Genomic DNA, 72,089 nt, shown 5'->3' on the forward strand with positions numbered 1-72,089 from the left:
CTAGAACTGAACTAGAACTGAACTAAAACTGAACTAAAACTGAACTAAAACTGAACTAGAACTGAACTAGAACTGAACAAGAACTGAACTAGAACTGAACTAAAACAAAACTGAACTAGAACTGAACTAGAACTGAACAAGAACTGAACTAGAACTGAACTAGAACTAAACTAGAACTGAACTACAACTGAACTACAACTGAACTACAACTAAACTACAACAAAACTACAACTAAACTACAACTAAACTACAACTAAACTACAACTAAACTACAACTAAACTACAACTGAACTACAACTAAACTACAACTAAACTAGAACTGAACTAGAACTGAACTAGAACTAAACTAGAACTGCACTATACCTGAACTTGAACTGAACTAGAACTGAACTAGAACTGAACTAGAACTGAACTAGAACTGAACTAGAACTGAACTAGAACTGAACTAGAACTGAACTAGAACTGAACTAGAACTGAACTAGAACTGAACTAGAACTGAACTAGAACTGAACTTGAACTGAACTGAACTACAACTCAACTAGGACTGCACTACAACTGAACTACAACTTAACTAGAACTGAATTAGAACTGAAGTAGAACTGAACTAGAACTGAACTAGATCTGAACTAGAACTGAACTAGAACTGAACTAGAACTGAACTAGAACTGAACTAGAACTGAACTAGAACTGAACTAGAACTGAACTAGAACTGAACTAGAACTGAACTGGAACTGAACTAGAACTAGACTTCAATTCTGTTTGATTCTTTTTCAATTTCATCAGAATACTTCTTAACTTAGTAGTGATCCTTTCGACTGATCATTTATCAATTTCGAGCCCCTTTCTAACTACGCTACTGTCCTCAAACAGTTTTACATTTGCCTGTGTTATAGTTTTCTTCATTGTATATTTATTCTAGATGCGGTTGTAAATTTCGGAAGTAAAGAAAATAAAAAAGAACTTATAAAAATTCAAATGAAAAGGAAAGGTACTTGCTATCCAACAAAATCCATACAAAACTACAAAAAAGAAAAAAAAACGAGTAATAATAATAAAAATAAAAGAACATGATCCTGATTTTGTTTATGAGAAATAAATAGTAATATATTTTTATTGTAAACAAAAAAACTTTTAAACACAATCATTCCCTTAAACCAAAATAAAATTCTCATGTATGTAGACAAACAGCTAAAATATTATAAACAAATATAAATTTCAAAAATTTATTAAATTTTATTTTATTGAAAAATTTCTATAAGAAAAGTAGTTTTAGAAATTCTTATTTGAAAAATCTGGATTTAACAGAGGCCGTTTTTACACCTTTTAAAGGTGATTGTTTTTTGGGATTACAAATGCATTTAATTTGAATAATAAGAATAAGAAGAGAAAGAGATAATTTGCTTTTAAATAACTCTCTCTCAGTTTATGCTTTCGTTTAATTTTGAGGCAATGGAGAGAGTTTTGTGCGGAGAGTAGAAGGATTTATGTTGCATACTTTTGTGGCCAGACTTTTAAATATTTGGGCGATTTTTTTGACACAAAGATTGAAAAAAAAACACTAGAATGTGTTATCGAGAATGACTCGATGGTATTCAGAAACATTGCAAAACTATGTATCCGCCACTTGACGCCCTTTCCACAAAGACCTGTTATTTCATTTGCAGTCTGTTTCTTTCTTAGGTTGACTGGTACAACCAGAGGAAAAAGGTTCTTCGTGCTACACAACATTATTCTGGATAACGATCAATAACCTCATGAGGAACTTAATCGATAAACAGTCTTTTACGCAGACGATATCGTAATACTTCTAAGTGGCAATAATCCCAATTATTTATGTGGAAGGGCGGAGGAGGCCTTAAATACTTCGGCTGGGCTCAACTAAGCGGGCAGAATGAAAACCCAAAGATGATCTCAGTGACCGACAAAGTTGATCGGAAACAAAAATGGAAATATCAAGTAGAGGATAGAACCAATAAATGTAGTGGATCTTAGCCTAAGAGTTACATGGTGGCAAGAACACTATCTCAATCAAAGCTCTGGAAACATTGCTGGATATTCTTCCAATCGAAACATATATAAGATACGTAGCGATATTCACAGTCTAGCGGCTCCTTTTGTTGACCAAAGTCATATTTGCGTCATGTATACTGGACTCATTGGAAAGTTATATACTTGATCACATACCGGAAACAGAATTAGTCGAGAAGTGTAGATATTGATTTCAGATTGGTAATTACGATCAAGCTGAACAGATTACCACAAAACCCTGTGGATCGCTAGGAAATGTTAGACAAAATCGGGTCCGGAATGCGAGAAATACTATCGTATACCTGAAAATAACACTTCTTAAATCAATTAAAATGGATTGGATTGTATTTGGTGCGAACTTTAAGAGATTCATAAAGTAATACTCTTCCAGAGGTAAACTCTACATCAATGGGATAACTGTACGATACTCTCGGATATAGTATATTGCTCTCGACTATTATAGTCGTTGTTCTCGACTATATTATAGTCGTTGTTCTCGACTATAGTATAGTCGTTGCTCTCGAGTTTAGTATAATCGTGGCGCTCCACTATAGTAAAGTTGTTGCTCTCGAATATAGTATAGACGTTACTCTCGGCTATAGTATAGTCGTTACTCTCGATTATATTATAGTCGTTACTTTCGACTATAGTATAGTCGTTACTCTCGTCTATAGTATAGTCGTTGTTTTCGACTATAGTATAGTTGTTGTTCTCGACTATAGTATAGTCGTTGCTCTCGACTATAGTATAGTCGTTGCTCTCGACTATAGTATAGTCGTTGCTCTCGACTATAGTATAGTCGTTGCTCTCGACTATAGTATAGTCGTTGCTCTCGACTATAGTATAGTCGTTGCTCTCGACTATAGTATAGTCGTTGCTCTCGACTATAGTATAGTCGTTGCACTCGACTATAGTATAGTCGTTGCTCTCGACTATAGTATAGTCATTGCTCTCGACTATAGTATAGTCGTTGCACTCGACTATAGTATAGTCTACTATAGTATAGTCGTTACTCTCGACTATAGTATAGTCGTTGCTCTCGACTATAATATAGTCGTTGCTCTCGACTATAGTATAGTCGTTCCTCTCGACTATAGTATAGTCGTCGCCCTCGACTATAGTATAGTCGTTGCTCTCGACTATAGTATAGTCGTTGCTCTCGACTATAGTATAGTCGTTGCTCTCGACTATAGTATAGTCGTTGCTCTCGACTATAGTATAGTCGTTGCTCTCGACTATATTATAGTCGTTGCTCTCGATTATAGTACTGTCGTTGCTCTCGACTATAGTTCAGTCGTTGCTCTCGACTATAGTACAGCCGTTGCTTTCGACTATAGTATAGTCGTTACTCTCGACTATAGTATAGTCGTTACTCTCGACTATAGTATAGTCGTTACTCTCGACTATAGTATAGTCGTTACTCTCGACTATAGTATAGTCGTTACTCTCGACTATAGTATAGTCGTTACTCTTGACTATAGTATAGTCGTTGCTCTCGACTCTAGTATTATTGTTGCTCTCGACTATGGCATAGTTGTTCCTCTCGACTATAGTGTAGTCGTTGCTCTCGACTATAGTTAGTAGTTACTCTCGACTATAGTATAGTCGACTGTCTCCACTATAGTATAGTCGTTACTCTCGACTCTCTTCTATACTTAGTATAATTGTTGCTCTCGTCTAAAGTATAATCGTTACTCTTGAGAATAGTATGTTCATAGCTTTCGACTATAGCATATTCGTTAGTCTCGACTATAGTGTGGTTGATATTTTGACTATAGTATAGTAAAAATCGCCCAAAAATATATAAAATCTGGCATCATCTTTTTCCTTGTTGTCTACATTCGTAAATAAAGAACCGGCTTTTTGTTTCTTTTCCTGTTAGTCAACGACAACACATTCGTATTGAGAGTAGCCGAGAGACAGAGAGAGTGTTTAATGCGTTTATGCTATAGTATGTGTGTGTGTGTGCGCTTGCAGAGAGTTTAACATCATGCAGTTTGTGATTCTTTCATTAGTTCTCGTAGATGGTTCTTAGTAAGCGGTTGTTACTAACGGAAGATTTAACGTAAGAAAACGGTTTTGAATAAAACAGTTTGTGAGTGTGTATATTTAAAGTTGAAGCACAAATACAAAACAAGAAAATTAAAACAAATAATAAGAAGAGGCAGAAGAATATAAAGTAAAAAAGCAAAAAAAATCTTTAATAAAAAGTTGCAAGTTTTTTGTTGTAAAAGGAGCTAAAACATGCTGGAAGAAAAAAATTGGATAAATTTGCTTTAAATATTTCTTTTTCGGAAAGGAAGTTTAAAAATACATTAATCTTATAATGGAGTTTATGTTAATATAATAAATTAAAATGTGTGAAATCATAAAACTTTGTTGAAAGCCCATAAAAATTCTGTCTGTTTGAAAAGTATTAAACAAAAAAAAAAGGTGCCTGGTTGGTGGTACTAAAAAATCTATAGATAAAATGTGCATTAAAGTAATATTTACTTAATTTTTTTATACCTATAGCTGCCTTTGAAGTTTTATAACAACAACATAAAAAAAGGCTAAAAACAACAACAAAAACACACAAACTCACGGTCCCTGCCAGAGACAGACAGACAGACCGAGACACAGACCCTGTTTTCAAAGAGTTTGTTAATGTGGTTGCATATGTGTGTGTGTATCTATAATACAAAGTGAGTGAGTGCGTTATTGCTGTTTGCATAACCAGTGTAGCCAATTGATAAAAAACGAAACTACCGGCTTTTGAAGCTAGAAATATGTGTGAGTTGTATAACTAACCAAATATCAATTAATATTAAGTGAAAATAAATACTCCAACCTTATAACGACAAATGTTTACACGTGAATGTGAAAAATAAAACATCCTGATAATTAATAGAAGAAAAAAGAGAACCTAGACTTTGTGTAAAGTTATCGGTGAAAAAAACCTACCAAAGGAACTCTATACAAAGTGTTAAAGCAGTCAATACTTCAACTGCTGCAACTGCAACATCATCACTCATCGTCTCAAAATCTTTAAGACAAAGTGCAGTCATTATAATTATTGAACATAAAAACTCTTTACCTGCTTCTCGTCATATTTGCTGCAAATATTAATGAACATGCTTAAGGATTAATACAAATAAGCATTCGTTTTGGTTCCATATTCATATATATAAAAACAAAAGGATTTTAATTGGAAAATCCGAATTATATTTACTTTAAGGAACGGAATACCTTTGCTATTGACTTACAACATGGATTTCATTGTAATTTGTTTAATGGTCCTTGGGCTTTCAATGGCAAGTTTACAGAGTAAGTACATTAAGTAAATCAAAATTTAACAAAAATTCTAAATATTTCTAAAGAAATTGAAAGAATTCTCTTGAAATTCTCTTAAAATGTCGAAACTACTTTAGATTAGCTTAAAATTTTCTGTTAAAATTCCACTTTGGAAAGCTTTTCCGAAGCTAATGATTTACAAGAGCGACATAGGATCTTTTCTAGATCTGTTCAGCCTCTCTCTCTCTTTCTGTTGAAACCTTTAGTTTATTTATATTCAAATTTGTTATTTGTCTAATATCAGAACTCCCAGATGTATCAGAGTGTTGTAAAATTGTGCAAAATCTCTATCGGGAAAGATTTTCGGAAGCTAGACTAGTATCAAAACAAAGTATCTCCTCTTTCTTTCTTTGTAAGCTTAATGTGTTATAGAGCAGTAAACGTTTCACTTTTTTGCCTGCTCCTCCACTTTATATGTCAAATATGTGTCAGAGATCCTAGACTTATGAGGGAGTTGGACAATTCTAGAACTTCAGAAATTCAGAAATTTTCCTCTGGGAAGCTTTGCAGGAAGAACCTTTCTCTTGTGGAACCTTTAATTTTTGTATTTGCAATATAAATATGATCCACAGTAGGAAACGTTTCACTCCTTTTGCAGCCTTCTCCAATTAAGTTGTCTAATATATGTCAGATATCCAAAACTTATCAAAGAGTTGCAAAATTATGACATTTTCCTGTAAGGAGCTGTTTCGGAAGCTAAACATGTACAAAAACAAAGTATGTAGGATGTTTATCAGATCTGTTCCCCTTCCCCTCTTCTATATTTCTAACCCTCTCCAGAGGAAATATTATTGTGATCTTCAGTAGTAAACGTAGATCAGTTGCAGCCTCTTCTAGTTCATTTGTAATCCAAGACTTATCAGAGAGCTGCAAAATTATGACATTTTCATGTGAGAAGCTGTTCCGGAAGCTAAACATGTACAACAAGATCTTTTTAAGATCTGTCCCTCTTCCCCTCTTCTATATTTCTCACTCTCTCTATTGGAAATCTTATTGTGATCTACACAAGTAAAAGTAGATCAGCAGCAGCCTTTTCTAGTTTATTTGTAAGGAACTGAACTTTTCTTTGGAACGATTTTCGGAAGCTTAAATTTCCCTCCGGAAAGCTTTTCGGAAGCTAAACATTTACAAGATCAAAACATGATATTTATGTCCATCTCTTTGTCTTTCTTGATTTGAGTATTCTCGTATTGATATTCTTAATGTGTTCTAGGGCAGAAAGCGCTTTGTTCTTTCATAACCTCTAGTTCGGAAATCCAAGATGTATCAAAGAAAGCTTTTCAAAAGCTCAAATTACGATCTTGTCTCTTTTCGAATTGTTGCTCTTAATGTGGTCTAGATCAAGAAATGTTAAGATCTTTTAGAAAGAGAATCTATCTTTAACATATTGAGGCATCGGTCTAAAAGGTTTTCTGGAAGCTCATAACTAATAGTAACTTGTGAGTACCTAACTATGTGTTCAAAAACACCTATTTTCTTGCTCTCTATTAGTCTCTAGCATAAGAGGATCTTAATAAAATTACATTAAGATGTGTTTCTCTCCCTCTCCTAGTAAGCAAGTAATAGAAAAAGAAAAGATTGATAAAATATCGTCTCTTGAAACTAAAAGAGAGCCCTTTCTTGATCTTGAGTTCTACAACTACATTAATTTCCCTTGCGACTTCTTTGCGATCAACCCATGAAAGGCTAACATTATTCTAAAAGCTCCAATATACAATTACTCTTAGATATCGGAAGTTTGAAGTAAGAAAGAGAAAATATTGCATTCAAATGAATCAAAGATCGGCTCTCGAAACTATAAACTATAAGAAAGTTGTTTCTTGAGCTCGGCTAACATTATTCTTAAAGCTCCAATATACAACTACTCTCAGATATCGGAAGTTTGAAGTTAGAAAGAGAAAATATTGCATTCAAATGAATCAAAGATCGTCTCTCGAAACTAAAAGAAAGAGCTTTCTTGGTCTTGAGCTCTACTACTTCAATTTCCCTTGCAAAGGAAAGACTAATATGATTCCAAAAGCTCTTATATATAATTCTCTCAGATATCAGAAGTTTGAAGTCAGAAAGAAAAAAGATTGCATTCAAATGAATCAAAGATCTTCTCTCGAAACTAAAAGTTTCGAGCGACGATCTCGAGCTCAATTTCTCTTGCAATTTCATTGCTAACAACTCAGGGAAGTAGTACATTATGCCAAAAGCTCCAAAATACAATTACTCTGGGATATCGGAAGTTAGAATGAGAAAATATTACATTCATATGGATCAAAGATTGTCTCTCGAAACTAAAACAAAGAGCTTTCTTGATCTTGAGCTCTACTACAACTTAAATTTCCTTGCTATTTTTTTGCCAACAACTCAGGAAAGACCAACATGATTCCAAAAGCTTCAAAGATCAAAGATCGCCTTTCGAAACTAAAAAAAAGACTTGCTTGAGCTTGAGCGCAATTTCTCTTGCGATTTCATTGCTAACAACTCAGGGAAGTCGAACATTATGCAAAAAGCTCCAAAAAACAATTGATCAAAGATCGTCTCTGGAAACTAAAAGAAAGACCTTTCTTGATCTTGCGCTCTACTAATACTTCAATTTCCCTTGCGATTCGGTTAATAAGAACGCAGGAAAGACTAACATGATTTCCAAAGCTCCAATATACAATTACTCTTGGTAATCGGAAGCTTAAAGTTACAGATATTCAAAACTCTCTCTATAAATTAATAGAAAGAGTAAAGACAATGCTCAAATAGTTCAAAGTATAGAGTTAAAGATCCTCACTCTAGAAACTAAAAGAAAGGACAAGGAAAATTTAATTATATTTATGCGACCAAATGGGTTACAGAAGCTGAAGCGTAAAATTTTAGAGAGTTGTTCGTAACTTTCTTGGAGATCAAAAGTCTAACAATTACTTCTGTTGGAAAAGTGTCAATGTTCTAGAATATCCAATGACCTTAACCAGCAATGTATTACTTTATAACTACTGTTACAGATCTGAAACATATATCCTTCATTCAACCAACATCTTTATTAATAATTCAAAAAATTTACTACAAAAATATTTCTTAATTAGTCATATTTCATAGTTCTCTATCTGCCTATCTCTCTCACTCCTACACCATAGCTAAGACATTAGAACAGCAATTATTTACCTCCTAAGGACTAGGTATAATCCTTAGTAATAATCTGCTACGTGTATAGATGCTTAAGATCATAAAGAAGAAAATTTTGTGTGCAAAACAATTGAATAACAATGTGGAAATACTTGAGAACTACTTCAAACAAAAATTCCTCAAAAAAAAAAAACGTTTCCATAATGAGAAAAAAAACTCATAGAAAGATAATTTGCACTATAGGAATTCTGTAGACCATGAAAATTGAATTGTAACAATTGTTACAAAAGGACTGATATTACAATTCTACGAAAACAAAGAACACCTACTACAAACGGGAATACACATACACACACACTTTATATATCCGTAATGCGTAAAACTATTGAGGGAGAGCAGCAGATTTCCTAAGTAGTTTGTGTCTCAAGTATATGACACAAAAACTATCACTTTTTAACAGCATAATTATGCTGATTTCATCAAACCATTTACTTTTTCCTAAATTTCTTTTAAAGAGGGTTGTTTTTGCTACTGTTATTTTTCTTTTACAACAAACAAACATTTCACAAATAAGTTAATAAGCAAATGGTCATAATCTTTTTAAGCGGGGATGAGCAAACATTTGTTAATGTAAAAGTCCGAAAATTATGAAAGAAAAATTCTTAGTTTTTCTTTTTTTATTTTTCATTTAAATAGGAAATGAAAAAGGATATTATCCACGAGTGTCCTTTGTTGTAATTAAAGTAATACATTTTTGTTTGAAACACAAAGTTAAGTTTTTTTGCTGTTTCTTTGAGATTTTTAAGAGATAAGGATAAGGACAAATTACTATTTAGTTTAAATTAAAAATACTGTTCGAATGCAGTTATATATAGTTCTATTCAAGATCTGTTCTGGTTCTCTTGTTCTATTCTAGTTCTGTTTTAGTTCTGTTCTAGTTCTGTTCTAGTTCTGTTCTAGTTCTGTTCTAGTTCTGTTCTAGTTCTGTTCTAGTTCTGTTCTAGTTCTGTTCTAGTTCTGTTCTAGTTCTGTTCTAGTTCTAGTTCTTTTCTAGTTCTTTTCTAGTTCTGTTCTAGTTCTGTTCTAGTTCTGTTCTAGTTCTGTTCTAGTTCTGTTCTAGTTCTGTTCTGTTCTGTTCTAGTTCTGTTCTAGTTCTGTTCTAGTTCTGTTCTAGTTCTGTTCTAGTTCTGTTCTAGTTCTGTTCTAGTTCTGTTCTAGTTCTGTTCTAGTTCTGTTCTAGTTCTGTTCTAGTTCTGTTCTAGTTCTGTTCTAGTTCTGTTCTAGTTCTGTTCTAGTTCTGTTCTAGTTCTGTTCTAGTTCTGTTCTAGTTCTGTTCTAGTTCTGTTCTAGTTTTGTTCTAGTTCTGTTCTAGTTCTGTTCTAGTTCTGTTCTAGTTCTGTTCTAGTTCCTGTTCTAGTTCTGTTCTAGTTCTGTTCTAGTTCTGTTCTAGTTCTGTTCTAGTTCTGTTCTAGTTCTGTTCTAGTTTCTGTTCTGTTCTGTTCTGTTCTGTTCTGTTCTTATGTTCTGTTATGTTCTGTTATGTTCTGTTTGTTCTAGTTCTGTTCTAGTTCTGTTCTAGTTCTGTTCTAGTTCTGTGCTAGCTTAGTTCTGTTCTAGTTCTGTTCTAGTTCTGTTCTAGTTCTGTTCTAGTTCTGTTCTAGTTCTGTTCTAGTTCTGTTCTAGTTCTGTTCTAGTTCTGTTCTAGTTCTGTTCTAGTCTGTTCTAGTTCTGTTCTAGTTCTGTTCTAGTTCTGTTTCTAGTTCTGTTCTAGTTCTGTTCTAGTTCTGTTCTAGTTCTGTTCTAGTTCTGTTCTAGTTCTGTTCTAGTTCTGTTCTAGTTTCTGTTCTAGTTCTGTTCTAGTTCTGTTCTAGTTCTGTTCTAGTTCTGTTCTAGTTCTGTTCTAGTTCTGTTCTAGTTCTGTTCTAGTTGTTCTGTTCTAGTTCTGTTCTAGTGTTCTAGTTCTGTTTAGTTCTGTTCTAGTTCTGTTCTAGTTCTGTTCTAGTTCTGTTCTAGTTCTGTTCTAGTTCTGTTCTAGTTCTGTTCTAGTTCTGTTCTAGTTCTGTTCTAGTTCTGTTCTAGTTCTGTTCTAGTTCTGTTCTAGTTCTGTTCTAGTTGTTCTAGTTCTGTTCTAGTTCTGTTCTAGTTCTGTTCTAGTTCTGTTCTAGTTCTGTTCTAGTTCTGTTCTAGCTTGTTCTAGTTCTGTTCTAGTTCTGTTCTAGTTCTGTTCTAGTTCTGTTCTAGTTCTGTTCTAGTTCTGTTCTAGTTCTGTTCTAGTTCTGTTCTAGTTCTGTTCTAGTTCTGTTCTAGTTCTGTTCTAGTTCTGTTCTAGTTCTGTTCTAGTTCTGTTCTAGTTCTGTTCTAGTTCTGTCTAGTTCTGTTCTAGTTCTGTTCTAGTTCTGTTCTAGTTCTGTTCTAGTTCTGTTCTAGTTCTGTTCTAGTTCTGTTCTAGTTCTGTTCTAGTTCTGTTCTAGTTCTGTTCTAGTTCTGTTCTAGTTCTGTTCTAGTTCTGTTCTAGTTCTGTTCTAGTTCTGTCTAGTTATGTTCTAGTTCTGTTCTAGTTCTGTTCTAGTTCTGTTCTAGTTCTGTTCTAGTTCTGTTCTAGTTCTGTTCTAGTTCTGTTCTAGTTCTGTTCTAGTTCTGTTCTAGTTCTGTTCTAGTTCTGTTCTAGTTCTGTCCTAGTTCTGTTCTAGTTCTGTTCTAGTTCTGTTCTAGTTCTGTTCTAGTTCTGTTCTAGTTCTGTTCTAGTTCTGTCCTAGTTCTAGTTCTGTTCTAGTTCTGTTCTAGTTCTATTCAGCATTCAGTTCTTTCTATGTCCTGGCTATAGTAGGGACTACAGTCTAACTTTTCCCGCTATTAGTAGGGCTTTCCTTCTGTCGTTTTTACCTTCTCACAAAATTGTTCCATATCTTTCCTTATCATTTCTTAGTTGTTTCTTTTGCTCTATCTTCGCTTTAAATAAGAAAAACATTTTTTTTCGACGTCGAACTTGACGTGTCAGCATAATAAACCCTATCATTATTATATTCTCCCTACGTACAAATGTTCATGGCTCGTACATACTCCTAGTTATGTATTCCTGGATGTGCTTTTAGTCTTCACACATTCACTGGTTTTTCGAAGAAGTATTTTTTTCTGTCTGTTTTTTATTTTTATTTGCTGCCATAACCCAGAGAAAAGAATGAACTGAAACAACAGCAACAACTTTAAACAACTACCACAATGTAAATATGAAGATGAAAAAGACGTAAGGAATTTCGCTGAATTAGTGAATTCCTTAAAAGAGGTCGGACGTAGGAATAAATATATGGTGGGTCTCACAGTATAGACTACGACTGCAGACTACTCTAAACTGGCTTAAGCTAAAGCAACATTAGTTAAGTAAATGTACGTGTGTCGTATTGACAGCAGAAAAGTTGTTTGGTTGCTTGGTCTGACTGTCTGTCGTTCTCTCCATCTGTTTGTGTTGCTTTTTTTATTTGCGAAATATTTGTCTTGGTTTTTTTTTCTTGTAGTTTGTTTGATGTATCTTAAAGTTTGTCTAAAATTTTTTGTTCTGTATTAAAAGCATGTGAGTCTGCCGGAGTTTTTTTTTCCTGCTTATTTGTAGCCAAATGTGTTTGAGTCTTAAATGCTGAGTTAGTTTTGCCAATTCGTGAGCCCCTGCTAGTCAGTCAGCCAGTTAGTTAGTCATTGAGTTGATATGCTACATCCAAAGGACCATAAGAAGTTAATGGTTAAATCGATTCTTTATGCATGAACAGTTCAATATGTATGAGAGTAGTTTTTTCATTTGCTCTTCTTCTTTCTTCCGAGTTTCTCCACCATTACATTTTTCATATTGGATTTTTATGTTTTTCAGTCGGAAAGTTTTAGTTTTTATTCTTTCTTTTTTTTGTACATTTAGGGTTTGTTCAAAAATTGTACCCATAAATGCCTAAATGTGTGGAGTTTTAACAATGGCCATGAGAATTGTACATTTGTATGTACGAGTACGTTTAAAATATGAAATACGAGGGTGGCCTTAAAAGACTGGAACAGAACTGTAACAGAACTAGAACAGAACTGTAACAGAACTAGAACAAAACAAGAACAGAAACTAGAACAGAACTAGAACAGAACTAGACAGAACTAGAACAGAACTAGGACAGAACTAGAACTAGAACAGAACGAGAACAGAACTAGAACAGACACTAGAACAGAACTAGAACAGAACTAGAACAGAACTAGAACAGAACTAGAACAGTAGACTAAACAAAGAGACTACGAACAGAACGTAGAACAGAACTAGAACAGAACTAGAACAGAACTAGAACAGAACTAGAACAGAACTATACAGAACTAGAACAGAACTAGAACAGAACTAGAACAGACTAGAACGAACTAGACAGAACTAGAACAGAACTAGAACAGAACTAGAACAGAACTAGAACAGAACTAGAACAGAACTAGAACAGAACTAGAACAGAACTAGAACAGAACTAGAACAGAACTAGACAGAATAGAACAGAACTAGAACAGAACTAGAACAGAACTAGAACAGAACTAGAACGAACAGAACTAGAACAGAACTAGAACAGAACTAGAACAGAACTAGAACAGAACTAGAACAGAACTAGAACAGAACTAGAACAGAACTAGAACAGAACTAGAACAGAACTAGAACAGAACTAGAACAGAACTAGAACAGAACTAGAACAGAACTAGAACAGAACTAGAACAGAACTAGAACAGAACTAGAACAGAACTAGAACAGAACTAGAACAGAACTAGAACAGAACAGAACTAGAACAGAACTAGAACAGAACTAGAACAGAACTAGAATAGAACTACTAAAACAGAACTAGAACAGAACTAGAACAGAACTAGAACAGAACTAGAACAGAACTAGAAGAGAACTAGAACAGAACTAGAACAGAACTAGAACAGAACTAGAACAGAACTAGAACAGAACTAGAACAGAACTAAAACAGAACTAGAACAGAACTAGAACAGAACTAGAACAGAACTAGAACAGAAATAGAACAGAACTAGAACAGAACTAGAACAGAACTAGAACAGAACTAGAACAGAACTAGAACAGAACTAGAACAGAACTAGAACAGAACTAGAACAGAACTAGAACAGAACTAGAACAGAACTAGAACAGAACTAGAACAGAACTAGAACAGAACTAGAACAGAGCTAGAACAGAACTAGAACAGAACTAGAACAGAACTAGAACAGAACTAGAACAGAACTAGAACAGAACTAGAACAGAACTAGAACAGAACTAGAACAGAACTAGAACAGAACAGAACAGAACAGAACAGAACTAGAATAGAATAGAATAGAATAGAATAGAACAGAACTAGAACAGAACAGAACTAGAATAGAACAGAACAGAACAGAACAGAACTAGAACAGAACTAGAACAGAACTGGAACAGAACTAGAACAGAACTAGAACAGAACTGGAACAGAACTAGAAGAGAACTATAACAGAACTAGAACAGAACTAGAACAGAACTAGAACAGAACTAGAGCAGAACTAGAACACAACTAGAACACAACTAGAACTGAACTAGAATTGAACTAGAACTGAACTAGAACAGAACTAGAACAGAACTAGAACAGAACTAGAACAGAACTAAAACCTTTTACTACTTTCTGAACACTGAACACAGAACTAGAACAGAACTAGAACAGAACTAGAGCAGAACTAGAACACAACTAGAACACAACTAGAACTGAACTAGAATTGAACTAGAACTGAACTAGAACAGAACTAGAACAGAACTAGAACAGAACTAGAACAGAACTAAAACCTTTTACTACTTTCTGAACACTTTTCATCCTGCCCTCCTGCACAAAATTTCAATATTAAGCTTCACTAAACAATATCAATATGATGGACATCATACGGCATCTGCAAATATACTTACCGACCACTTCTTCCTTTGGAGGACGACTTATTTTTTTTTATTGTAAGGCTGTTGATGACCATGATATTAAAGATGCTGTGTAGATGTTGTATTGTACACATGATGATGTTGTTGTTGATTACAGCCCACCTTAATACAGCGTAACGTAACGTGTGATTGCCATTAAATAATTATTTGCCCAGCATATTTAGTTAAGGCAAGAAAAAAAAAAGTTTTTTTATTTGTTCCTCCTTTGCAACAATTTTTTTCTTTTTATTAAATGTGTGACTGTTTTTTATAATTTTGTTTTGGTTTTCTTTCGTTTCAGCTTTTGTTTAGCCGAAACTTCCTCTAGATTCTTGACCTTACCCCAAAGTCAAACTATAGCGGAGGGAGATTTTGTTGATTTCAATTGTCATGCCACGCCCACGAGGGGCCTGATATATTCATGGACTTTAAATGGTGAGTAAGATATTGATTTTTTTTTTAAATTAAGTAAAAGCTCTTTGAACCATTTTTATAACCTAGACCTGAAGAGATAAGTTTAAAATGTTGCTTTATTTCAGAATTCTTATCACTACAGAGTCATAAGGTCTTAATAATGAATTCAAAACAATTGTTTGAAGAATTTCGTAAAATTTGGAACTACTTTATTAAATAAGAAAAATCACATCTATCTTTCTAGGCCACTTATTAAGCAACTCTTCACGCATTTATCAGAATGGTTCTGATTTACATGTCGATTCGGTTAGTCGGGATAGTGATGCTGGTGATTATGTTTGTATTGCCACAAATGTGGCAAGTGGTGCCCGACAGGCCTCACCTCCAGCACGTTTAAGCATCATATGTAAGTATCTTTTTCTTTTTTTATTCCTACAAATCCAAACCACAAAGGTTTACGTGTATGTTCAATTTAAGTACATACTAGTAAGTAAATATAACTATATTTGCATATTTGTGTGAATATTTATTTTTCTTCGTGGTTTCGTTTTCTTCTTCCTCGTTTTTTTTTTGCTAATTTTAAACGTAGACAGTTTGACTTTTTTCCAATTATGTTGGCAGAGAGAAAGCTAACAAGGCGAAATGTTATAAAATAAAGAATTCTGTAAAGAAAAAACACTCATAAGATTTATGTTTTTAACCCAAAATGCACGTGACAAAATTATGTCTAACAAGCACAATTTTTTCTTTCGTTCACGAACAAACGTATGTGTTTTAAGGTTTATTTTTTGTTTATTTTGAGATGGTGGAAGAAATAAAGAGATTTAGTTGTATTTACTTTATTTGAAGGGGAATGATACACTTGTTAAAATCTAAATCAGTTTTATTTCTTTTTAGTTCTATTTCCGTTCTAGTTCTGTTCTAGTTCTGTTCTAGTTCTGTTCTAGTTCTGTTCTAGTTCTGTTCTAGTTCTGTTCTAGTTCTGTTCTAGTTCTGTTCTAGTTCTGTTCTAGTCTGTTCTAGTTCTGTTCTAGTTTTCTGTTCTGTTCTAGTTCTGTTCTAGTTCTGTTCTAGTTCTGTTCTAGTTCTGTTCTAGTTCTGTTCTAGTTCTGTTCTAGTTCTGTTCTAGTTCTGTTCTAGTTCTGTTCTAGTTCTGTTCTAGTTCTGTTCTAGTTCTGTTCTAGTTCTGTTCTAGTTCTGTTCTAGTTCTGTTCTAGTTCTGTTCTAGTTCTGTTCTAGTTCTGTTTAGATCTGTTCTAGTTCTGTTCTAGTTCTGATTATAGATTATTGTTCTAGTTCTGTTCTAGTTCGGTTCTGTTCTAGTTCTGTTCTAGTTCTGTTCTAGTCTGTCTGTTCTAGTTCTGTTCTAGTTCTGTTCTAGTTCGGTTCTGTCTTAGTTCTGTTCTAGTTCTGTTCTAGTTCTGTTCTAGTTCTGTTCAGTTCTGTTATAGTTCTATCTAGTTCTGTTCTAGTTCGTTATAAGTTTTCTATTCTAGTTCGTCTAGTTCTTTCTAGGTTATAGTCTGTTCTAGTTCTGTTCTAGTTTCTGTTCTAGTTCTGTTCTAGTTCTGTTCTAGTTCTGTGCTAGTTCTGTTCTAGTTCTGTTCTAGTTCTGTTCTAGTTCTGTTCTAGTTCTGTTCTAGTTCTGTTCTAGTTCTGTTCTAGTTCTGTTCTAGTTCTGTTCTAGTTCTGTTCTAGTTTGTTTCTAGTTCTGTTCTAGTTCTGTTCTAGTTCTGTTCTAGTTCTGTTCTAGTTCTGTTCTAGTTCTGTTCTAGTTCTGTTCTAGTTCTGTTCTAGTTCTGTTCTAGTTCTGTTCTAGTTCTGTTCTAGTTTCTGTTCTAGTTCTGTTCTAGTTCTGTTCTAGTTCTGTTCTAGTTCTGTTCTAGTTTCTGTTCTAGTTCTGTTCTAGTTCTGTTCTAGTTCTGTTCTAGTTCTGTTCTAGTTCTGTTCTAGTTCTGTTCTAGTTTGTTCTAGTTCTGTTCTAGTTCTGTTCTAGTTCTTTTCTAGTTCTGTTCTAGTTCTGTTCTAGTTCTGTTCTAGTTCTGTTCTAGTTCTGTTCTAGTTCTGTTCTAGTTATGTTCTAGTTCTGTTCTAGTTCTGTTCTAGTTCTGTTCTAGTTCTGTTCTAGTTTGTTCTAGTTCTGTTCTAGTTCTGTTCTAGTTCTGTTCTAGTTCTGTTCTAGTTCTGTTCTAGTTCTGTTCTAGTTCTGTTCTAGTTCTGTTCTAGTTCTGTTCTAGTTCTGTTCTAGTTCTGTTCTAGTTCTGTTCTAGTTCTGTTCTAGTTCTGTTCTAGTTCTGTTCTAGTTCTGTTCTAGTTCTGTTCTAGTTCTGTTCTAGTTCTATTCTGTTCTAGTTCTGTTCTAGTTCTGTTCTAGTTCTGTTCTAGTTCTGTTCTAGTTTCAGTTCTAGTTTGTTCTAGTTCTGTTTCAAGTTCAGTTCTAGTTCAGTTCTATTTCAGTTTCTAGTTCTTCTAGTTCAGTTCTAGTTCAGTTCAGTTCAGTTCAGTTAGTTTGTTCTAGTTCTGTTCTAGTTCTGTTCTAGTTCTGTTCTAGTTCTGTTCTAGTTCTGTTCTAGTTCTGTTCTAGTTCTGTTTTCTAGTTCTGTTCTAGTTCTGTTCTAGTTCTGTTTCTAGTTCTGTTCTAGTTCTGTTCTAGTTCTGTTCTAGTTCTGTTCTAGTTCTGTTCTAGTTCTGTTCTAGTTCTGTTCTAGTTCTGTTCTAGTTCTGTTCTAGTTCTGTTCTAGTTCTGTTCTAGTTCTGTTCTAGTTCTGTTCTAGTTCTGTTCTAGTCTGTTCTAGTTCTGTTCTAGTTCTGTTCTAGTTCTGTTCTAGTTCTGTTCTAGTTCTGTTCTAGTTCTGTTCTAGTTCTGTTCTAGTTCTGTTCTAGTTCTGTTCTAGTTCTGTTCTAGTTCTGTTCTAGTTCTGTTCTAGTTCTGTTCTAGTTCTGTTGTTCTGTTCTAGTTCTGTTCTGTTCTGTTCTAGTTCTGTTCTAGTTCTGTTCTAGTTCTGTTCTAGTTCTGCTTCTAGTTTCTGTTCTAGTTCTGTTCTAGTTCTGTTATAGATCTGTTCTAGTTCTGTTCTAGTTCTGTTATAATTATGTTCTAGTTCTGTTCTGTTCTAGTTCTGTTCTAGTTCTGTTCTAGTTCTGTTCTAGTTCTAGTTCTAGTTCTGTTCTAGTTCTGTTCTAGTTCTGTTCTAGTTCTGTTCTAGTTCTGTTCAGTTCTGTTCTAGTTCTTCTAGTTCTGTTCTAGTTCTGTTCTAGTTCTATTCTAGTTCTGTTCTAGTTCTGTTCTAGTTCTGTTCTAGTTCTGTTCTAGTTCTGTTCAGTTCTGTTCTAGTTCTGTTCTAGTTCTGTTCTAGTTCTGTTCTAGTTCTGTTCTAGTTCTGTTCTAGTTCTGTTCTAGTTCTGTTCTAGTTCTGTTTCTAGTTTGTTCTAGTTCTGTTCTAGTTCTGTTCTAGTTCTGTTCTAGTTCTGTTTCTAGTTCTGTTTAGTTCTGTTCTAGTTCTGTTCTAGTTCTGTTCTAGTTCTGTTCTAGTTCTGTTCTAGTTCTGTTCTAGTTCTGTTCTAGTTCTGTTCTAGTTCTGTTCTAGTTCTGTTCTAGTTCTGTTCTAGTTCTGTTCTAGTTCTGTTTTAGTTCTGTTCTAGTTCTGTTCTAGTTTCTGTTCTAGTTCTGTTCTAGTTCTGTTCTAGTTCTGTTCTAGTTCTGTTCTAGTTCTGTTCTAGTTCTGTTCTAGTTCTGTTCTAGTTCTGTTCTAGTTCTGTTCTAGTTCTGTTCTAGTTCTGTTCTAGTTCTGTTTAAGTTCTGTTCTAGTTCTGTTCTAGTTCTGTTCTAGTTCTGTTCTAGTTCTGTTCTAGTTCTGTTCTAGTTCTGTTTCTAGTTCTGTTCTAGTTCTGTTCTAGTTCTGTTCTAGTTTCTGTTCTAGTTCTGTTCTAGTTCTGTTCTAGTTCTGTTCTAGTTCTGTTTCTAGTTCTGTCTAGTTTGTTCTAGTTCTGTTCTAGTTCTGTTCTAGTTCTGTTCTAGTTCTGTTAGAGTTCTGTTCTAGTTCTGTTCTAGTTCTGTTCTAGTTCTGTTCTAGTTCAGTTCTAGTTCTGTTCTAGTCCTGTTCTAGCTCTGTTCTAGTCTGTTCTAGTTCTGTTCTAGTTCTGTTCTAGTTCTGTTCTAGTTCTGTTCTAGTTCAGTTCTAGTTCAGTTCAGTTCTGTTCTAGTTCTGTTCTAGTTTTGATCTATTCAAATTTGTTCCCATGTAATCCTAGTTAAATGTTGATATCTGGGATCTCCCCTATTAATTTGTTTCTAGGTATAACATTTGCATTAAATACATATAAACATAAATTAGTAAGTACACTCATGTGCACAAATATATATATATGTATGTTTGGATGTTAATATATATACATGTGTATGTATGTATATGTTATGGCATCTATTATCCTTAAGGATTTATACTACTGAATGCAAAATGCATGCTTAAAACCACTTCAATTTTGTATACAAATTGTATATAGACATACTTATGTACATAAATATGTATGTAGACAGCAATATGTATAGTAAATAGGTTTGTTTATATATTTATATACAAAATATTTAAACATATACATATTTATAATGTAGCGTAGTCTGGCTTGCAAAAAGCTTAAATGTAGTTTTAATAAAGGTCTTCAAGACCCTTATATATATGTAGGTTTTTTTTAGTAGGTTTGTCTTGAAGTCTCGATATATTTCCTAGAATTTTTAGTTTCTTTAAAAAGTAGATCTTAGACCTTTTTTCCCAGTTAAGATGACGTTATTGAACTGTTTGTAAACTTCTCATATTTTTTTGTGGCTGGCTGCAAGTTGTTGTTATGTTTTTTACATACAATTCTGATCTAGACTTTATAATTTTAAATTATCCTGATTCTAGGTGGTATTTACAATATGAAAAGGGGAGGGGGGAGTAAAGAAAAATAAGATTTAAAGTGTTTACTGTAGAATTTCTGTAGTCTGAAAATGGTTAATTAAAGTGTGCAGTAGCAAAGTTAAAAATTTATTTTTTTTTTTAATAAATTTAAGTTTTTATTTTTAATTTATTGTTTGAAATTAGTTTTTTTACAGCTTTTCCGTAATTTTTATGTTTGAAAACTATTAAAATTCAATTTTCTTAAGGGATTTTTATTTTTATTGAAAATAAATTTGGGAGTGTTTTTTTTAAAGACCCTTTTCTTTGGGCTTAAATTTTCGGGGGTTTTACAGCTGTGACCCTAATTAAATTTCTATTAAATTCTTTAATTTTCAAACTCTGTTAAGCAGCAGTAAAATGTTGTTATTGTTATTGTTGCTTTTAGTCATTAAACACAAAAAGAAAAATAAAAATAAAAACAAAAAATGCCATAAAAACAACAACAATAAAATCTGGAAAATAAATAAGTTTGTTTTTATACATATTTGTTGTTGCTACAACTTTGTTTTTATTTCTAACCATTTTATGCCTTTGTTTATGGTTGTTGTTGTTGTTATTTTTGTTCTTAAAGTCTGAATGAAAAAGATATTTTCATTCATTTATTGCTGCTAATGTTGGCTAAATTTCTATATAAATTGTTGATTGTCTTACAAGAACAACAATCGGGGGTTTCACTACATTCCAGCCTGATGCTGTGCTACTCATGTTGTTTTTATTATTGTTTTTCTTTATTTTACTTTTTGTATTAGAAGGACCATAAATAACAAGCAACCCAACCAACATTATGTATGTATATGATGCTAAAAGTATGCAGCAGTTTTTGAAGTGAGAGTTATAACTAACAGAGCGAGTTGTGTGAATGATAAGAGAGAGAGTCAATGCTAGCATGTTAATGTTATTTTTATTATTGTATTTTATATAATTCTAGTTGTTTTTGTTGTTTTAATAATCATCATCCTATAAACAACAAACTTTGCTTAGCAACATTAACAACAACAACAACAAAATCAGCATCAGCAAAGCAACTGAGGGAACATCATCTCAGCAACAACAACAACAACCACTTTTACGAGTACAAGGCAAAAACAAGTCTCTCGGAAAATCACATAAAATTTTTACGAGCCGAGTAGAACAACAGCAGCAAAAAATAAAGGAAATAAAAATAGCAACAACAAACAACACCAACATTAAGTATACGACTCCCTCGACAATATCATTACAATGTATGATGAGTAAGGGAGTGTGTGTGTGTAAATCTACACACTTCCATACAATCTAACATCCTCCATACATGTAACAAACTTTGTATAGAAATGATGTTTTTGTTTTTTTTTTCTATCTCTTTATTTTCTTTTCGTACTGATTTGTCTAGTTGCTATTGTTGTTGTTGTTTCTCCTGTTCTTGTACTGTATTTATGCAGACACATTTAAACAATTGTTTCCAACATGGGGTTTCTAAGGATAATTATTACTTTTTTTTGTTTGTTTATTAGAATAATAGCAGAGAAAAATATATAAAAATAAACTTTACTCGCTGGGAGTTACATTTTGTTAGACTTAAAACCGGGGAACTTTTGCTACATTTTTATTTGTATTTTATGGCAAAAGTATAACGAATTTTTCGAAATGAGTGGCAGTGGAGCTCTATTCAATTCCATGCTCCATTGAGTTTGGCAAATCATGAGTTTGAAATGAAATCAATGTCCTAAAAGTGAACATAAAAATCAGATAAAACAATGAAATAATTATTTGAAAAGAAAGTACAAAACTAGATTAGAATAGAACTAGAACTGGATTAGAACTAGAACAGAACTAGAACTGGGTTAGAATTAGAACAGAACTAGAATTAGAACAGAACTAGAACAGAACTAGAACAGAACTAGAACAGAACTAGAACAGAACTAGAACAGAACAGAACTAGAACAGAACTAGAACAGAACTTGAACAGAACTAGAAACAGAACTAGAACAGAACTAGAACAGAACTAAAACAGAACTAGAACAGAACTAGAACAGAACTAGAACAGAACTAGAACAGAACTAGAACAGAACCAGAACAGAAGTAGAACAGAACTAGAACAGAACTAGAACAGAACTAGAACAGAACTAGAACAGAACTAGAACAGAACTAGAACAGAACTTGAACAGAACTAGAACAGAACTAGAACAGAACTAGAACAGAACTAGAACAGAACTAGAACAGAACTAGAACAGAACTAGAACAGAACTAGAACAGAACTAGAACAGAACTAGAACAGAACTAGAACAGAACTAGAACAGAACTAGAACAGAACTAGAACAAAACTAGAACAGAACTAGAACAGAACTAGAACAGAACTAGAAACAGAACTAGAACAGAACTAGAACAGAACTAGAACGAACTAGAACAGAACTAGAACCAGAACTAGAAGCAGGTAACTAGAACAGAACTAGAAAGACTAGAACCGAACTAGAACAGAAACTAGAACAGAACTAGAACAGAACTAGAACAGAACCTAGAACAGAACTAGACAGAACTAGAAACAGAACTAGAACAGAACTAGAACAGAACTAGAACAGAACTAGAACAGAACTAGAACAGAACTAGAACAGAACTAGAAACAGAAACTAGAACAGAACTAGACAGAACTAGAACAGAACTAGAACAGAACTAGAACAGAACTAGAACAGAACTAGAACAGAACTAGAACAGAACTAGAACGAACTAGAACAGAACTAGAACCAGAACTAGAACAGAACTAGAACAGAACTAGAAACAGAACTAGAAACAGAACTAGAACAGAACTAGAACAGAACTAGAACAGAACTAGAACAGAACTAGAACAGAACTAGAACAGAACTAGAACAGAACTAGACAAGAACTAGAACAGAACTAGAACAGAACTAGAACAGAACTAGAACAGAACTAGAACTAGAACAGAACTAGAACAGAACTAGAACAGAACTAGAACAGAAACCTAGAACAGAACTAGAACAGAACTAGACAGACGAGAACTACCGAACTAGACAATTGACTAGAACAGAACTAGAACAGAATTGAAACAGAACTAGAACTAGAATTGAAACAGAACTAGATTGTAGTGAACTCATGTCTTAACTTGTCAGTCTTTCTCGAGTATAAATCGATTCTAGTCAAACCTCGTCTATTCAGTTTCTCCTCATCTCTAGTCAGATCTCGAAGATTCTGGTCATTTCTCGTCCAAATCTAATAATCTCTTTCGTCTCTCGAGTCAGCTTTAATCGACATAGTCAATATTCGTCGAATCTACTTAGTCGATTTTATTCCACTCTATTTCTCTCTTTCTGTGAACTATTATCGTCGATTCTAGTCAACTCTCAACGAATCAACTCTTGTCGTAATCTAGTCAACTAGATTCGTCCTACTATAGTCAACATTCTTCGCTTCTACTTAAGTCAATTCCACTCTACTTTCTCTAGTACTTTCTCGTTCAGTTCTAGTTCAAGTCATTCAAAAGAAACAATGTAAACAGAATATAGTCATTAGCCGATTCTATTTAACTCTTCTCGATTGTTCTTAAATCTACTCAACTGTAGTATAGTCTTTCTGTGGTTAACTATACCGACTGTATAGTAGACTATACTTACCTCTAATCATCTCTAACCCTTTCTGAAATCAAAAATTCCTCAAACATAATACACGTTTACTCCACTAACCATTTAAACAACAAATATCCTTCCAAGTATTCTTCACAGTAGACACATATTTCCAACCTTTGTTCGTATTTACAAAACCAAACAAAGACTTTCATATTTAGTGGTATTCTTATAAACTATTTTCTTTTGTTAAAGCAAATATATATATGAAATCAAGTAAATCAAAACAAAATTGAATTGGAGATATAACTTTCAACACTTTTAAAAAGAAAAAAAACAATACTACAGGAAAAAAAACCCTCTTGAACTGCGTGTAAATTATACATCATTAAAAAAATTGTTGAACTTTTCAAGAGGGGAGGGTTAAATTTATATAATAGCAAGAACAACAACAACAACAACTAAATTAACACTAACAGGAGGAAAAAGTTGAACAAATTAAACCTACATTACCAGAACATCGACATGACATCATGTCAAAAAATTTTTCATCAACAATTTTGTTAAATCATTTTAACAAACACACTGAGATACATACGAACACACACACACATACATACACTCAAACAACATTGACAGAAATGACAGGATGTTAAGTGGTTGTATTTAGTTCGTAGCACACAGTAAATTATTTTTAACAGAATTTTAGGTTCGGCAAGTAATCGAGTATAAAGTAAACCAATTGACTTAATCGAGTGTCATCGAAACTTGTTAACTCTTCACGACTTTAGTCAATTTCCAAACTTTAGTCAACTGTCGATGTCTCTAGTAAGCTCTCGACTTCTCTAGTCATCTGTTGTCGACTCTACTCAGCTCTTGTCAAAACTAGTCAATCCTCGTCGACTATAGTCAACTCTCGTCGACTGTAGTCAGCCCTAGACGACTCTAGTCATCTGTAGTCGACTTTGGTCAACTTTCGTCGACTCAACTCAACTTTAGTTCAACTCTAATCAACTCTAGATTACTCTACTCAACTCTCGTTTGACTCTAGTCGACTGTAGTCAGCTTTCGACGACCCTAGTCATCTTTAGTCGACTGTAGTCAGCCCTCGACGACTCTAGTCATCTGTAGTCGACTTTAGTTAACTTTCGTCGACTCAACTCAACTTTAGTTCAACTCTAATCAACTCTAGATAACTCTACTCAACTCTCGTTTGACTCTAGTCAAACTCTAGTCGACTGTAGTCAGCATTCGACGACCCTAGTCATCTTTAGTCGACATTGGTCAACTTTTGTTGACTCGTCTCAACATTAGTTCAACTCTAAATGATTCTACTCAACTCTTCTTCGACTGTAGTGAACTCTAGTTCGACTCTAGACCAATTTCGTTCTACACTGGTCGAATCCCGTTCGACTCTAACAAAACTACTCTTCGAGTGAACTCTCGACTTTAGTCAACTGTCGACGTCTCTAGTCAGCTCTCGACTTCTCTAGTCACTTATTATAAATTCTTGTCAAAACTAGTCAACTCTCGTCGACTCTAGTCAGCTCTCGACTTCTCTAGTCATCTGTAGTCGATTCTAGTCAACTCTTCTTCGACTGTAGTGAACTTTCGTTCTATACTGGTCGAATCCCGTTCGACTCCTAACCACCTTCTCGTCGAGTCAACTTCCGACGACTCTAGTCAACTACTCTAGTAGATTCTATACCATTCTACTTCTCTACTCGTACATTTCTCCTTCAACTCCTTTAAACATACATATGTAACACAACTTCAATCGATTACTCGATTACTCGAAACTTATTAATTTTCTTAACAACACTATTATCGAATCTACTAGTTTAACATGATTAAGATTTCATATGACATAACATAATAATGGCAACAACAATGTTGTTTTTGACAATGTGTGCAAATGTGAGTGACTGAGTGATTGACTGAACAAGAGAGTAGAATGAGTAAGTTAATGTCACTTTATCTAACTCTATAAAAAAGTTCGTTCGTTTGTTTTGTTTGTATATTTTTAACGACCTACTACCCTTAAAATATCACAGACCCACACACACAATCTACTCTAGTTAGTATTCTTTATATAACTCCTTATCAATATGTGTGTGTGTGTTTGTGTGATATCACTCTCTTTCATTTTATCCATACAATGTTAATTTGATTTAGACATAATAACAGGGAATTATACGGTTTGATTAATCACTTAAAGGCAAAGAAAAGGAATTGAATTAAAATTTGTTATAAAACTGGAGAACCATAAAAAAAATATGACAGAATGTTTTATGTTAGAAAAAGATTGAAATATTTTGATTTAATCTTAATTATTGACATTGTTGTTGTATTAGGAAAATTAACAAGGAAAAAATAAAACAACAAAGTGTAACAGTTTAACGCCAATCATGTATTTTGGTTATTTTTTAAAATGAAGAAGTTTTTTATTGACATGATGTCATGTCATTTGAGTTTAGTCAACTACAATTGAGTATAGTGAACTTTAGCCGAGTACAAGTCGACTATAGTTTAATAGATAGTCAAGAGTTGACATGAAGAGTCTACGGTCGTATAGAGTTGAGTTCAGTCGAAAAGAGTTGACCACAGTCAAATAGAATTGACCTTCTAGTTCTGTTCTAGTTCTGTTCTAGTTCTGTTCTAGTTCTGTTCTAGTTCTGTTCTAGTTCTGTTCTAGTTATGTTCTAGTTCTGTTCTAGTTCTGTTCTAGTTCTGTTCTAGTTCTGTTCTAGTTCTGTTCTAGTTCTGTTCTAGTTCTAGTCTGTGTCTAGTTCTGTTCTAGTTCTGTTCTAGTTCGGTTCTAGTTCTGTTCTAGTTCTGTTCTAGTTCTGTTCTAGTCTGTTCTAGTTCTGTTCTAGTTCTGTTCTAGTTCTGTTCTAGTTCTGTTCTAGTTCCTGTTCTAGTTCGTTCTAGTTCTGTTTCGTTCTGTTCTAGTTCTAGTTCTGTTCTAGTTCTGTTCTAGTTCTGTTCTAGTTCTGTTCTAGTTCTGTTCTAGTTCTGTTCTAGTTCTGTTTTAGTTCTGTTCTAGTTCTGTTCTAGTTCTGTTTTAGTTCTGTTTTAGTTCTGTTCTAGTTCTGTTCTAGTTCTGTTCCAGTTCTGTTCTAGTTCTGTTCTAGTTCTGTTCTAGTTCTGTTCTAGTTCTGTTCTAGTTCTGTTCTAGTTCTATTCTAGTTCTGTTCTAGTTCTGTTCTAGTTCTGTTCTAGTTCTGTTCTAGTTCTGTTCTAGTTCTGTTCTAGTTCTGTTCTAGTTCTGTTCTAGTTCTGTTCTAGTTCTGTTCTAGTTCTGTTCTAGTTCTGTTCTAGTTCTGTTCTAGTTCTGTTCTAGTTCTGTTCTAGTTCTGTTCTAGTTCTGTTCTAGTTCTGTTCTAGTTCTGTTCTAGTTCTGTTCTAGTTTCTGTTCTAGTTCTGTTCTAGTTCTGTTCTAGTTCTGTTCTAGTTCTGTTCTAGTTCTGTTCTAGTTCTGTTCTAGTTCTGTTCTAGTTCTGTTCTAGTTCTGTTCTAGTTCTGTTCTAGTTCTGTTCTAGTTCTGTTCTAGTTCTGTTCTAGTTCTGTTCTAGTTCTGTTCTAGTTCTGTTCTAGTTCTGTTCTAGTTCTGTTCTAGTTCTGTTCTAGTTCTGTTCTAGTTCTGTTCTAGTTCTGTTCTAGTTCTGTTCTAGTTCTGTTCTGTTCTGTTTTGTTCTGTTCTAGTTCTGTTCTAGTTCTGTTCTAGTTCTTTCTAGTTCTGTTCTAGTTCTGTTCTAGTTCTGTTCTAGTTCTGTTCTTTTCTGTTCTAGTTTCTGTTCTAGTTCTGTTCTAGTTCTGTTCTAGTTCTGTTCTAGTTCTGTTCTAGTTCTGTTCTAGTTTCTGTTCTAGTTCTGTTCTAGTTCTGTTCTAGTTCTGTTCTAGTTCTGTTCTAGTTCTGTTCTAGTTCTAGTTCTGTTTCTAGTTCTGTTCTAGTTCTGTTCTAGTTCTGTTCTTTTCTGTTCTAGTTCTGTTCTAGTTCTGTTCTAGTTCTGTTCTAGTTCTGTTCTAGTTCTGTTCTAGTTCTGTTCTAGTTTGTTCTAGTTCTGTTCTAGTTCTGTTCTAGTTCTGTTCTAGTTCTGTTCTAGTTCTGTTCTAGTTCTGTTCTAGTTCTGTTCTAGTTCTGTTCTGTTCTAGTTCTGTTCTAGTTCTGTTCTAGTTCTGTTCTAGTTCTGTTCTAGTTCTGTTCTAGTTCTGTTCTAGTTCTGTTCTAGTTCTGTTCTAGTTCTGTTCTAGTTCTGTTTTGTTCTGTTCTAGTTCTGTTCTAGTTCTGTTCTAGTTCTGTTCTAGTTCTGATCTAGTTCTGTTCTAGTTCTGTTCTAATTCTGTTCTAGTTCTGTTCTAGTTCTGTTCTAGTTCTGTTCTAGTTCTAGTTCTGTTCTAGTTCTGTTCTAGTTCTGTTCTAGTTCTGTTCTAGTTCTGTTCTAGTTCTGTTCTAGTTCTAGTCTAGTTCTAGTCTAGTTCTGTTCTAGTTCTGTTCAGTTCTATTCTAGTTCTGTTCTAGTTCTGTTCTAGTTCTGTTCTAGTTCTGTTCTAGTTCTGTTCTAGTTATGTTCTAGTTCTGTTCTAGTTCTGTTCTAGTTCTGTTCTAGTTCTGTTCTAGTTCTGTTCTAGTTCTGTTCTAGTTCGTTCTAGTTCTGTTCTAGTTCTGTTCTAGTTCTGTTCTAGTTCTGTTCTAGTTCTGTTCTAGTTCTGTTCTAGTTCTGTTCTAGTTCTGTTCTAGTTCTGTTCTAGTTCTGTTCTAGTTCGGTTCTAGTTCTGTTCTAGTTCTGTTCTAGTTCTGTTCTAGTTCTGTTCTAGTTCTGTTCTAGTTCTGTTCTAGTTATGTTCTAGTTCTGTTCTAGTTCTGTTCTAGTTCTGTTCTAGTTCTGTTCTAGTTGTTCTAGTTCTGTTCTAGTTCTGTTCTAGTTCTGTTCTAGTTCTGTTCTAGTTCGTTCGTTCTAGTTCTGTTCTAGTTCTGTTCTAGTTCTGTTCTAGTTCTGTTCTAGTTCTGTTCTAGTTCTGTTCTAGTTCTAGATCTATTCTAGTTCTAGATCTATTTTAGTTCTGTTCTAGTTCTGTTCTAGTTCTGGTTCTAGTTCTGGTTCTGTTCTAGTTCTGTTCTAGTTCTGTTCTAGTTCTGTTCTAGTTCTGTTCTAGTTCTGTTCTAGTTCTGTTCTAGTTCTGTTCTAGTTCTGTTCTAGTTCTAGTTATGTTCTAGTTCTGTTCTAGTTCTGTTCTAGTTCTGTTCTAGTTCTGTTCTAGTTCTGTTCTAGTTCTGTTCTAGTTCTGTTCTAGTTCTGTTCTAGTTCTGTTCTAGTTCTGTTCTAGTTCTGTTCTAGTTCTGTTCTAGTTCTGTTCTAGTTCTGTTCTAGTTCTGTTCTAGTTCTGTTCTAGTTCTGTTCTACTTCTGTTCTAGTTCAGTTCCTTCCAAATTGCCAAAAATTTTTAATATTTATCTTCAAAACATAGATTTTGTTTCCAATTGAAAAAATACATGATAATAAATTTTATTTATTTTTAAATTTATTAATACTTAGTTTAAGTTATTATCTTTCAATATATCTAAAACTATTTAACATTCCTCCCAATTATACAAATTTTTTTTAATTATTTAAAAAATAACTTTTCCTCAAGTTTCTTATAGGCTTTTTTTAATCTATTAGCTCTTTTTATAAAAAAAAAACAATTACCAAAATATCTTTCTACTTCTTTATATCTTCTGCCAAAAACTTTTTCGTTAACTCAATTTTTTTCAATTAAAACGAAAACCTTATTAAATAAAAACTTCTTTACAGCAGGTGGAATAGAAAAAGTAACATTGCCAAACTTGAAAATGAAATAAACAAATTTAATATGTTTTTCACATTTTTTTCATCTAGTTAAAGATAAATGTACATTTATTTTAATTTTTTTTAAATTATATCTTTTTCTCAGTACGTATGTATATTTTTTCAGTTGCAAGAAACAAAAAAAGTCATCTACAATATTAAAATCTCCCCCCTTGAGCAGTGTAGACAATCAACGCCAACAAATATGCTAGACAAGCGAAGGTTGTTGTTGTTATTTTTTACACAAAACAGTAAATCTAAAGAATGAAAACTTTTTTGAAAACCAGAAAGATCGTAATGTAAAATATGAAGAAAACATTCCTTTATACAACTGCCTCAATAACTCCAGCCAACGTATAACTTTAAACCCAACAACCAGTTTGCAAAAAAAAAAATAATGTACAAAACAACAACATCATAATCATCAACATGTGGATGATAATGACGATGTTGTCGTTGTTGTTGTGAGAAAAAGCATGAGGCAGCAGGAGCAGGAACAGCAAAACACAGCAGCACCAGGGAAAATGAAACAAGTCAATGGTGAAAGTTAAATTTGAAGTCTATCACAAATATAAGGGTTGTTGTTATTGTAGTTGTTGTTGTTGCTGCTGTGTTATTGCTGCTATAGCTTTTATACTTGCTGCTGCTGTTGTTGTTTTTATTATTATTTGTTACACAGACTGGTTAAACATTATCAACCACTTTGCCAACCCAAACAAGGAGTTGTAGAATAAATTCAAAACCCAAGAGCCAGAAACATAACAAACAACCCAACCACCCTCTCATCACACACACAGACAATCATATGCTCCTACTGATTTATACTGTGACTGGCCTCAGTTACAGTCACAGTCATGATTTCTCTCTGACTCTGACTCAGTCACATTCAATTTGTATACACAAGTGTGATTGTCTGTCTGTCAGTCAGTCTGTCTATCTTTTGGAAAAAAAACCTGCTGATATTAAAAATTGAAAAATTTTAAACAGAAATAATATTAAGGAGCCTGTAGGGTCTTTAGTTCTAGAACAGAACTAGAACAAAATTAGAACAGAACAGAACTAGAACAGTAATAGAACAGAACTAGAACAGAACTAGAACATAACTAGAACAGAACTGGAACTAGACAGAACGAAACAGAACTAGAACAGAACTAGAACATAACTAGAACAGAACTAGAAACAAACTAGACAGAACTAGAACAGAACTAGAACAGAACTAGAACAGAACTAGAACAGAACTAGAACAGAACTAGAACAGAACTAGAACAGAACTAGAACAGAACTAGAACAGAACTAGAACAGAACTAGAACAGAACTAGAACAGGACTAGAACAGAACTAGAACAGACTAGAACAGAACTAGAACAGGAACTAGAAATCTAGACAGAATTAGAAAAGAACTAGAACAGAATTAGAACAGAACTAGAACAGAACTAGAACAGAAACTAGAACAGAACTAGAACAGAACTAGAAAAGAACTAGAACAGAATTAGAACAGAACTAGAACAGAACTAGAACCAGAACTAGAACAGAACTAGAACAGAACTAGAACAGAACTAGAACGAACTAGAACAGAACTAGAACAGAACTAGAACAGAACATAGAACAAAACTAGAACAGAACTAGAACAGAACTAGAACAGAACTAGAACGAATAGAAAGAACTAGAACAGAACTAGAACAGAACTAGAACAGAACTAGAACAGAACTAGAACAGAACTAGAACAGAACTAGAACAGAACCAGACAGAACTAGAACAGTACTAGAACAGAACTAGAACAGAACTAGAACAGAACTAGAACTAGAACAGAATTAGAACTAGAACAGAATTAGAACTAGAACAGAATTAACTAGAACAGAATTAGAACAGAACTAGAACAGAACTAGAACAGAACTAGAACATAACTAGAACATAACTAGAACAGAACTAGAACAGAACTAGAACAGAACTAGAACAGAACTAGAACAGAACTAGAACAGACTAGAACAGAACTAGAACAGAACTAGAACAGAACTAGAACAGAACTAGAACAGAACTAGAACAGAACTAGAACAGAACTAGAACAGAACTAGAACAGAACTAGAACAGAACTAGAACAGAACTAGAACAGAACTAGAACAGAACTAGAACAGAACTAGAACAGAACTAGAACAGAACAGAACAGAACAGAACAGAACAGAACTAGAACAGAACTAGAACAGAACTAGAACAGAACTAGAACAGAACTAGAACAGAACTAGAACAGAACTAGAACAGAACTAGAACTAGAACAGAACTAGAACAGAACTAGAACAGAACTAGAACAGAACTAGAACAGAACTAGAACAGAACTAGAACATAACGAAAGAACTAGAAACAGAACTAGAACAGAACTAGAAACAGAACTAGAACAGAACTAGAACAGAACTAGAACAGAACTAGAACAGAACTAGAACAGAACTAGAACAGAACTAGAACAGAACTAGAACAGAACTAGAACAGAACTAGAACAGAACTAGAACAGAACTAGAACAGAACTAGAACAGAACTAGAACAGAACTAGAACAGAACTAGAACAGAACTAGAACAGAACTAGAACAGAACTAGAACAGAACTAGAACAGAACTAGAACAGAACTAGAACACTAAACAGAACTAGAACAAACTAGAACAGAACTAGAACAGAACTAGACAGAACTAGAACAGAACTAGAACAGAACTAGAACAGAACTAGAACAGAACTAGAACAGAACTAGAACAAACCTAGAACAGAACTAGAACAGAACTAGAACAGAACTAGAACAGAACTAGAACAGAACTCGAACAGAACTAGAACAGAACTAGAACAGAACTAGAACAGAACTAGAACAGAACTAGAACAGAACAGAACATAACTAGAACTGACTGAACAGAACGGAACAGAACTAGAACAGAACTAGAACAGAAGTAGAACAGAACTTGAACAGAAACTAGAACAGAACTAGAACAGAACTAGAACAGAACTAGAACAGAACTAGAACAAAGAACTAGAACAGAAACTAGAACAGAACTAGAAACAGAACTAGAACAGAACTCGAAACAGAACTAGAACAGAACTAGAACAGAACTAGAACAGAACTAGAACAGAAACTAGAACAGAACTAGAACAGAACTAGAACAGAACTAGAACAGAACTAGAACAGAACTAGAACAGACAGAACTAGAACAGAACTAGAACAGAACTAGAACAGAACTAGAACAGAACTAGAACAGAACTAGAACAGAACTAGAACAGAACTAGAACAGAACTAGAACAGAACTAGAACAGAACTAGAACAGAACTAGAACAGAACTAGAACAGAACTAGAACAGAACTAGAACAGAACTAGAACAGAACTAGAACAGAACTAGAACAGGAACAGGAACAGAGCTAAAATTTAGAACAGAACTAGAACAGAACTAGAACAGAACTAGAACAGAACTAGAACAGAACTTGAACAGAACTAGAACAGAACTAGAACAGAACTAGAACATAACTAGAACAGAACTAGAACAGAACTAGAACAGAAGTAGAACAGAACTTGAACAGAGCTAAAATTAGAACAGAACTAGAACAGAACTAGAACAGAACTAGAACAGAACTAGAACAGAACTAGAAGAACTAGAACAGAACTAGAACAGAACTAGAACAGAACTAGAACAGAACTAGAACAGAACTAGAACAGAACTAGACAGAACTAGAACAGAACTAGAACAGAACTAGAACAGAACTAGAAACAGAACTAGAACAGAACTAGAACAGAACTAGAACAGAACTAGAACAGAACTAGAACAGAACTAGAACAGAACTAGAACAGAACTAGAACAGAACTAGAACAGAACTAGAACAGAACTAGAACAGAACTAGAACAGAACTAGAACATAACTAGAACTGAACTAGAACAGAACTAGAACAGAACTAGAACTGAACTAGAACTGAACTAGAACAGAACTAGAACAGAACTAGAACAGAAGTAGAACAGAACTTGAACAGAACTAGAACAGAACTAGAACAGAACTAGAACAGAACTAGAACAGAACTAGAACAGAACTAGAACAGAACTAGAACAGAACTAGAACAGAACTAGAACAGAACTAGAACAGAACTAGAACAGAACTAGAACAGAACTAGAACAGAACTAGAACAGAACTAGAGCAGAACTAGAAACTAGAACAGAACTAGAACAGAACTAGAACAGAACTAGAACAGAACTAGAACAGAACTAGAACAGAACTAGAACAGAACTAGAACAGAACTAGAACAGAACTAGAACAGAACTAGAACAGAACTAGAACAGAACTAGAACAGAACTAGAACAGAACTAGAACAGAACTAGAACAGAACTAGAACAGAACTAGAACAGAACTAGAACAGAACTAGAACAGAACTAGAACAGAACTAGAACAGAACTAGAACAGAACTAGAACAGAACTAGAACAGAAACTAGAACAGAACTAGAACAGAACTAGAATAGAACTAGAACAGAACTAGAACAGAACTAGAACAGAACTAGAACAGAACTAGAACAGAACTAGAACAGAACTAGAACAGAACTAGAACAGAACTAGAACAGAACTAGAACAGAACTAGAACAGAACTAGAACAGAACAGGAACAGAGCTAAAATTAGAACAGAACTAGAACAGAACTAGAACAGAACTAGAACAGAACTTGAACAGAACTAGAACAGAACTAGAACAGAACTAGAACATAACTAGAACAGAACTAGAACAGAACTAGAACAGAACTAGAACAGAACTAGAACAGAACTAGAACAGAACTAGAACAGAACTAGAACAGAACTAGAACAGAACTAGAACAGAACTAGAACAGAACTAGAAAAGAACTAGAACAGAACTAGAACAGAACTAGAACAGAACTAGAACAGAACTAGAACAGAACTAGAACTGAACTAGAACAGAACTAGAACAGAACTAGAACAGAACTAGAACAGAACTAGAAGAGAACTAGAACAGAACTAGAACAGAACTAGAACAGAACTAGAACAGAACTAGAACAGAACTAGAACAGAACTAGAACAGAACTAGAACAGAACTAGAACAGAACTAGAACAGAACTAGAACAGAACTAGAACAGAACTAGAACAGAACTAGAACAGAACTAGAACAGAACTAGAACAGAACTAGAACAGAACTAGAACAGAACTAGAACAGAACTAGAACAGAACTAGAACAGAACTAACAGAACTAGATCAGGTCAGAACTAGAACTAAAATAGAACTGAATTATAACAAGTTCTTGTTAGTTCTAGATATGGTCCATTATTCGGTAAAAGAATATTTTACGATTTGAGTTTAAAAAATTTGTCATTAATTTTTCTAAATTTATGAAATGATTTTATTACCTCACATAATTTATCTTTTGGTTTTGTTTGAAAATCTCTGAAAAAAGAATTCATTTTATTTATTATTGACACAATTCCATTAAACCCAAATGATAAATTAATTAAATTCTAAAATATTTTTTATGTTTTTTTTTTTCTTTTTCTCAACAAATGTAAATAAAGTAATAAATTTTTACCCAAAATTGTAAATAGAAAATTTTGTTCAATGTAATCTAATCAAAAATTTTCTTTAAAAATTTTACTACTTTTTTCTTTATTAATTTGGGGTTTTTATTAACAGAGTTTTGGGTGTTTGTTGCTGTGTTTGTCTATTATTTACAGAATGTAAACAAAACAATTGTTGTTATTTTTATGTGTGTGTTCTGGTTGCTATTAAACAAACACTAATCAAATCACACATCGAAATAACTAAACACATGCTTACTTTTCCTCACACATACAGACACACATGTTCACACACTTTAACATTTACTCACGCACACCTTAATATTAGAAGTTTGTTATATAAACAACAATTTGTTAGATCTTTCAACACTCAAATCAATTTTCTTGTTCGACATACTTGCAACAAATTGTTTCCCCATTTGAACGTATGAAACGTGAGTTTTTGTTATTCTAATAGATGTTGTTGTTTTTTGGAGGAAAAAAAACATTTTGGTTAAAAAAATATTTCCCTTAGATATAATTAGTTTAATTTAAAACCACATTTTTGTGTTTTCATTGAATGTAAATAAAATTTTTATTCAAAATTTTTGTGTTTTATAAAAAACTCCAGAAAATTGAGTTTAAACCGAAATCGTTAAATATTTTTGTTTAGTATCATAGACAACAACATGATCTATTAGAAGTATAAACATTTTTTTAAAAATATTAATATATATTTTCTTAAATTCCCCCCAAACTTCAATATTTTTTTCGACAGAAAAATTTTATTAAATCTTTGCTTTTTCTCGCTTTAAAGCTTTTTCTTTCCGAAATTTATAAAAAAATTAATTTTGACACTTGTCCACCTAGACAAAATTTTAATGAATAACTCTTATTGTCTTATACAAAACTAGATTATATCTTACTCCCAAATAAACCACTTGTAAAGCAAAAAATAATACCATGTTTTTGATCAAAGGTGTTCAATATACTGTCTTTCAACTCTTATCAATTTTATAGATAATATTGACGAAAAAAGTAAACCGAAGTGTCGGTAAAAACTTTAGCAAATAAAGGCGGCTTTTGAAAGTAATAGTTTTGATAACAAAAATATACACACTTGGATAGAATGAAGTGCAATGTGCATTTTAGGAGGAAAGGTGTCACCACTGATAGTCATACACAATATTTTTATTATTTAGGGTAATCACAGTCTGTCTAGAGATCATAGACTAGTTTGGACTGTAGACAAGACTATAGTGTGGACTATAGGCTAGACTATAGTGTGGACTATAGGCTAGACTATAGTGTGAACTATAGACAAAACTATAGTTTGGACTATAGACTAGACTAAAGTCTGGACTATAGGCTAGACTAAAGTCTGGACTATAGACTAGACTAAAGTCTGGACTATAGACTAGACCATAGACTATAGACAAGACTATAGTCTGGACAATAGACAATACTATAATCTGGACTATTGACAAGACTATAGACTGGACTATTGACAAGAATATAGACTGGACTATAGACAAGACTATAGTCTGGACTATAGTCTGGACTATAGACAAGACTATAGACAAGACTATAGTCTGGACTATAGACAAGACTATAGTCTGGACTATAGACAAGACTATAGTCTGGACTATAGACAAGACTATAGTCTGGACTATAGACAAGACTATAGTCTGGACTATAGATAAGACTATAGTCTGGACTATAGATAAGACTAGTCTGACTTTAGACAAGACTATAGTCTGGACTATAGACAAGACTATAGTCTGGACTATAGACAAGACTATAGTCTGGACTATAGACAAGACTATAGTCTGCACTATAGACAAGACTATAGTCTGGACTATAGTCTGGACTATAGACAAGACTATAGTCTGGACTATAGACAAGACTATAGTCTGGACTATAGTCTGGACTATAGACAAGACTATAGTCTGGACTATAGACAAGACTATAGTCTGGACTATAGACAAGACTATAGTCTGGACTATAGACAAGACTATAGTCTGGACTATAGACAAGACTATAGTCTGGACTATAGACAAGACTATAGTCTGGACTATAGACAAGACTATAGTCTGGACTATAGACAAGACTATAGTCTGGACTATAGATAAGACTATAGTCTGGACTATAGACAAGACTATAGTCTGACTTTAGACAAGACTATAGTCTGGACTATAGACAAGACTATAGTCTGGACTATAGACAAGACTATAGTCTGCACTATAGACAAGACTATAGTCTGGACTATAGACAAGACTATAGTCTGGACTATAGACAAGACTATAGTCTGGACTATAGTCTGGACTATAGACAAGACTATAGTGTGGACTATAGACAAGACTATAGTCTGGACTATAGACAAGACTATAGTCTGGACTATAGACAAGACTATAGTCTGGACTATAGACAAGACTATAGTCTGGACTATAGACAAGACTATAGTCTGGACTATAGATAAGACTATAGTCTGGACTATAGATAAGACTATAGTCTGGACTATAGACAAGACTATAGTCTGACTTTAGACAAGACTATAGTCTGGACTATAGACAAGACTATAGTCTGGACTATAGACAAGACTATAGTCTGCACTATAGACAAGACTATAGTCTGGACTATAGACAAGACTATAGTCTGGACTATAGACAAGACTATAGTCTGGACTATAGTCTGGACTATAGACAAGACTATAGTCTGGACTATAGTCTGGACTATAGGCAAGACTATAGTCTGGACTATAGACAAGACTATAGTCTGGACTATAGACAAGACTATAGTCTGGACTATAGACAAGACTATAGTCTGGACTATAGACAAGACTATAGTCTGAACTATAGACAAGACTATAGATAAGACTATAGTCTGGACTATAGATAAGACTATAGTCTGGACTATAGACAAGACTATAGTCTGACTTTAGACAAGACTATAGTCTGGACTATAGACAAGACTATAGTCTGGACTATAGACAAGACTATAGACAAGACTATAGTCTGGACTATAGACAAGACTATAGTGTGGACTATAGACAAGACTATAGTCTGGACTATAGACAATACTATAGTCTGGACTATAGACAAGACTATAGTCTGGACTATAGACAAGACTATAGTCTGGACTATAGACAAGACTATAGTCTGGACTATAGACAAGACTATAGTCTGGACTATGGTCTGGACTATAGACAAGACTATAGTCTGGACTATAGACAAGACTATAGTCTGGACTATAGACAAGACTATAGTCTGGACTATAGACAAGACTATAGTCTGGACTATAGACAAGACTATAGTCTAAACTATAGACAAGACTATAGTCTGGACTATAGACAAGACTATAGTTTGTACTATAGACAAGACTATAGTTTGTACTATAGACAAGACTATAGTCTGGACTATAGACAAGACTATAGTCTGGATTATATACAAGACTATAGTTTAGAATATATACAAAACTTGTCTATATTCTAGACTATAGATAAGTTTATAGTTTGTACTCTAGAATATGCAATTGTTTATAGAATAAAATCTGAAGTATATACTAGACTATAGTCTGGACTATATACTAAACTATACGCTCAGTATCCTACCATTTTTAAGGAACTATTCTTTCAGTGTTTTAAACTTTCCGTTCATTTAATATCGCTCCCTTCTTTAAACGCTTTCAAAACACTTTAAATACTTAAAGAAGAATTTTTTCCGTTCTACAGCAAATAACATTTTCTCTCATTTGCAACAATTATTTCTTAAATATTTTTGCATACTTTTGTCTGCTGAAATAAATACTATTTAAAAATTCCTCATGTCATTCTACTTACTTCCCCACAAAACTCTAGGCTGGTTGTGTTTTACAACAACCAACAGCAACAACATTACAGCAACAAGCGGCATTTCTAGACAGCAGAGGCCGAGTCTAAAGATATTTGAAAGCTTGTGAAATAGCTTTTTTAATATGTCTGGTTAACAAGTTCTCTTTCTGTCGATCACTGTTTGGTACAGATTTAAGAGGGATAGACGAATGGATGGATGGTTGGTTGGTTGTATAGATGGTTTGTTGGTTGCATAGAGGAGCGGATGTAGAGTTTACATTTACTGAAAATGTTGTTAGTTTTAAGAGTTTTCTCATTTTTTTTCTCTGTTCAGCTTGGCATTTATTTGCAAAGAAACTTTTCTATACAATTCGTTCGTTTTGCATATTTTCTAGATTTGAATTGTGTTTTTTTTTTCTGTAGTATTTCATACAAATAAATGAATTTCTAGCCTGCAGTAAATTGTAAAATTCATGACAACATTTACGATTGTTATGGAAATGCATTAAGTGCAATTTATTGTACGCTTAAACAAATTTTCTATGCAAAAGTGTAGACAAAATTTGTATAGAGAGCTACACGACATATGTACATACATACAACTAACACGAAACATATGAATATGCTACATTTGAGGGGGACAGAGAAGGGACAGATCTGTAGAATTTTGTGGCTGCAAACATGCTTGCTACTTTTGTTGTTGTTGCTGTCGTTGTTCTTGCTTGTTTCGAAGTTCAAACTCAAGTGTTTGTTAGGTTTTTGTCTTTAAATTCTTAAATCCAAAACCTGGAATAAGCGTTTAAATTAGAGGAAAACAATTTTAAATTGTGAATTGTAACAGATAAGATACTTTAAGTAGATATTTGTTTTAAATTTTAGGCCAAAATATTTAAAACAACATTTTAAAGCATATATGCACTATAGTCTGCATTATAATCTTGACTATAGACTAGACTATAAGCTATACTATAGTGTGGACTATAGACTAGAAAAGGAGAAATCTAGTCTATAGTCCACACTATAGTATAGCTTATAGTCTAGTCTATAGTCCAGATTATAATGCAGACTATAGTGCAGACTATAGTTCCGACTATAGCCTAGTCTATAGTCTAGACTATAGTCTAGTCTATAGTCTAGACTATAGTCTTGTCTATAGTCTTGTCTATAGTCCAGACTATAGTCTTGTCTATAGTCCAGACTATAGTCTTGTCTATAGGCCAGACTATAGTTTTGTCTATAGTCCAGACTATAGTTTTGTCTATAGTCCAGACTATAGTCTTGTCTATAGTCCAGACTATAGTCTTGTCTATAGTCCAGACTATAGTCTTGTCTATAGCCCAGACTATAGTCTTGTCTATAGCCCAGACTATAGTCTTGTCTATAGTCCAGACTATAGTTTTGTCTATAGTCCAGACTATAGTCTTGTCTGTAGTCCAGACTATAGTCTGATCTATAGTCCAGACTATAGTTTTGTCTATAGTCCAGACTATAGTTTTGTCTATAGTCCAGACTATAGTTTTGTCTATAGTCCAGACTATAGTTTTGTCTATAGTCCAGACTATAGTTTTGTCTATAGTCCAGACTATAGTTTTGTCTATAGTCCAGACTATAGTCTAGTTTATAGTCCGGACTATAGTCTAGTCTATAGTCCAGACTATAGTTTTGTCTATAGTCCAGACTATAGTCTTGTCTATTGTCCATACTATAGTCTTGTCTCTTGTCTAGACTATAGTCTTGTCTATAGACCTGTCTATAGTCCAGACTGTAGTCTTGTCTATAGTTTTGTTTATAGTCCAGACTATGGTCTTGTCTACAGTCCAGCCTATAGTCTTGTCTGTAGTCTAGACTATAGTCTTGTCTGTAGTCCAGACTATAGTCTTGACTATAGTCCAGACTATAGTTTTGTCTATAGTCCAGACTATAGTCTTGTCTATAGTCCAGACTATAGTCTTGTCTATAGTCCAGACTATAGTCTTGTCTATAGCCTAGACTATAGTCTTCTCTATAGTCCAGACTATAGTCTTGTCTATAGTACAGACTATAGTCTTGTCTATAGTCCAGACTATAGTCTGATCTATAGTCCAGACTATAGTTTTGTCTATAGTCCAGACTATAGTCTAGTTTATAGTCCAGACTATAGTCTAGTATATAGTCCAGACTATAGTCTAGTTTATAGTCCAGACTATAGTCTAGTTTATAGTCCAGACTATAGTCTTGTCTATAGTCTTGTCTATTGTCCATACTATATTCTTGTCTATAGTCCAGACTGTAGTCTTGTCTATAGTCCAGACTATGGTCTTGTCTTCAGTCCAGACTATGGTCTTGTCTACAGTCCAGACTATAGTCTTGTCTATAGTCCAGACTATAGACTTCTCTATAGTCCAGACTATAGTCTTGTCTATAGTCCAGATTATAGATTTGTCTGTAGTCCAGACTATAGTCTTGTCTATAGTCCAGACTATAGTCTTGTCTATAGTCCAGAATATAGTCTTGCCTATAGCCCAGACTATAGTATTGTCTATAGTCCAGACTATAATCTTGTCTATAGTCCAGACTATTGTCTCGTCTATAGTCTTGTCTATAGTCCAGACTATAGGCTTGTTTATAGTCCATGCTATAGTCTTGTATATAGTCTTTTCTATAGGCCAGATTATGGCCTTTCCTATAGTACTTTCTATATTCGAGACTTTAGTCTGCTCTATGGTCCAGGTTTTGGTCTAAGCTATTGTCTCGACTATAGTCTAATCTACTGTCTATAGCACAGACTATATTGTACTCCATACTATAGTCTACAGTCCAGACGGTAGTCAATCCTTAAATAAGGATAATTGCCCAAACTATAGTTCGGTCTATGTTTTAGTCCCATAAATAAATCATTTATCGTTTTAGAATCTCCATCTTACCATTCAACTTTTTTCTTTTCAGGGATCCAATCGGCTTCCGTACAACTGTTAAGCAATCGTCCTCATGAAGTTATACTTAAGTGCCATGTAGAAGCCTCCTCAGGTGATGGTCTACTCGAAATCGAATGGTTTCGCAATAGCGAAAAACTTAGTTCTTTAAAAAATATAGAATTGCAAGAAAATCGCCTCGTCATACACAATCCCAGTAATTTAGATGCTGGCCTTTATCGTTGTATAGCCGCCAATGCTGCTGGACGTGTTATCAGTCGTAAAGGTTATATATTAAAATGGGCCTCGGCAAAATCGGAACATACCGAATCTTCACGCAATTGTATACCAAGACTTAAGAAAAACTATATTATGCCGGAAAGTATGAAAAATATGTTTCTTTGTCGCGACAAACGAGGAGGAGATGATGATAAATTACCCCAAGCTGAGGTGAAAATTACTCAAGGTCCTGCCAAAAAAGTAGTAGTAAAAGAGAATGATGCTGCCGAATTAACTTGTGCCTATAGCAATTCACAAAAACAAGCCTCCGATGTTATACTCAAATGGCACAAAGATGGTAAATTCTTTCGACAAATTAATGTGGCCGGAGAGGCAAATGATCAACGTTTAGTAGAATCCAATAAGGATCCCATGTTACGCGAAGATGTTCGTGTCTCGATAGCCAAGGAGAATGGCTCCTTAATATTTACCAGTGTTATTGCGAGTGATGCTGGCCAATATGTGTGTCAAATCGTTGTAGAAGGCTATCGTCCCACCACTTCTGAGCCGGGTGAATTGCAAGTCATTGAACAATTGAAATTCATGCCACAACCTACTTCGAAGAATCTCGAATTGGGTTCGGTGGGCAAAGTACATTGTAAGGCACAGGGAACACCAGCACCACAAGTTAAATGGCTTAAGGTAAGTAGAAAATGGTGGAATATAGAAGGGAACATAAAAATAAGTTTGTCTTTTGTTGTAGTTAAAGTTAATACACTAGTTTTGGTTTATTTGTTGTAGTATTACAACACTAGGAGAATTGGGATAGAGGGTGATAAGTGAGACAGTGGTTTGTTAAGAATTTTTAAAAGAAATTAGGAGTCAAATGGACACGATTTTCATGTAATAAAGTGACCTTTTTAAAGAAAATTTTCTAAAGAACATTTTTTTATAATAGAAGCGAACTTTTGACTTCTTAACCACTGTCTTTCTCCATTATAGAAAACTACTTAAGGGTAGTTTGGCAAATAAACTGCAAACAACTGGAATAATGCAGAAAAAAATATAATAAAAATCTAACAAAATTAGTTTCATTTGAACAACGTACTTAAAGATATTATGTAAAATACTCGTACCGAGTAAGAAACATAAAAAATGGCTAAAAAAAACCTAAAGAGCTTAGTGGAGTATTTTATACCACTTATATGAAAAACATACTAATACTCGTTGTTGTTGAAGTATGCAATGGAATTTTATTTCACAAACAAATAAAGTCAATGACCAGTGGGCATTTCTGCAAAAATTCGTTTTTTTTTGTAGAAAAAAAAGGAAATATTAAAAAACTAGTAAAACTATATAGAAAAAAAATCCTAATATTACTTTGGTTTGTACCTTTTTTTTTCTTGGTTAGGAACATAGTAATCCAGTCTAATTAAGAAAAAAAATGGAAGGTGTTGCAGTAATACTAAGATTTAAGAGTTTAAGTATTAAATGTATTAAATTTAAAGGGATAAATAACATTATAATTTGATTTTAAAGTGTTGTAAAGGCTTTGTATTCTAATTATTATGCTACATAATGCATTATATTTTGATTATAATGTGTTAGAATGCATTATATTTCGATTATAATGTATTTTTAAGCATTAAAATCCTATTACAATGTATTCGATTACATTAGATTCCAATTATAATGCATTTGAACACATTATATTCTGATTATAATGCATTTGAACACATTATATTCTGATTATAATGTGTTTTAATACATTATATTCCGATTATAATGTGTTATAATACATTATATTCCGATTATAATGTGTTATAATGCATTATATTCCAATTATAATGCACTGTAATACATTATAATGCGATTATAGTGCATTTGAATACATTATATTCTGATTATAATGTATTTTATTATATTATATTCCGATTATAATGTGTTATAATACATTATATTTCGATTATAATGTATTTTAATATATTTTATTTCGATTATAATGTGTAATAATGCATTATATTCCGATTATAAAGCATCTCAATACATTATAATGGGATTATAGTGCATTTGAATACATTATAGTACTATTATAATGCATTTGAATACATTATAATACGATTATAATGCATTCTAATACATTATAATACAATTATAATAAATTTGAATACATTATAATACGATTATAATGCATTTAAATACATTATAATACTATTATAATGCATTTGAATACATTATAATACGATTATAATGCATTTGAATACATTATAATATGATTATAATACATTATAATACGATTATAATGCATTTGAATACATTATAATACGATTATAATGTATTTGTATACATTATAATATGATTATAATACATTTAAATACATTATAATACGATTGTAATGCGTTTGAATACATTATAATTCAATTATGAGGAATTTAATGCATTATATTCCGATTATAATCAGTTATAATACATTATTTTCCGCTTATAATATGTTTTAATAAATTATAATCTGATTATAATGTGTTGTCATTCATTATATTTCGATTGTAATGCAATTTAAACATTATATATTCCAGTTATAATATGTTAAATTCCAGTGTATTTCGATTCGATAATGTCACCTCTCAAAACGTTTAAGCCCCTCAATTCTTTTGCCCTTACTCACCCCGTTTATTTCTTCTTTTTTCCAGGATTTCAATGAAGACTTACCCGATTCTCTAGAGGACATAAATGGTACTTTAACCTTTAAAAATGTGTCAGCTGAGCATCGCGGCAACTACACCTGTATGGCTTCAAGTAGTCAAGGACAAATTAATGCCACCGTTAGCATAAATGTAGTGGTGGCTCCACGTTTTCTGGTCGCTCCTGAAGGACCTATCGAAAGTGCTGAATCTGGTGTGGCTATTATGCATTGTCAGGCCACGGGAGATCCCAAACCCACCATACAATGGGATAAAGATTTGGAGTATTTAAGTGAGAATAATACGGATAGGGAGAGATTTAGATTTTTAGAGAATGGCACCTTGGAAATACGTAATGTACAGATGGAAGATGAGGGTAGTTATGGTTGTACTATTGGCAATAGTGCGGGTCTGAAGAGAGAGGAAGTGAGATTTATAGTGAAACGTAAGTTTTATAACATAGAGAAAAATTTGAATCTCAAATTTTAAATGTCAAATTCTTAATATTCCAGCTGCCGATGGCTTTCCTTTGGGCGAAGGAGAACAGGAGGGTTTTCTTATTACTCGCGCCGTTTTAATCACCATGTCGGTAGCCTTTGCTTATATAATCTTGGTAGTGGGTCTGATGATTTGGTGCCGCTATAGACGTCAGGCTCGCAAAGCCCGTCTTAATGAAGCCAATCCTGAAGCTGGTGAGGGTGATAAGTTAGCTGAGAATGAACCCTGTTTATCGGAGAACAAAAGTGCCAAAACACGTAAAGCAAATGGCAACAATAATCCAAAGGGTAACGTTGGACATGATGCCCAAAAATCTGATGATACCGCCTGCAGTAATCATTCAAAAACTTCCAAAAAGTCCAATGTCTATGATCAATTAAGTTTTCCTCGCTCGGGTATAAGTGAACTGCTACAAGTGGGTCGCGGTGAATTCGGCGATGTATTTGTGGGTAAAATTAAAACCTCACTCATCAAACAGACCGATGACAAAGACACCGATACTGAGAAAAATAGTAACAGTGATAATGGCAATGGTTCAGCAGCAACCACTTCTACTACAGTGGAAAAGAGAAGATCCAAAACTTCCATGGATGATATAGAAGAAATCAAAGAAGAACAGGAAACCTGCAGCAGTGAAGGAGATGCTCAGGGTAATGCCAATTCAGATGAATATAAATTAGTTATGGTGAAGGCTTTAAATAAGGTAAAGGATGAAAATGCTTGCCAAGAGTTTAGGCGACAAATCGAAATGTTCCGCACTTTAACGCACAAGGGAGTAGTGCGTTTATATGGTTTGTGTCGCGAAAAGGATCCTCACTATATGGTTTTGGAATACACTGATTGGGTGAGTTCAAATTTGAAGGGTTTTTAATGAACCATAGAATCTAATTATGGCTTACCTTTTTGATTTATAGGGTGATCTCAAGCAATTTTTATTGGCCACCGCTGGCAAAGTCAATACTTCCACAAATTCCTCCTCACCACCACCACTACAGACTGGGCAGGTCTTGGCTGTTGCTTATCAAATAGCCAGAGGCATGGATGCTATATATAGAGCAAGGTTTATACACAAGTAAGTAAAATAAAACTGGACTAGAATTTAACAAGAAAAGAACTAGAGCAGAAATAAAACAGAACAAAACTAGAACAGAACTAGAACAGAACAAAACTAGAACAGAACTAGAACATAACTAGAACAGAACTAGAACAGAACTAGAACAGAACAAAACTAGAACAGAACTAGAACAGAACTAGAACAGAACTAGAACAGAACTAGAACAGAACTAGAACAGAACTAGAACAGAACTAGAACAGAACTAGAACAGAACTAGAACAGAACAGAACTAGAACAGAACTAGAACAGAACTAGAACAGAACTAGAACAGAACTAGAACAGAACTAGAACAGAACTAGAACAGAACTAGAACGGAACTAGAACAGATCTAGAACAGAATTAGAACAGAACTAGAACAGAAATAGAACTGAACTAGAACTAAACTAGAACTGAACTAGAACGGAACTAGAACAGATATAGAACGGAACTAGAACAGATCTAGAACAGAATTAGAACAGAACTAGAACAGAAATAGAACTGAACTAGAACTGAATTAGAACTAAACTAGAATTGAACTAGAACTGAACTAGAACTGAACTAGAACAGAACTAGAACAGAACTGGAACAGAACTAGAACAGAACTAGAACAGAACTAGAACAGAACTAGAACAGAACTAGAACAAAACTAGAACAGAACTAGAACAGAACTAGAACAGAACTAGAACAGAACTAGAACAGAACTAGAACAGAACTAGAACAGAACTAGAACAGAACTAGAACAGAACTAGAACAGAACTAGAACAGAACTAGAACAGAACTAGAACAGAACTAGAACAGAACTAGAACAGAGCTAGAACAGAACTAGAACAGAACAGAACTAGAACAGAACTAGAACAGAACAGAACTAGAACAGAACTAGAACAGAACTAGAACAGAACTAGAACAGAACTAGAACAGAACTAGAACAGAACTAGAACAGAAATAGAACAGAAATAGAACAGAACTAGAACAGAACTAGAACAGAACTAGAACAGAACTAGAACAGAACTAGAACAGAACTAGTACAGAACTAGAACAGAACTAGAACAGAACTAGAACAGAACTAGAACAGAACTAGAACAGAACTAGAACAGAACTAGAACAGAACTAGAACGGAACTAGAACGGAACTAGAACGGAACTAGAACAGATCTAGAACAGAATTAGAACAGAACTAGAACAGAAATAGAACTGAACTAGAACTGAATTAGAACTGAACTAGAACTGAACTAGAACTGAACTAGAACTGAACTAGAACTGAACTAGAACTGAACTAGAACTGAACTAGAACTGAACTAGAACTGAACTAGAACTGAACTAGAACTGAACTAGAACTGAACTAGAACTGAACTAGAACTGAACTAGAACTGAACTAGAACTGAACTAGAACTGAACTAGAACTGAACTAGAACTGAACTAGAACTGAACTAGAACTGAACTAGAACTGAACTAGAACTGAACTAGAACTGAACTAGAACTGAACTAGAACTGAACTAGAACTGAACTAGAACTGAACTAGAACTGAACTAGAACTGAACTAGAACTGAACTAGAACTGACTAGAACTGACTAGAACTGAACTAGAACTGAACTAGAACTGAACTAGAACTGAACTAGAACTGAACTAGAACTGAGCTAGGACTGAACTAGAACAGAACTAGAACAGAACTAGAACAGAACTAGAACAGAACTAGAACAACTAGAACAGAACTAGAACAGAACAGAACTAGAACAGAACTAGAACAGAACTAGAACAGAACTAGAACAGAACTAGAACAGAACTAGAACAGAAGTAGAACAGAACTAGAACAGAACTAGAACAGAACTAGAACAGAACTAGAACAGAACTAGAACTAGAACAGAACTAGAACAGAACTAGAACAGAACTAGAACAGAACTAGAACAGAACTAGAACAGAACTAGAACAGAACTAGAACAGAACTAGAACAGAACTAGAACAGAACTAGAACAGAACTAGAACAGAACTAGAACATAACTAGAACAGAACTAGAACAGAACTAGAACAGAACTTGAACATAACTAGAACAGAACTAGAACAGAACTAGAACAGAACTTGAACAGAACTAGAACAGAACTAGAACGGAACTAGAATAGAACTAGAATAGAACTAGAACAGAACTAGAACAGAACTAGAACAGAACTAGAACATAACTAGAACAGAACTAGAACAGAACTAGAACGGAACTAGAACAGAACTAGAACAGAACTAGAACAGAACTAGAACAGAACTAGAACAGAACTAGAACAGAACTAGAACAGAACTAGAAAAAAACTAGAACAGAACTAGAACAGAACTAGAACAGAACTAGAACAGAACTAGAACAGAACTAGAACAGAACTAGAACAGAACTAGAATATAGAACTAGAACAGAACAAGAACAGAACTAGAACAGAACTAGAACAGAACTAGAACAGAACTAGAACAAAACTAGAACAGAACTAGAACAGAACTAGAATATAACTAGAACAGAATTAAAGCAGAACTAGAGCAGAATTGAAATAGAATTGAACTGTATTCGAACTAAAACTGTATTTGAACTGATGTTCAAACAATTTTTAACTGGTTTTTATAACCTTTCTTGTTGCAGAGACTTGGCCACCCGTAATTGTATTATTTCCAGTGATTTCATCGTTAAGGTTTCATATCCCGCTCTCAGTAAAGACAAATATAACCGTGAATATTTCAAACATCGCAACACCCTACTGCCCATAAGATGGTTGGCACCCGAATGCATACAAGAAGATGAATATACCACCAAAAGTGATATTTATGCTTTCGGTGTAGTAGTATGGGAACTATTTACACAGGCCACTAAATTACCCTTCGAAGATGTAAGCAATGAAGAAGTGATACAACGAAGTCAGGCGGGTAAATTGGAATGGCAGTGTGCTGAGAATACACCCGATAGTCTTAAGGAAATATTGGTGAGTTGAAAGAATAAGGATATTAGGAGTAAGAAGATTTTATTAATTTTTTTTTTGGAAATTTGCTTTGCAGACCACTTGCTGGAATGTTAATCCCAAGGAAAGACCCTCATTTAGTCAATTGGGTTCGGCTTTAAGTAAAGCCATACAAAGTCTGGATAAATAAAACAACAACAGAAATGAGTGAGATATAGTATTTTATTTCGAATAATTTGCATTTATTTTAAATTTAGTGAAAGAAAGAAAACAAAAAGCCAAAAATTTTACTTAAGTTTTACTGCCTCATTAACATAAACGAATAAATTTATACATAATATTAAAATATATATTAAACATATAAACATAACTATATATATAGAAGTAGTATATAAATGAATAAATATTATTTATTATAATTAAGACAAGACAATTTTGAAGGTTGGTAACACATATATCTAGAACTTCCTTCATGGGATTCCATTTTTTTATAAAGATTTCATACGATTTCATTATTTCCTCACGACTGTTTAATATATATTTATATAATAATGTTTTCATAGATATTTTCTTACAGTGTATAATATATATTTAGCATTTAATTAATATAAACAATAAAAAAAAATCAGAATCGTGTTTAACACTTTTCACTTTCTTGATATAAAATTAAAATATTTTGTGTTTAAAAGTTTAAATAAACATTAAACAAATAGAAAACTAAACTGAAGGGCAACATTTTAATTGAAAAATTTGCCACACAAAACGGCAACATTTTGCAAAAAGTCAACATTTTCTATTGTTAAGAGAAATTTATAATAAAAACCAAGTACTCATTAAAATAATTTAAAGAAAAACACACAAAATAACTTCTTAGAAACTTGCAAAATACAGCCGCCATTAAAACTTTGTAAATAAAATGGTTGAGATACACTTAAAGAAAAAACTTAAGCTAAACAAAGCGGCCATACAATTCATACCAGTTAAAGCATTTATAGTATTTTTAAATAAAACAAACATTTCTTTTGTACTTTTTTATAAAAATCATTAAAAACAAAAAACAAAAAATATTTATTTTCTTTAACAACATAATGTATTATTAATTTAATTTTATATATTTAAGGCAACAATTTTATTTTATAAATAAAACCACATCATAAATTAAACAACTGTATAGTCTAAGTCTAAAGTCAGTCAGTCTTCTTGCAAATGAACTCTCATTCTTAATAAACAAAAAATAAATTTAATAAAAAGAAATGAGTAACACAACATAAATTAAATCTGCCATAGTGTTTAAGCTTTTTTTCATGTTTAAAAAACAAATTTATTAAGTGGAAAATAATAAAATAATGTTTTCAAACAAAAATTTACTTCTAAGTGGTCATAATTATAACAAAAAAACAAATATGTACAGTAAAAAATAATTATATATGGAAAAAAAATTAATAAAAGAAAATAAATATTAAATAATTAAACAAATATTATAAAAATAAAGAACATTTTAATAAAAAAATTGCTTAAATTCTTTTAAAAATTTTGAACAAAAATATATAAGCGGGCTATAGACTAGAAACTAGAACTAGAAACTAAAACAGAACTAGAAGCGAACTAGAAGAAGACTAAACAGAACTAGAACAGAACTGGCAGAGAACTTGTACAGAACTAGAACAAAACTTGAACAACACCATAACACCATAACACCACCAGAACAGAATTACAACAGAACTAGTGTAACAGAAGTTAAACAACACTATAAAAACACTAGAGTAACACAAGCCCAACATTAGAACTACTCTATAATACAGATGAGACTATAGTCTGGATTACAGACAAGACTATAGTCTTTGCAATAAACAAGATTAAAGTCTAGACAATAGACATAACTATAGTCTTGTCTATAGTAAAGACTATACTCTTGTCTATAGTAGACTATAGTCTTGTCTATAGTAAAGACTATAGTCTTGTGTATAGTAAAGACTATAGTATTGTCTATAGTAAAGACTATAATAGTCTTGTCTATACTAAAGACTATAACAGCCTTGTCTATAGTAAAAACTATAGTCTTATCTATAATAAAGACTATAGTCTTGTCTATAATAAAGACTATAATCTTGTCTATAGTAAAGACTATAGTCTTGTCTATAGTAAAGACTATAGTCTTGTCTATAGTAAAGACTATAGTCTTGTCTATAATAAAGACTATAGTCTTGTCTATAGTTAAGACTATAGTCTTGTCTTTATTAAAGACTATAGTCTTATCTATAGTAAAGACTATAGCCTTGTCTATAATAAAGACAATAGTCTTGTCTATAATAAAGACTATAGTCTTGTCTATATTAAAGACTATAGTCTTGTCTATAGTAAAGACTATAGTCTTGTCTATAGTATAGCCTATAGCCTTGTCTATAGTTAAGACTATAGCCTTGTCTTTATTAAAGACTATAGTCTTGTAAAGACTATCTTTATTGTAAAGACTATAGTCTTGTCTATAGTAAAGCCTATAGTATTGTCTATAGTAAAGACTATAGTCTTGTCTATAGTAAAGACTATAGTCTTGTCTATAGTAAAGACTATAGTCTTGTCTATAGTAAAGCCTATAGTCTTGTCTATAGTAAAGACTATATTCTTGTCTATAGTAAAGCCTATAGTCTTGTCTATAGTAAAGACTATAGCCGTGTCTATAGTTAAGACTATAGTCTTGTCTGTAGTAAGGACTATAGTCTTGTAAAGACTATCTTTATAGTAAAGAATATAGTCTTATCTATAGTAAAGACATTAGTATTGTCTTTATTAAAGACTATAGACTTTCCTATAGTAAAGACTATAGTCTTGTCTTTATTAAAGACTATAGTCTTGTCTGCAGTAAAGACTATAGTCTTGTCTATTGTTAAGACTATAGTCTTGTCTTTATTAAAGACTATAGTCTTGTCTATAGTAAAGCCTATAGCCTTGTCTATAGTAAAGACTATAGTCTTGTCTATAGTTAAGATTATAGTCTTGTCTGTAGTAAAGACTATAGTCTTGTAAAGACTATCTTTATAGTAAAGAATATAGTCTTATCTATAGTAAAGACATTAGTCTTGTCTTTATTAAAGACTATAGTCTTGTCTATAGTAAAGAGTATAGTCTTGTCTATAGTAAAGAATATAGTCTGGTCTACAGTAAGGACTATAGCCTTGTCTATAGTAAGGACTATAGTCTTGTCTATAGTAAAGACTTTAGTCTTGTCTATAGGAAAGCTTTATAGTCTTGTCTATAGTAAAGACTATAGTCTTGTCTATAGTAAAGACTATAGTCTTGTCTATAGTAAGGACTATAGTCTTGTCTATAGTAAAGACTATAGTCTTGTCTATAGTAAAGACTATAGTCTTGTCTATAGTAAAGACAATAGTCTTGTCTATAGTTAAGACTATAGTCTTGTCTATAGTAAAGACTATAGTCTTTTCTATAGTAAGCACTATAGTCTTGTTTATAGTAAAGACTATGGCCTTGTCTATAGTAAAGACTATGGCCTTGTCAATAGAAAAGACTATAGTCTTGTCTATAGTAAAGACTTGTTTATAGTAAAGTGTTGTCTATAGTAAAGTCTTGTCTACAGTAAAGACTATAGTCTTGTCTATAGTAAGCAGTATAGTCTTGTTTATAGTAAAGACTATGGCCTTGTCTATAGTAAAGACTATAGTTTTGTGTTTAGTAAAGACTATAGTGTTGTCTATAGTAAAGACTATAGTCTCGTCTATAGTAAGCACTATAGTCTTGTTTATAGTAAAGACTATAGTCTTGTCTATAGTCTTGTCTATAGTAAGCACTATAGTCTTGTTTATAGTAAAGACTATGGCCTTGTCTATAGTAAAGACTATAGTCTTGTGTATAGTAAAGACTATAGTCTTGTGTATAATAAAGACTATAGTCTTGTCTATAGTAAAGACTATAGTCTTGTCTATAGTAAAGACTTTAGTCTTGTCTATAGTAAAGACTTTAGTCTTGTCTATAGTAAAGCTTTATAGTCTTGTCTATAGTAAAGACTATAGTCTTGTCTATAGTAAAGACTATAGTCTTGTCTATAGTAAGCACTATAGTCTTGTTTATAGTAAAGACTATTTCCTTGTCTATAGTAAAGACTATAGTCTTGTGTATAGTAAAGACTATAGTCTTGTCTATAGTATAGACTATAGTCTTGCTTTGGTAAAGACTATAGTCTTGTCTATAGTAAGCACTATAGTCTTGTTTATAGTAAAGACTATGGCCTTTCTATAGTAAAGACTATGGTCTTGTCTATAGTAAAGACTATAGTCTTGTCTATGATAAAGACTATAGTCTTGTCTATAATAAAGACTATAGTCTTGTCTATAGTAAAAACTATGGCCTTGTCTATAGTAAAGACTATGGCCTTGTCTATAGTAAAGACTATATTCTTGTCTATAGTAAAGACTATTATAGTCTTGTCTATAGTAAAGCATATAGTCTTCTCTATAGTAAAGACTATTATAGTCTTGTCTATAGTAAAGACTATAGTCTTGTCTATAGTAAAGACTATAGTCTTGTCTATAGTAAAGACTATAGTCTTGTCTATAGTAAAAACTATGGCCTTGTCTATAGTAAAGACTATGGCCTTGTCTATAGTAAAGACTATAGTCTTGTATATAGTAAAGACTATTATAGTCTTGTCTATAGTAATGACTATAGTCTTCTCTATAGTAAAGACTATAGTCTTGTCTATAGTCTATAGTAGTCTTGTCTATAGTAAGGACCATAGACAAGACTATAGTCTGGACTGCACATTAAACACGACTATAGTTGAGACACATTAATTCTGGTTGGTTGAAATCTAAACTTAGCATTTTTACACATTTTCGGTATTTCCTTCCGAAATTAGTTAGAGATGTTGTAGCACACAATTTGTCTTAATAAAACTTTAATAAAATTTTCAAAAGTTTTTCTTCAGGTTTCAAACTTTACTAAACCAAACCTAGCAAGTGTAGCAAAGTATTGAACCCTTTGTTATAAAAGTCTATAAAATTGTTTGTACTTTTGCGTTCCATGAAGGACATGCGCAATATTGAATTTGGGCTCTGTTTCGCTGCAATCCACAATTTATTATGATTTAGTAGAATGTAGCCTGCAGTTGAAGTTGCTCCAAATATAAATCTTGTTTAAGGATTGAATCTAGGATTTCTCATCTAAAATCTAGAGTTAAAAAAAGAACTAAATTTGCATTAAAAATTAAGTGGACTTTTGAAACAATGAATCCTTATTGTTAAAAGTTCCTGCAAACATTATTTAATACATATTGTCTATTTGAACTCATACCTGACAGATATAACATTAATTATTTACACGTGCCTGCATTTAATTAAGTTTTTTTTTACAAAAATTTAAATTTAATATTATGTAGTTAAGGTTTTTCTTTTCGTCCCTTTCTAAAAGTCTTCATATTTGTACTGCTCCAATAAACTTGACCTTTTGTTAATGTGTTGTGTGTTAAATTGCATGTTGTAATATGTCTCTGTTTTTTATTAACAAAATATAAAATGAAGATGTTTAACATGACCATAAACAACGAATCTTGTAACCAACTTGTTAAAATTGTGAAGGTGAAATTGTAAAGTTGTTTAATTTTTTTATTTTCTTCTTACAAAGGTTTTTACACACACAATTTATTGTAGAATGTGTGTTTTTTAACATTTGTGGGTCTTTCCATGGGATAAATGCAACACAATATAATACAAATTAGTCTACTGTTCTATCTATTTGGTACCGGTTACAATCTAGTACATATACATAGAGGTCTTTAGTTTAGACTATAGTCTTGTCTATAGTAAATATAGTAAAGTCTTGTCTATAGTAAAGATTATAGTTTTGTCTATAGTGAAGATAGTAAAGTCTTGTCTATAGTAACGACTATAGTTTTGTCTATAGTAAAGACTATTATAGTCTTGTAAATAGTAAAGACTATAGCCTTGTAAATAGTAAAGACAATAGTCTTGTCTATAGTAAAGATAGTAAATTCTTGTCTATAGTAAAGACTATAGTATTGTCAATGGTAAAGTGTATAGTCTTGTCTATAGTAAAGACTATAGTCTTATCTATGGTAAAGACAATAGTCTTATCTATAGTAAAGACTATAGTCTTGTCTATAGTAAAGGCTATAGTTTTGTCTATAGTAAAGACTATAGTCTTGTAAATAGTAAAGACTATAGTCTTGTATATAGTAAAGACTATTATAGTCTTGTCTATAGTAAATAGTATAGTTTTGTCTATAGTAAAAAATATAGTCGTGTCTATAGTAAAGTCTATAGTCTTGTCTATAGTAAAGACTATAGTCTTATCTATAGTAAATACTATAGTTTTGTCTATAGTAAAGACTATAGTTTTGTCTATAGTAAAGTCTATAGTCTTGTCTATAGTGAAGACTATAGTCTTGTCTATAGTAAATACTATAGTCTTGTCTATAGTAAATACTGTAGTCTTGTCTATAGTAAATACTTTAGTCTTGTCTATAGTAAAGAATATAGTCTTGTCTATAGTAAAGACTATAGTATTGTCTATAGTAAAGACTATAGTCTTGTAAATGGTAAAGACTATAGTAAAGTGTATAGTCTTGTAAATAGTAAAGACTATAGTCTTGTCCATAGTAAAGACTATAGTCTTGTCTATAGTAAATACTATAGTCTTGTCTATAGTAAATACTATAGTCTTGTCTATAGTAAATACTTTAGTCTTGCCTATAGTAAATACTTTAGTCTTGTCTATAGTAAAGATTATAGTGTTGGCTATAGTAAATACTATAGTCTTGTCTATAGTATACTATAGTCTTGTCTACATTAAAGAATATAGTCTTGTATATAGTAAAGACTATAATAGTCTTGTCTATAGTAAACAATATAGTCGTGTATATAGTAAAGTCTATAGTCTTGTCTATAGTAAAGACTATAGTCTTGTCTATAGTAAAGACTATAGTTTTGTCTATAGTAAAGACTATAGTTCTGTCTATAGTAAAGTGTATAGTCTTGTCTATAGTAAAGGCTATAGTCTTGTCTATATTAAAGATAGTAAAGTCTTGTCTATAGTAAATACTATAGTATTGCCTATAGTAAAGACTATAGTCTTGTAAATAGTAAAGACTATAGTATTGTCTATGGCATAGTGTATAGTCTTGTCTAAAGTAAAGACTATAGTCTTGTCTATGGTAAAGACAATAAATAGTCTTATCTATAGTAAGGACTATAGTCTTGTCTATAGTAAAGACTATAGTCTTGTCTATAGTAAAGATAGTATAGTCTTGTCTATAGTAGAGACTATAGTCTTGTCTATAGTTAATACTATAGTCTTATCTATAGTCTTGTCTATAGTAAATACTATAGTTTCGTATATAGTAAAGACTATTGTCTTGTCTATAGTAAAGACTATTGTCTTGTCTATAGTAAAGACTATAGTCTTGTCTATGGTAAAGACAGTAGTCTTGTATATAGTAAGGACTATTGTCTTGTCTATAGTAAAGACTATTGTCTTGTCTATCGTAAAGATAGTAAAGTCTTGTCTATAGTTAATACTATAGTCTTATCTATAGTCTTGTCTATAGTAAATACTATAGTCTTGTATATAGTAAAGACTATTGTCTTGTCTATAGTAAAGACTATTGTCTTGTCTATAGTAAAGACTATATTCTTGTCTATAGTAAAGACTATAGTCTTGTCTGTAGTAAGGACTATAGTCTTGTATATAGTAAGGACTATTGTCTTGTCTATAGTAAAGACTAGACAAGACTAGTAAAGACTATAGTCTTGTCTATAGTCTAGTCTATAGTCTAGGCTATAGACTAATTATGTTGAGATTAGGAATCCTGCTCCCTGTTAGCTGAGTTACGTGACGCCGAGTAGCCGGGATTTTTTATACCCAAGGCGTTTTCTGGTCTTGGCCAAGCTTTTTTTAAACTTGATCTTAAAGTTGAGCATGTAGCAGATTCAGCACTGGATCCATTGGAAACACTAGGGACCATGGTGCTCAGCTATTGCGTCTGCCAATATATGGTTTGCCTGAAACATCGGTCACAGAAATGCCTTTATAAGAGAAATGGTAAACTATTATACATAGAATTATTATTTAAGAAAAATGTCACTCTTTCTTACCATTTGAAGTTCTTGGTTCATTAAAGCCTGGATTATTTATCGTTGTGGCGGATAATGAGGCAGTGTCTATCATCATGATGGGATCACCACCAGACTTTTTAAACATTGTATAAAGCCAATAGAAATAGATGTATACTTAAGATAATAACAGCAATCTGAAATAAAGAAACAATTAAACAAAATTTTTAAAGTCTTTTATTTAGTTCAAGATCAGATAGAATTCTACTACAGTTTTAGATCAATTCTCTGCAATTTAAGTTCAGTTTTAGTTCTGTTATGGTTCTGTTCTTGCCTTTGCTAGAAAATAACTTAATGAAGACAAGACCCAGATATAATAGCTTATAAAAATTTTTCGGGAATTTTGACGAAATATTGGTCCTAGGTCCATTCTGAGTCCATTTTTGGATTCAGCATGGGATTTTACCAGAAAGATGAGTTTCCAGCCAGATTCGCCCAGTAGGTTCCGAGTTTGAAGCAACATTAAAAAAAAAAAAAAAATCAGAAATTTTGATGATTGTTGGACCTGGCCCCATACTACAACAAAATTTCAAATTTATTTTTTTGTTTGCTTTAATCTCGAAAACTACTGGCCGAATCTGGCTGGAAACTCACCTTTCTGGTAAATTCCCACGCTGAATCCGAAAATGGACTCAGAATGGACCTAGGTCCACTGCTTCATCAAAATTCCCGAATTTTTTTTATTTTGAACAATTTGTATTATTATTTCGGGATCTTAAGGCCGAGGCAAACTGAAATTTGTCATTTAAGACTAAAATCTATGCTGAATCCAAAAATGGTTTCAGAATTGAGCTAGGTCCAATATTTCAAAAAAAATTTCAGATCAAAAATTTTGAACCAAATATCCCACGAAATTTCATTTCATATCAAGATTTTTCTAATATGTGAGATTCTTAACTTGGCTAGCAAATTTTTGAATAGTCAAGACAAGAACCTTCAAATGTAGAAGAAATTTTGGGAAATTTTTAGATAACATAAAATTTTGTAGTGAAATAGGTCTGAAATTTTGTTCGGAAATTTCGATGAAATATTGGTCTCAGGTCCACTATGAGTTCATTTTCGGATTCAGCTGAAGTATTAATCTTGAATGTCAAAGTTTTACAACTCTAGGCCTCAAGGCTCCGATGTAATACCACAAATTGCTTAAAACAAAAAATTTTCGGGAATTTTGATGAAATATTGGTCCTAGGTCCATTCTGAGTCCATTTTTGGATTCAGCATGGGATTTTACCAGAAAGGTGAGTTTCCAGCCAGATTCGGCCAGTAGTTCCCGAGTTTGAAGCAAAATAAAAAAAAATTCAGAAATTTTGATGATTGTTGGACCTGGACCCATACTACAACAAAATTTCTAATTTATTTTTTTTGTTTGCTTTAATCTCGAAAACTACTGGCCAAATCTAGCTGGAAACTCACCTTTCTGGTAAATTCCCACGCTGAATCCGAAAATGGACTCAGAATGGACCTAGGTCCACTGCTTCATCAAAATTCCCGAAATTTTTTTATTTTGAACAATTTGTAGTATTATTTCGGGATCTTAAGGCTGAGGGAAACTGAATTTTGTCATTTAAGACTGAAATCTATGCTGAATCCAAAAATGGTTTCAGAATTGAGCTAGGCCCAATATTTCATAAAAATTTCAGATCAAAAATTTTGAACCAAATATCCCACGAAATTTCATTTCATATCAAAATTTTTCTAATATGTGAGGTTCTTAACTTGGCTAGCAAATTTTTGAATAGTCAAGACAAGAACCTTCAAATGTAGAAGAAATTTTGGAAAATTTTTAGATAACATAAAATTTTGTTGTGAAATAGGTCTGAAATTTTGTTTGGAAATTTCGATGAAATATTGGTCTCAGGTCCACTATGAGTTCATTTTCGAGTTCAGCTGAAGTACTAATCTTGAATGTCAAAGTTTTACAACTCTAGGCCTCAAGACCCCGATGTAATACCACAAATTGCTTAAAACAAAAAATTTTCGGGAATTTTGATGAAATATTGGTCCTAGGTCCATTCTGAGTCCATTTTTGGATTCAGCATGGGATTTTACCAGAAAGGTGAGTTTCCAGCCAGATTCGGCCAGTAGTTCCCGAGTTTGAAGCAAAATAAAAAAAAATTCATAAATTTTGATGATTGTTGGACCTGGACCCATACTACAACAAAATTTCTAATTTATTTTTTTTGTTTGCTTTAATCTCGAAAACTACTGGCCGAATCCGGCTGGAAACTCACCTTTCTGGTAAATTCCCACGCTGAATCCGAAAATGGACTCAGAATGGACCTAGGTCCAATGCTTCATCAAAATTCCCGAAATTTTTTTATTTTGAACAATTTGTAGTATTATTTCGGGATCTTAAGGCTGAGGGAAACTGAATTTTGTCATTTAAGACTGAAATCTATGCTGAATCCAAAAATGGTTTCAGAATTGAGCTAGGCCCAATATTTCATAAAAATTTCAGATCAAAAATTTTGAACCAAATATCCCACGAAATTTCATTTCATATCAAAATTTTTCTAATATGTGAGGTTCTTAACTTGGCTAGCAAATTTTTGAATAGTCAAGACAAGAACCTTCAAATGTAGAAGAAATTTTGGAAAATTTTTAGATAACATAAAATTTTGTTGTGAAATAGGTCTGAAATTTTGTTTGGAAATTTCGATGAAATATTGGTCTCAGGTCCACTATGAGTTCATTTTCGAGTTCAGCTGAAGTACTAATCTTGAATGTCAAAGTTTTACAACTCTAGGCCTCAAGACCCCGATGTAATACCACAAATTGCTTAAAACAAAAAATTTTCGGGAATTTTGATGAAATATTGGTCCTAGGTCCATTCTGAGTCCATTTTTGGATTCAGCATGGGATTTTACCAGAAAGGTGAGTTTCCAGCCAGATTCGGCCAGTAGTTCCCGAGTTTGAAGCAAAATTAAAAAAAATTAGAAATTTTGATGATTGTTGGACCTGGACCCATACTACAACAAAATTTCAAATTTATTTTATTTTTTGCTTTAATCTCGAAAACTACTGGCCGAATCTGGCTGGAAACTCACCTTTCTGGTAAATTCCCACGCTGAATCCGAAAATGGACTCAGAATTGACCTAGGTCCACTGCTTCATCAAAATTCCCGAAATTTTTTTATTTTGAACAATTTGTAGTATTATTTCGGGATCTTAAGGCCGAGGGAAACTAAAATTTGTCATTTAAGACTAAAATCTATGCTGAATCCAAAAATGGTTTCAGAATTTAGCTAGGTCCAATATTTCATAAAAATTTTAGATCAAAATTTTTGAACCAAATATCCCACGAAATCTCATTTCATATCAAGATTTTTCTAATATGTGAGGTTCTTTCCTTCTTTTTGAATAGTCAAGACAAGAACCCCCAAAGGTGGAGGAAATTTTGGAACATTTTTGTTCGGAAATTTTGATGATATATTGGTCTCATGTTCACTTTTTAACTTACCTCTGAATGTTTCGATTTTCCAAGAATTAAACTCTTTTCATTCTGATTTTTAATAAAATTATTTCAATTTTTCTTTATTTATTATTTAAACTTAAAACTAATACATTTTTAATTAATATTAATAATAATATTATATATTTATATTTTTATTTAAATAATTAATATAAAATCCTAGTAAATAATAATAAATTACATGAAAATTCTTATCTTAATGTATCAAACAAACAATAAACATTTTATGAAAGTTTTTATGTTAAAAATAAATTAAATTATTTAATTAAATTAAGTTATCAACCTACACCACTATAGTGGGGAGTGTATTATTCGTATGTGCTGATCTTTGTAACACTTAAGAATCGTCAACTGAGTCTCCTGCTGATAATTTAGAAAACCTGGGATAATTGTGGTATGTTGGTATATTTTCATCCTCCTCGAAATAATTTATGTTGCTGTAAAATTGTATTAATTCAATTTATCCGGTTTAAAGTTTATTAAAGCTATCATTAAATTCACATCTAACAGCTTCAGATAGACTTGGCTATAGATTAGAACATTATGTGTATTCTACATAAATTCTTTGCTTTCCATTCCGATATTCCACACAATTTACAAAGCTCTGCCAGAGTTATGGATATGTAATCTATGTATATTCGCATCTTAAAGTTGTATTTCCAGATATTAGCAGCAAATCCTTTTTTCCTTCTAAATATTAGAATCTAAAGTGGACATTATACAGATAATAGTCTAGTCTATAGTGTAGTCTATAGTGTAGTCTATAGTCTAGTCTATAGTCTAGTCTATAGTCTAGTCTATAGTCTAGTCTATAGTCTAGTCTATAGTCTAGTCTATAGTCTAGTCTATAGTCTAGTCTATAGTCTAGTCTATAGTCTAGTCTATAGTCTAGTCTATAGTCTAGTCTATAGTCTAGTCTATAGTCTAGTCTATAGTCTAGTCTATAGTCTAGTCTATAGTCTAGTCTATAGTCTAGGTCTATAGTCTAGTCTATAGTCTAGTCTATAGTCTAGTCTATAGTCTAGTCTATAGTCTAGTCTATAGTCTAGTCTATATGTCTAGTCTATTAGTCTAGGTCTATAGTCTAGTCCTATTAGTCTAAGTCTATAGTCTAGTCTATAGTTCTCGTCTTATAGTCTAGTCTATAGTCTAGTCTATAGTCTAGTCTATAGTCTAGTCTATAGTCTAGTCTATTAGTCTAGCATAGTCTGTCTATAGTCTCGTTCTATAGTCTATCTATAGTCTAGTCTATAGTCTAGTCTCATAGTCTAGTCTATAGTTCTAGTCTCTAGCTAGTCTATAGTCTAGTCTATAGTCTAGTCTATAGTCTAGTCTTATAGTCTTAGTCTATAGTCTAGTCTATAGTCTAGTCTATAGTTAGTCTATAGTCTAGTCTATAGTCTAAGTCTATAGTCTAGTTCTATAGGTCTGTCTATAGTCTAGTCTCTAGTCTAGTCTTAGTCTAGTCTATAGTATCTGTCTATAGTCTAGTCTATAGTCTAGTCTATAGGTCTAGTCTCTCGGTCTAGTCTATAGTCTAGTCTATAGTCTAGTCTATAGTCTAGTCTATAGTCTCGTCTATAGTCTAGTCTCTAGTCTCGTCTATAGTCTAGTCTATTAGTCTAGTCTATAGTCTAGTCTATAGTCTAGGTCTATAGTCTAGTCTATAGTCTAGTCTATAGTCTAGTCTATAGTCTAGTCTATAGTCTAGTCTAGTCTATAGTCTAGTCTATAGTCTAGTCTATAGTCTAGTCTATAGTCTAGTCTATAGTCTAGTCTATAGTCTAGTCTATAGTCTAGTCTATAGTCTAGTCTATAGTCTAGTCTATAGTCTAGTCTATAGTCTAGTCTATAGTCTAGTCTATAGTCTAGTCTATAGTCTAGTCTATAGTCTAGTCTATAGTCTAGTCTATAGTCTAGTCTATAGTCTAGTCTATAGTCTAGTCTATAGTCTAGTCTATAGTCTAGTCTATAGTCTAGTCTATAGTCTAGTCTATAGTCTAGTCTATAGTCTAGTCTATAGTCTAGTCTATAGTCTAGTCTATAGTCTAGTCTATAGTCTAGTCTATAGTCTAGTCTATAGTCTAGTCTATAGTCTAGTCTATAGTCTAGTCTATAGTCTAGTCTATAGTCTAGTCTATAGTCTAGTCTATAGTCTAGTCTATAGTCTAGTCTATAGTCTAGTCTATAGTCTAGTCTATAGTCTAGTCTAGTCTATAGTCTAGTCTATAGTCTAGTCTATAGTCTAGTCTATAGTCTAGTCTATAGTCTAGTCTATAGTCTAGTCTATAGTCTAGTCTATAGTCTAGTCTATAGTCTAGTCTATAGTCTAGTCTATAGTCTAGTCTATAGTCTAGTCTATAGTCTAGTCTATAGTCTAGTCTATAGTCTAGTCTATAGTCTAGTCTATAGTCTAGTCTATAGTCTAGTCTATAGTCTAGTCTATAGTCTAGTCTATAGTCTAGTCTATAGTCTAGTCTATAGTCTAGTCTATAGTCTAGTCTATAGTCTAGTCTATAGTCTAGTCTATAGTCTAGTCTATAGTCTAGTCTATAGTCTAGTCTATAGTCTAGTCTATAGTCTAGTCTATAGTCTAGTCTATAGTCTAGTCTATAGTCTAGTCTATAGTCTAGTCTATAGTCTAGTCTATAGTCTAGTCTATAGTCTAGTCTATAGTCTAGTCTATAGTCTAGTCTATAGTCTAGTCTATAGTCTAGTCTATAGTCTAGTCTATAGTCTAGTCTATAGTCTAGTCTATAGTCTAGTCTATAGTAGTCTATAGTCTAGTCTATAGTCTAGTCAATAGTCTAGTCTATAGTCTAGTCTATAGTCTAGTCTATAGTCTAGTCTATAGTCTAGTCTATAGTCTAGTCTATAGTCGAGTCTATAGTCTAGTCTATAGTCGAGTCTATAGTCTAGTCTATAGTCGAGTCTATAGTCTAGTCTATAGTCTAGTCTATAGTCTAATCTATAGTCTAGTCTATAGTCTAGTCTATAGTCTAGTCTATAGTCTAGTCTATAGTCTAGTCTATAGTCTAGTCTATAGTCTAATCTATAGTCTAGTCTATAGTCTAGTCTATAGTCTAGTCTATAGTCTACTCTATAGTCTACTCTATAGTCTAGTCTATAGTCTAGTCTATAGTCTAGTCTATAGTCTAGTCTATAGTCTAGTCTATAGTCTAGTCTATAGTCTACTCTATAGTCTAGTCTATAGTCTAGTCTAGAGTCTAGTCTATAGTTTAGTCTATAGTCTAGTCTATAGTATAGTCTACAGTTTAGTCTATAGTTTAGTCTATAGTTTAGTCTATAGTTTAGTCTATAGTTTAGTCTATAGTTTAGTCTATAGTTTAGTCTATAGTTTAGTCTATAGTCTAGTCTATAGTCTAGTCTATAGTCTAGTCTATAGTCTAGTCTATAGTCTAGTCTATAGTCTAGTCTATAGTCTAGTCTATAGTCTAGTCTATAGTCTAGTCTATAGTCTAGTCTATAGTCTAGTCTATAGTCTAGTCTATAGTCTAGTCTATAGTCTAGTCTATAGTCTAGTCTATAGTCTAGTCTATAGTATAGTCTATAGTCTAGTCTATAGTATAGTCTATAGTCTAGTCTATAGTCTAGTCTATAGTCTAGTCTATAGTCTAGTCTATAGTCTAGTCTATAGTCTAGTCTATAGTCTAGTCTATAGTCTAGTCTATAGTCTAGTCTAGTCTAGTCTATAGTCTAGTCTATAGTCTAGTCTATAGTCTAGTCTATAGTCTAGTCTATAGTCTATAGTCTAGTCTATAGTTTGGTCTATAGTCCAGTCTAGTCTAAAGTTTAGTTTATAGTCTAGTCTATAGTCTAGTCTATAGTTTAGTCTATAGTTTAGTCTATAGTTTAGTCTATAGTTTAGTCTATAGTTTAGTCTATAGTTTAGTCTATAGTTTAGTCTATAGTTTAGTCTATAGTCTAGTCTAAAGTTTAGTCTAAAGTTTAGTCTATAGTTTGGTCTATAGTCTAGTGTATAGTGTAGTATATAGTCTAGTCTATAGTTTAGTCTATAGTCTAGTCTAGTCTATAGTCAAGTCTATAGTCAATTCTTTAGTCAAGTCTATAGTCAAGTCTATAGTCAATTCTATAGTCAATTCTATAGTCAATTCTATAGTCTGGTCTATAGTGTGGTCTATAGTCTAGTCTATTATCTAGTCTATAGTTTAGTCTATAGTCTAGTCTAGTCTAGTCTAGTCTAGTCTAAAGTTTAGTCTATAGTCTAGTCTATACTCAAGTCTACAGTCTGATCTACAGTCTAGTCCATAGTAAAGCCTATAATTTAGTTTATAGGCTTGTCTCTAGATTATACTCTAGTCTAGTCTATAGTCTACTCTACAGTCTATAATATAGTTTATTCTATTGCCTAGCTTGTAAATAGTGAATTTGTATAAAAAATTATTTAATTTTATTTTCTTACAACTTTTGACAAATAAGTTTTTAGCAAAAATTTGTCAGTTTCCTTAAAAAATGTTCTTAATTTTTTTATTTCTTTTATTACTTTTGGAAATCCCCTGCTGCACTTTGCTGCTATTAAATTATTTTTCATATTTGTAATAAAAATTTTTCACATGCTTACATGCATGTAAGCATATTTCTATACAGTGGGACATGCTGGGATCATGTTCAAAAATAAAATGTAAAAACCACAATAAAACTTTAATATATATTTAAGCGGGCGAGAGGACTATTGTGTGCGTGTGTGTGTTTGTGTATGAATGTGTTGGTGTGAAGAAAGTAAAATTTATTACCAGATATTAATATAAATGTTACGTATGCTTACACATGGTAAGCAAATAATCACACTAACACATACACATAGTTTAAGTGAGACTTTGAGTTGGTGTTTGCTAGTGTTTGGGCAAGAATTGCTGGTGTGAGTAATTTCAAGGATGTCATAAAATTTTATGAAATTGCTGTTAATAATGTACGTAAAATTACCCCTTTTTATGGCTTAGTTTCTGGGGGAGTATTAGAGCAATTTCAATTTTTGTTGAAAAAACTTTTTTTGTACTTGTTGTTAATGCTTTGTTGTGTTAGTAATGTGTTACCTTTAAAAGATTTGCTAAATTGTATTTCAATTTATATAATTTTTTTTTTCTAAGAAAAACTCAACTTCCTCAATTGTTTAAAGGCATTAAGTCTACAATTTGGCTAAAAGAAAATACATATTAAGATGTTCGTTGGTATTGTTATGTTTTGCTCCAGTTGAGGTGACGCCTGTTTTAGACGGTTTCAGCTTACTTCAGCGGTTGCTGCCACTGACTGTTGGCTGCCTCACTTGGCTAAGTGTACTGTGGTTTGGGGCTATAAAATGTAAGAAAATGAAATAAATTCTATGCTTTCCAAGACATTTCTTTGGTGAGTGAGTGTTTGTATGTATGTGTGTGTTTGTGCTTTTTTTTTTTTGGTTAAGCTTTCTTTATTATTCAGTGCCACAGGGAAATATTCTTATTTGATAAAAATAATACATTTTACACTTGGCGTACATCCTGTTGCTTTTCCGCCTTTAAGAGGGAAAATAACAAAATAATGGAAAAGAAATAATAGAAGCGATAGAAAAATAATGTTCTAAATAAGATTTTTCCCTTTTCCCCCTAGAAATTTTTGGTAAGAAATCAGTTTTTTTTCATGAATAAACATGAAAAGTAAGAAATTTTGTTGTTTTCTTGGGTCCCTATTTCTTTTGACTTAATTCACTGGAAATTTTGTTTTATCTAACAGGAAAATAGCAAAAAAAAATCTTAAGAATTTCAGAAAAAATAAAGTGTAAAAATATATTAATAAATATTTATTTAATATTCAAGGTTCATAAGGCCATTATGTTTCTTCTCTTCAGAAAAAGAGAATACACTTTGTAAAAATAACATAATTTTTTGGCATATGTTTTGTTGTTATTATTGCCTTATCAATTTCTAGTCAAAAACAAATAAAGCTAATATTCATACTTCAAGACGTATGAGTTATATATTTTTACCCACCAAATATTTAACAACACTCATACGCCTTCGAATTCCAAGTAAACATATTTTCATAAGTATTTTCCTCTTTTATACTAAAAAACTGTTATTTATCATTACAGTTATTTGGTGTTTTTGTTTTTGGGGTTAAATTTTATTATTTTGTTAAATATTAAAGTTTATATACGAAATCATATATTGTAAACATGTCAGTGCAGGCACTAGCAGTATATAATTTCCCATAAGATTTAGAAAAAAGGTTTCTTGAATTGTTCTCGTATTCAATTTACATTTCATACTAAAATGGTTGCTAAGAAACAGTGGGACTAAAAAGAAAAACTTAAAATGTATAAAACAATAGGAAGAAACACCGACTAGACCACAGACAGGGGCTACGGTAGGGACAACAGACTAGCCTGCTGACTAGACTGCTGACTAGAATATAGATAAGACTATAGACTAGACTGTAGACTACACTATAGACTAGACTATAGACTAGACTAGACTATAGACTAGACTATAGACTAGACTATAGACTAGACTATAGACTAGACTATAGACTAGACTATAGACTAGACTATAGACTAGACTATAGACTAGACTATAGACTAGACTATAGACTAGACTATAGACTAGACTATAGACTAGACTATAGACTAGACTATAGACTACTAGAGACTATAGACTAGACTATAGACTAGACTATAGACTAGACTATAGACTAGACTATAGACTAGACTATAGACTAGACTATAGATTAGACTATAGACTAGACTATAGACTAGACTATAGATTAGACTATAGACTAGACTATAGACTAGACTATAGTCTAGACTATAGATTAGACTATAGACTAGACTATAGTCTAGACTATAGACTAGACTATAGTCTAGACTATAGACTAGACTATAGTCTAGACTATAGACTAGACTATAGACTAGACTATAGACTAGACTATAGACTAGACTATAGACTAGACTATAGACTAGACTATAGACTAGACTATAGACTAGACTATAGACTAGACTATAGACTAGACTATAGACTAGACTATAGACTAGACTATAGACTAGACTATAGACTAGACTATAGACTAGACTATAGACTAGACTAGACTATAGACTATATAGACTAGACTATAGACTAGACTAGACTATAGACTAGACTATAGACTAGACTATAGACTAGACTATAGATAGACTAGTCTAGTTCTATAGTCTAGTCTATAGACTAGACTATAGACTAGACTATAGACTAGACTATAGACTAGAACTATAGACTAGACTATAGACTAGACTATTAGACTAGACTATAGACTAGACTATAGAACTAGACTATAGACTAGACTATAGACTAGACTATAGACTAGACTATAGACTAGACTATAGACTAGACTATAGACTAGACTATAGACTAGACTATAGACTAGACTATAGACTAGACTATAGACTAGACTATAGACTAGACTATAGACTAGACTATAGACTGACATAGACCTAGACTTAGACTAGACTATAGACCTAGACTATAGACTAGACTATAGACTAGACTATAGACTAGACTATAGACTAGACTATAGACTAGACGAATAGACTAGACTATAGACTAGAACTATAAGACTAGACTATAGACTAGACTATAGACTAGACGATAGACTAGACTATAGACTAGACTATAGACTAGACTATAGACTAGACTATAGACTAGACTATAGACTAGACTAAGGACTAGACTAGACTAGACTATACTAGACTAAGACTACTATAGACTAGACTATAGACTAGACTATAGACTAGACTATAGACTAGACTATAGACTAGACTATAGACTAGACTATAGACTAGACTATAGACTAGACTATAGACTAGACTATAGACTAGACTATAGACTAGACTATAGACTAGACTAAGACTAGACTAGACTATAGACTAGACTATAGACTAGAACTAGACTAGACTAGAGACTAGACTGGACCTATAGACTAGACTATAGACTAGACTAGACTATAGACTAGACTATAGACTAGACTAGACTATAGACTAGACTATAGACTAGACTATAGACTAGACTATAGACTAGACTATAGACTAGACTATAGACTAGACTAATAGACTAGACTATAGACTAGACTATAGACTAGACTAGACTATAGACTAGACTATAGACTAGACTATAGACTAACTTAGACTAGACCTATAGACTAGACTATAGACTAGACTATAGACTAGACTTAGACTAGACTATAGACTACACTATAGACTAGACTATAGACTAGAATAGACTAGACTATAGACTAGAATATAGACTAGAATATAGACTAGACTATAGACTAGACTATAATCCAAACTATAGACTAGACAATAGACTAGGCTATAAACTAGAATATAGGCCCATACTATAGACTGACTATAGTCCAGACTATAAACTAAACTATAGTCCAGACTATAAGCTAGACACTAGTCCATACTATAACTAGACTATATTCCATACTATGTACTAGACTATAGTCAAGAGTATAGACTAGACTATAGCCTAAACTATAAACCTAACTATAGAATATACTATAGACTAGGCTATAATGTGCAGATTGGTTATAATGTGCCGATTTGGTATATCATTTTCCTAAATATGTTTTACTGTTTTCAACATTTTTATTCATCTCCATTAGATACTAAAATGCAAATCCCCAAGCAAAGATGTCGTCGTGATATTTTCACACAAAAAGAGACAGAAATAAAAATAATTCTCATTTTTAGTACGAAATGGAAAAGTGTGTTGTAGATCTAGTACAGTACGTCAATTATAAAGGTGTTTGTCGTTTTGTACCAAATGAGAAGGGGCAACAGACAAGTGACAAAACCTGGAAAAAATATGGTAGGAATAAAAAATTATTTTCACACATTTACATTTCAACATTATAATATATTTAAACTAAAACCACAAGAAGTAATCAGACACATACACACACACAATTTAGTAATAAAATTTGTATGTATATGTAGAGAAGGAAGAAGAATGTCATGTTTGTCATTGCTGTTTCCTTCCTTCCAAACAAACAACCAGCCTTGTAAAGAATTGAGTTTTAAAGTAAGTACGTGATTTTCATAATGTTATCCTGGTAATATTTAAGGATATGTGATATTTTTATCCTTTATTTCATGTTTTATTATTAAGAAATGCAATATCCTTTGCTTTTCTTCTTTTATGTTAAGGCTGCTGTTGTTGTAGTGCTGTTGCTTTTTAAATAATTGAAACAATTGGAATGTGTTGCCTACCACTAGGGGTAAAACTGTAGAGGTTATTACTTTGCAAATATTTATTAACTAAACCCTTTTCTTTAATGTTATGCTTTAAACTCAATAATTTTTAATGACTTGTCGTTTCTTAGGAAAAAATGTATGTCCTTCGGGATACATAATTGAAATAAATGACTAGTCATGGTGGGCCTTAATAAATATTTCTCCTTTTAACTCATAAATAAATTAAGCCCTTACAAGAGTATGTGTGATTTAAAGGACCTTAAGTTACTTTTTCTTGTTGATAATGTCGTTTTTTTTTGTTTGCCATACGAGTCCTTGTCAATTTTATGTAAAAATTTCTTTATTAGCTGTCATGTTTATATCCTTGTAAAAGTAAAAGTCTCTAGAAAGCAAGAGTAAGCATGCAGTTGACAATATTAATTTCCGTTTTAGTTTCAATATTTTTTCTTTTCCTTTTACTAAAACAAAGATTTTTGCTATTTTAGTTCGTTTATTAAATAAAATACATGTTATACTTATACATTTTTATTATTATCATAATGTTGCTGCAGCTGTTACCCATTTGCTAAATGACAACTGAATTATTAAAAATTTATTTAGCTTATTGGAAATTTCTGTTTAATATTGAATATTTTATGGATTCTCTGGTGAATATTTTAAATAGATTTTAAAAATTTTAATTGTAGTTTATTTACATAAATAATTAATTATAATAAATATTAAACATAACTGCAGTTAAATTTTTTTACAAATGCGAGGTATGATTAGGAAATATTAGGGAAAAATTCCGTTTGATATGCTCTCTAAATTCAACACTACCTTCTAGACTACAGTCAGGACTGTAGTCTTGCCCAAAAAGTTTGGACTATAGTCTATAGTCTGGACTTTAGTAGTGTATTATAGTCCGGGCTAGAGTCTAATCTTGAGTCTGTATTAATATCTAGTCTATCGTCAGGACTATAGCCTAGCTTATAGTAAGGAGTTTAGCTTAATTTATAGTCTGGAATATCGTCGAGTCTATGCTATGGTCTAGTCTATAGTCTAGTCTATAGTCTAGTCTATAGTCTAGTCTATAGTCTAGTCTATAGTCTAGTCTATAGTCTAGTCTATAGTCTAGTCTACAGTCTAGTCTATAGTCTAGTCTATAGTCTAGTCTATAGTCTAGTCTAAAGTCTAGTCTATAGTCTAGTCTATAGTCTAGTCTATAGTCTAGTTTATAGTCTAGTCTATAGTCTAGTCTATAGTCTAGTCTATATGTAGTCTAATCTGTAGTCTAGTCTAAAGTCTAGTCTATAGTCTAGTCTATAGTATAGTCTAGTCTATAGTCTAGTCTATAGTCTAGTCTATAGTCTAGTCTATAGTCTAGTCTATAGTCTAGTCTATAGTCTAGTCTATAGTCTAGTCTATAGTCTAGTCTATAGTCTAGTCTATAGTCTAGTCTATAGTCTAGTCTATAGTCTAGTCTATAGTCTAGTCTATAGTCTAGTCTATAGTCTAGTCTATAGTCTAGTCTATAGTCTAGTCTATAGTCTAGTCTATAGTCTAATCTATAATCTAGTCTATAATCTAGTCTATAATCTAGTCTATAGTCTAGTCTATAGTCTAGTCTATAGTCTAGTTTATAGTCTAGCCTATAGTCTAGTATAGTCTAGTATATAGTCTAGTCAATAGTCTAGTCTATAGTCTAGTCTATAGTCTAGTCTATAGTCTAGTCTATAGTCTAGTCTATAGTCCAGTCTGTAGTCTAGTCTATAGTCTAGTCTATAGTCTAGTCTATAGTCTAGTCTATAGTGTAGTCTATAGTCTAGTCTATAGTCTAGTCTATAGTCTAGTCTATAGTCTAGTCTATAGTCTAGTCTATAGTCTAGTCTATAGTCTAGTCTATAGTCTAGTCTAAAGTCTAGTCTAGTCTAGTCTATAGTCTAGTCTATAGTCTAGTCTATAGTCTAGTCTATAGTCTAGTCTATAGTCTAGTCTATAGTCTAGTCTATAGTCTAGTCTATAGTCTAGTCTATAGTCTAGTCTATAGTCTAGTCTATAGTATAGTCTATAGCCTAGTCTATAGTCTAGTCTATAGTCTAGTCTATAGTCTAGTCTATAGTCTAGTCTATAGTCTAGTCTATAGTCTAGTCTATAGTCTAGTCTATAGTCTAGTCTATAGTCTAGTCTATAGTCTAGTCTATAGTCTAGTCTATAGTCTAGTCTATAGTCTAGTCTATAGTCTAGTCTATAGTCTAGTCTATAGTCTAGTCTATAGTCTAGTCTATAGTCTAGTCTATAGTCTAGTCTATAGTCTAGTCTATAGTCTAGTCTATAGTCTAGTCTATAGTCTAGTCTATAGTCTAGTCTATAGTCTAGTCTATAGTCTAGTCTATAGTCTAGTCTATAGTCTAGTCTATAGTCTAGTCTATAGTCTAGTCTATAGTCTAGTCTATAGTCTAGTCTATAGTCTAGTCTATAGTCTAGTCTATAG

The 72,089-nt window shown here is 32.7% G+C and overlaps 1 protein-coding gene across 1 annotated transcript; it reads left to right on the forward strand.

Moving 5' to 3' along the window:
• Positions 1-14,690: 14,690 nt before the first annotated feature.
• On the forward strand, positions 14,691-49,991 carry LOC119612471 (tyrosine-protein kinase-like otk; the record flags this gene model as incomplete). Its single annotated transcript, XM_037968279.1, has 8 exons — positions 14,691-14,824; positions 15,048-15,209; positions 41,380-42,266; positions 44,255-44,690; positions 44,758-45,587; positions 45,658-45,815; positions 48,444-48,780; positions 48,854-49,991. Coding segments are annotated over 8 exons (3,037 nt in total), but the record flags the coding sequence as incomplete, so codon positions are not given.
• Positions 49,992-72,089: the final 22,098 nt, after the last annotated feature.

This window comes from Lucilia sericata, unplaced genomic scaffold (genome assembly GCF_015586225.1).
Source record: "Lucilia sericata isolate MDLA Ls3-8-SP2 unplaced genomic scaffold, ASM1558622v1 Contig001704F_arrow, whole genome shotgun sequence".
Classification (NCBI taxonomy): Eukaryota; Metazoa; Arthropoda; class Insecta; order Diptera; family Calliphoridae; genus Lucilia; species Lucilia sericata.